Here is a 72,089-nt window from a genome sequence, read left to right on the forward strand (position 1 = left end):
TTCACCACCATTGTTCTATTTTTCCTCTTATTGATTTTATAAATTAATGAAGAGTCAGAGAAGAGAGAGACTCACTTGAAGGGAAGATGCTGAAAAAGAGAAGACATGTCATGCAAAGCGGTTGCAGGTGGTGCAAGCTGATCTTGTGATGGGGGTGAAGAAGAGGCCGAAGAAGTGAATTCCTCCATTGAATCCGATTCACATGAGCCCACACCAACAGAAACTTCAGATGCAGACGAAGACGCTGAATCACCCCCATCAATTTCACCTTCCTCCATCATCCCGATACCGCCTTTACCCTTCAAACAAGAAGCAGAAAAGGAAGAAAACTCGAACATTCTTTCCATAACGATCTCAAACTTCCCGACCAACCAAACAAGCAGTTTCTCTCTCTATTTTCTCACTCCAAAGATCATGAACCACACACACAGAGGATAGTCGGATGATGTGCCAACCATGTGCATTTATTTATAAGTAGGTGAGCAAAAAGGAGTAGTGGTCTGCAACACTTTACAGGGTATGGATTGAAAAAGAGTAAAAAGAAAGCTTGTCATGCCAAGTCATTCTATTAAAGATTCGACATTATCCACTCACTCTTTCCTTGTCCACAACTTCAAATATTGCCCACAACTACTCTTGGCATGTGTTTCCACGCCGCACTCTTCTTTCGAAGTGGGTGTGGTTTGGGGCCAGGGCGCGTGGGCGCGTGGGCTCTCTCACTTTCCCCCCAAACAAACAAACTTCGGATAAGGCTAAAGCCTTCCACCCCTTTTTTCCTCTTGTTAATTAATGTCAACTTATCCAAGTCCAAGTCGCTTTCTCACCGCCCATTGTTTCTACTTTTATGTTTTATTATTTCTATATATTTCGTTCCCCTTTTTGTGAGGCAACGCCGAGTGTTTTGTCATCCTCTTTTGACAAACAATATCACTTTAATAAAAGGTCAAAAATAAAAATTGTGGCATAATCCTTTTTGCGACCAATTTGCTATAAATTTTTACAAGAATAAAATTTTATTTATATTAGTAATATTTTTTACTTTTATTTTCGTTTTTAACAAGTAATCTAGCAATAAAATAAACTAATTTTCTATTTTAATTTCATATTATTAGAATTTCAAATGTATCTAACCATAATGATTTGCTCAATATTTTAATAATATATAGATAATTTTAGTATTATAAAATATTTTATAAGATGTTTTTTTGGTCAATAAAATATTTAAGGTTAATTTTGTTGGAGGTTTTGACTAAATATAGAAAATTTTATTAAACCCTTTCATGATCATTGACCTCTCTTCTTTTATTTAATATAAATTAATTAATTTAAGGGTAATTTAATTAAAATGATGATCCCTTTAAAATTTTAATTTTGTTTTTTTTTTTGTTTTATAAAATACCTTCAATTTTATTTTTTTCTAAAAACAATTATTTTTTTAAAATTACATACAAATATTTGAAATAATGAATAACATTTTTTGTTAAAAATATATTATTTTTCAAATAAAAAATAGGTAAAAAAGTATATTTATAAATATGAAAATTATTTCATATCAAAATTCGGAATAGATAAATAAAATCCAGACATGTAATGTCTTATCTAAAATTCATTTTAGAATATATTAGATAATAGGAAGAGATTTTCTCGTGAGTAAAATTTTCAAGAGCAAATTACTCTCCAAAAATCATGGCGTGTATAAAATATTAGATAAATCACTTAAAGATTTTATATCTTATATAATATTTTTAATTATATCACAGTAAATCTACGCTAGTAAGTTGTCTACTACATTATTATTATTATTATTATTATTATTATTATTATTATTATTATTATTATTATGCCAAATTAGGATAAGACTAGTAGATGGATTCCATACATGAAAGGGGAGTTCCAGAGGTGAGTGGGAGGAAAAACGGGTGGCGGCACCACGTTTGAGCTCTGATCCACTTTAATTGAATGTTGATTAGATTTAAAACCAGCCTTCGATCTATTTGCGATAATTCATATTTTTTTTTTTCCTTTTTTGTCTTTGATTTTGGATTGTTCTCAAACGGTAATGCCAATCCAAAGATTTAAGTATAGGTGGTGTTTGTTTTTTAGCTGAATAGAAAAAGTCAAATATTTTGATTTTTTCTATTTAGCTAAAAGTAACATATTGATTTCATCTAATATAGCTAAAATGAATTTATTATCAATAAGTTCAGTTTAATTATATTAAATGATGACAAAAAGTTACTTTTAGTTGAATAGAAAAAGCCAAAATATTTGGCTTTTTCTATTCAGCCAAAAAATAAACACCACCTAAATATTATAGCGTGGAAAAGAATATGCAAATAAAAAATCCAAATCTAGAAAAGTTGATAAAGATAAAAACATAATGTCTTTCTACAAGAAATTTTAATCTATTTTTCTGTTTAATTGTTTTTATTTTTAGGATACAGTTGATTGGTAGGATAAGATATAATATGATATGTATATTCAAGAATACCATATTTCATTGAAATTAAATATGATACTTTTTATAGACGTGATATTTTTATTATATTTATATTTAATTTATGAAATAAATAAAAAAATAATGTGAAATATATATATTATTTTTAATATTTAAAATGAAAATTATATCATATCTCAATATTTTCTATCCAAAAAATAAAATTTTTCTTATGTTTAATAATATTTATGATTAAAATATTTAAAATTTATAAATATTTTTTTATATTATGTTATTTAATATATATTAATAATTTTTTTCTTTTTTAATCATATATTTAATTTATAATACGAAAATTTTATTTTACAAAATTAGTATATAAAAAAATAAAAAATAAATTTATGATACATATCTTCTATTTTACACATGAAATAAATACATATAACGTAGGATGATTAAAAAAATGATGGATAATATACATGTTTCACCACTTATTTTATGTAATGTTTGGTTGAATATTAGATAAGATAACTAATATGATAACTTATCTTATCATATCATCGACCAAATATGGGATAAAATATAATATCCACTCTTCTTTGCTTTTCTTACAATAGAACAATTGCAATCTAATTAAAGCTCACCTTTATGCACTTCAAGATTGGTGTGAAATACATATCATACGGATTTAATTAGTGATATTGTATTATTTAATTATTAATATTTAAATTTTAATTAATATTAAAATGGTTTATCTTTATATAAAAGGAGAAATTATTATTTTTTTATCTATTAAACTTAAATCTTTCATCTTGTACCAAATTAATTATTTCATTAATTTGATGGATATATTTTTAATGGAATTTATAAATATGATTTATCAAATATAAACTTTCATGGGCAAACTCTCTTTTTTTAAATATATATATTATTTATTTATTTATTTTTATCATGGCCGACTCAATCTGAGCACGAATTGTACAAATAGAGTTATACAACCAAGTTACAAATCAAATTGGATGGAATTTTGAATAGATGTCAATGGAGTCACTCTCAATCAAACCTGTCCGATTTGCGCTCTTATTGATTAAGTCATGACAAGTTAAAATTGAAGGGGAACTATGCAACCATATCCGGATTGTGAAAAAACCAGAGAAATAATATTTGCCACATAGACGCCCAACCCATTCAGTGTGACATAGGCCAACAACACATAAGACATGCCACGTACCCTGTTGCCACCTCACCACTCCACCTGTATATGCGCTTAGGACTGAAAATAAAATTTGAAAAATTAAAACAATTTTAAGAAAACCCAGAAGGGCCAAAACCAACTGAACTTCAGCCCGAAGCCATCCCTTCACTGCCCCGCACCAAACCCCGTGTTTGCCATAGACATTCACCACGTGCTGTCCCCCACGTCCAGCCGATGTCCAGCAGTTTCTGCATGGTGGTACCACCGCCTACAGCGGCCACGCAAGCCCACCCCCAAACTCCCCTCGCCCGAAGATACTCTGCTCCTGCAATCTACTATTTTGGGTTTCCTTGGAAGCTTTTCTCACCTCCATGAGTTGTATCAACAAGCCAACAATATTCTTCCTTCCCTACGAAAATGGAACATCCCAATTATTCATTAATGGCAACATCCATGAAAATTAAGATGCAGAAACAACAAAGAGTTAAAATACATTTGAAGTAATATATTAAAATAATTTATTAACTTTTATTTTTTTTTATTTTTTTTTACACTTTATCTTCTACCTTTTCTCTTTTATTTTTTGCGACTCCTTTTAGCTCCTTCCTTCCCTTCTTATACAGTATGTGACAAAAATAGAACCCCCTTCGATCCATTCCTTCGTTTTCACCTGCCTCTTTCAACTTATCGGTCAAATAGGACGACAGAGCGTGCGTTATGCACCTTCTAAATCATCGTAGAATAGAATCTTAAAAATGTTCATTTCAGCCCATTCTGTCTTTACTTCTGGAAACCATGACATGGCCTCCTACCATTTTCAACACAATAACAATATCAACTAGTAAAACTCATGTAAGAAAAAAATTGCATCAATTCCAAAAATTGTTAAGTCCAGTTATTCCAAAGACTGTAATTAGATGTGGACATTTGGCTGTTGAGAAGCTCAAATATTAAGCAAACATATTCTCAATCAGTACCAAACCGAAAGTATGACTAAATCACATCACTCATACATCCACTTCAAACCTAACCCTCAACCAATGTATATTTCAGATATATGATAATATAAATTACATGCCTGCCTGGACCAAAAACCTCCTTTAAAGGTTTGAACTGCCGACGAATCATTCAATTGATCAAAAGGCTGAGATGAACTTTTGGATCTTTGCCTGTGCACGCTCCTTTTCCTCCTGTCCATCAACATCTCCAATGTTGTCATGATATTCCTATAATTCACAACACATGCACATATATTCATCAGTGTTACCTGATACACATTCCAATCACTGACCATCACAGAAGAACATGTCATTCATCACTCATTAATAAATGACTAAAATTCAGGTTTTTGTTTCATATGACTAGTTTTAATTTTTGAAACATCAGAATTCAAACAAAATGACTTCTTTATCATAGAAGTTCCATAATGCCACACAAGTGATGTTTAGAACCAATCAAGGGCAAGAAAATAAATGAATGAGTCACAATTGAAGTTACTATACAGAGGATAATTGTAACATAAAAGGGAAAAATGGGGGAAAAAAAAATCTCAAGATCCTATTTGGTTCACCATGAAATGGTATTATTTCGTAGAAACTAATACATTTTAAAATTCCTCACTTCCCCTGATAGAAGGGGTAAATTGGAGCAAATAGGAGAATATTTTTTATCTCAAAACTTATTTTGTTTTCCTTTATTTTTTTCTTTTCCCACCCTTTTACCTCATAATTTTCTTCCATCATCATTTCTCTCAAACTTCCCATGATCACAATTAAGCGATGAGAAACCAGTAAGAACATCAGAAAGCTATTTTGGTGAGGGAAAATGACTTTTGAGGACAAAGTGACTGCCAGCAAATCTTACCACCAAGCTAGGTGGAATATTACCCTCTTGGAGTCCTTAAAATAAAAAAAATAAAACAAAATAAAAAGGTTCCTTGTACATCACTCCAGGTATATCTTTAACCTTCAATAAAAATTGCATCTGATACCCTTAAGGACACAAAGCATCACCTAATTCAAGGTAGAATTGTGCTCCTGATGCTAGGGCAGGCATATCTTCATATGCACTTCAACTGCTATTAAGTGAAAAGAATATTATAAGATATATTAAGCCAAAAATGCTTAGAAGTAGCATATTTTGATCCAAGTGCAATATGTGTAAAAGTGAGTCTTCACTCAATACTGAAGATACTACGTAATATAATCCAGGAAGACCACTATATCTTGGAGATGATGTATAAAGGGGGAGTTGCAAAGAGAGGTGATACAAAAAATAAGATACATTTTATACTAGGTAATGGAAGGTGGGTAAAGTTCTTTGGAAGAATCCTTTCCAGAGCTATTCTGTATAGTCGTTGATACAGACACTCAAGTAGCATAGATGTGGGAGCAAGTTGGAGAAGAGGGTGGGTGGAATGCCTGGTTTCACAAAGGAGTGGAGACCTTTTTCAGGAAGACTACAATCAGCATCATTCTTTTTTGTTTTTTTTTTGGAAGGAAACTATGTGTGGCAAATTCTTTATTAAATCTTACTACTATTCATTATCATAGTGAAGAAGTGAGGCTTTCACAACAAGCACAGTGTGGAACCCTTGGGTTCCTATGGAGTCGAGCTTCTTTGCTTAGGAATCTGTATGCGAAATAATCTTAATGCTAGGCCAACTCAGAACAAGGGAATGGACTATACTGAACAGATGCTATATGCGTAAGGGGGAAGAGGAGTCAACTGATCATATGCTCCTAGACTACTCCAAAGTGAGAATTTTGTGACAACTAGATTTTTGGAGTGACCTAAGCAATGTACTCTTCAGTAAAAAGAAAACTTCAGTTGCCATGGTTCTTTTGTGGAGAAGAGGAAGAAAGCTTGGAAGGCCACTCCTTTGTGTATTTTCTGGATGTGTGGATGAAAAGAAATAGGAGTTCATTCGAAGACACTGAACAGTCAGATCAAGCAATAAAATCTTCTTTTATGTGTACCTTTTAGTGTGCATAGATGACTATTCCATGTCCATAATAGGCTTTATAGATTGGTTGACCTCAAAGTAGATAGAGGCAGGTTATTTTTTGTTCTCTCTCCTTTTTGCTTGCCTGATGGAACTTCTTGTTTACATCACATATGCTTTGGTGCACCCTTTTTCAAGGGTGGTTAATATATTCTCTCCTTTGCCTATCAAAAAAGAAAAAATGTGAGATACATCCAAGGAAAGCCCTAGAAGATACATGAAGTAGGACGATGGGAGGAAGGAATGAGGGCATTAAGCCATTCAACGTTAAGTAGTTATTACTTTGTGTCTTTGTGAGAAGCTAGCATACTGTGGGGCACTATAGACAATAATTTTCCTTATTTATTTATTTTCTTTTATCTGTGACTACATTTAAAAATAATTCATTGTCGAATTTCTCATTAAAAAAAAAAAATAATAGCAGCTCACTTTGGAGCCAAGCCCCCCTTTTTCAAAATTTCACTTATTGCACAGTATTGGAGTATTAACTATTGGTTACTAATTAATGGCTCAAGATACATATTACAATGAACAACTAGAGTTCTTTTTTTCCCCATAGAAGTCGGAGAAGCAGAAAGATGCATCCAGGTGTACTTTGGACCTTGTCCAGAAAACGACACACATACACACAAAAAAACACCAAAAGAAAAAAAACAAGAAAAACCCAGATTCTTAGCTCAACTTAATTTAGAAGAAGACTTCTTATACTGGCTGAAATTATCACATTATCCATAGCAGATGATGCAGCAGGTAAATACTAAGGCATTTCTGAAATTAAGGTGGAGGAGTTAAAATTAAGGGGGGAGAGAGCTGTGAAAGCGCTATGTTGCTTATTATGAGAAGGATGTTTAAAGGTCTGAAATGTGTGGGAAGCCCAAACTAGAGAAAGAGTAGCGAAAGTTGCACAGTATAATAAAAATATTAGTGAAGTCTATCAGTAATGTATTTAAAATCTAATGCATTTAGGAATATCAGAGCCTGCAGGAAGAAGAATGAGATTTTTTACATATCATTTAAATCAGGAAAATGGAGAAAGAAAGCACTCTTCAGAACTTCAACCAAAATTCTGTAATTTAAACATGTTTATATTGGCTAAATAATAAACTGTTTTGAAGATTTTTTAAGTTTCTGAACCCATGCAACATGTTGCATGTATATATAGGATGTCATCCATGGCTTAATACGAATGGAACAAGTGGGGAGGTGCATGTAGGGTATCATTTGAACATACAGTACCCAACAAGTTAAAAGAAAGATGCTGTAAAACAGGCTACGACACCAGCAATATGCTGGGCACCACAAATTAATCCCCTTTGCAACATAATGCTGAACATACAGTGGTCCCCCAAGGCTTGCTATAGATGGAGAGAAAATCTGCCTGGGGGTGACTGCAGACCTGACAGGAAGATGGGCTTTAGCCAAAGTGAAGCTAAGGAGGATGAGAAGGCATCTTACAATGAATTAGGCCCAAGTGTCGAGAAGCAGTCTGATAAAGCAAACTGAGCCATAAAAGTCCTCAACAGGTGCATATGGGGGGCCAGGGCCAGCCCCACCTTTTCTGTAGAGGGCCAAAGTCACGATGGGCTCTCTAAGTCAGCGCCTTGCAAGCCTTAAAAGGAGAGAGTCTCTTGTAGGCTGGGCCCCACTATTTTAGAGGGGCAGCCACACAGTCCAGAGGAGGGCCCCATGTTGTTGGGATCAAGGATGAAAACATCAGGATGAATCAGCAATATCTCATCGATTTATTGGGTATCAGACAGCCCTAACACGATAAGTGGGGCCAATATCTCTTTCTTCCAAAATTCTGGAAAATTTTCCCATTTTTCGCCAATTTATCGGCAATATATAGATATTTACTGATCTTTCAGTAATATGGACAATTTTTTCGGTGCCACATCAGCACCACATTTCCATTTAATACTGTTGAGAGAGAGAGAAAGAAGAAAAACCTTAATTCTCATTCATGTAATGTCTACTTACAATTGAGAGATATATATATACAAGGCTAGGAGTCCTAACTACCATACATGTGACCTATATTAACAAGGAAAGATAATATACTATAAATACATTATATTCAACACTCCCCCTCAAGCTGGAGCATATACGTCATATGCACCAAGCTTGTTACAAATATATTTAATCCTAGGACCTCTGAGAGATTTAGTGAAGATGTCTGCTAGTTGATCATTTGAATTGACAAAACTTGTAGCAATACATCCTGATGCGATCTTCTCTCTAATAAAATGATAGTCAACTTCAATATGCTTGGTCCTTTCATGAAAGACTGGATTGGATGCAATATGTAATGCAGCCTGGTTATCACAGATGAGTTTCATCTGTTCATCCTTTCCAAATCTCAACTCCTGAAGAAGATGTCTCAACCATATGAGTTCACATGTTGCCAAAGCCATAGCTCGATACTCGGCTTCAGCGCTAGATCTGGCCACTACATCTTGTTTCTTACTCTTCCAAGATATTAGATTACCTCCAATAAAAACACAGTACCTTGAAGTGGAACGTCTATCTGTGGGTGAGCCAGCCCAATCTGCATCTGTGTAACCAACAACTTGAGTATGACCTCTATTCTGGTACAATACACCTTGGCCTGGTGTACTTTTGATATATCGAAGAATACGGATTACGGCATCCCAATGGCTATCACATGGTGACTGTAGGAATTGACTAACAACACTCACAGGAAAAGAAATGTCTGGACGAGTAATGGTGAGATAGTTCAATTTACCTACGAGCCGTCGATATCTCCCGGGGTCTCCTAAAGGCTCCCCCTGTCCTGGTACAAGTTTGATATTCGGATCCATAGGTGTGTCTACCGGTTTACAGTCTAACATACCGGTTTCTTCCAGGATGTCTAAAGCATACTTCCTTTGGGAAAGGACCACACCAAAACTGGATTGAGCTATCTCAATTCCCAAGAAATACTTGAGTTTCCCCAAGTCTTTGGTCTGAAAGTGGGTAAAAAGATGTTGCTTTAGTTTCTGAATACCATCCTGATCACTGCCTGTAATGACGATGTCGTCCACATAAACAACCAGATAAATACACTGCCCCAAGGAGTTATGATGATAAAAAACTGAATGGTCTGCTGTACTGCGAAGCATGCCAAACTCTTGAACAACAAAACTAAAACGGCTAAACCATGCTCGAGGAGATTGTTTCAAGCCATATAGAGAACGGCGTAACCTGCACACTAAACCAGACTCCCCCTGAGCAACAAAACCAGGAGGTTGCTCCATATAAACTTCCTCGGCAAGATCACCATGAAGGAAGGCATTTTTAATATCCAACTGATAAAGAGGCCAAGAACACATAGCAGCCATGGAGAGAAGCAAACGGACAGAAGCAATCTTGGCAACAGGTGAGAATGTGTCACCATAATCAGAACCATAAACTTGAGTATAGCCTTTAGCAACTAAGCAGGCCTTAAGGCGATCAACCTGACCATCAGGACCAACCTTAACTGCATAGACCCAACGACAACCAACTGTAGATTTACCAGAGGGTAAAACAACAAGATCCCAAGTGCCATTAGAGTGTAGAGCAGCCATTTCATCCACCATTGCCTGTCGCCAGCCTGGATGGGAAAGAGCTTCATGGGTGCTCTTTGGAAGAGAAACAGAGGATATAGCAGAAACAAAAGCAGAATAGGGTGAAGATAATCGATGATAACTCAAAAAATTGTAAATAGGATGAGGATTACGAGTAAAGCGAGTACCTTTCCGAACAGCAATGGGTAAGTCATTAGGAGAAGGCAGAGCCGGGGCAGGTGAAGCCGAAGGGATAGGAAGTGAGTCAGCAGGTGCCTCAGGAAAAGGGAGAGGAGCAACGACACGAGGGCGACGATGATAAACCTGAAGTGGTCGAGGGGGCATAGCATCAGGTGGGGAGACAATGGGAATGGGCAAGACTTCAGAAAGATGAGTCTCAAGGGAATAACAACGATAACCCTTCTGAAGTCTGGAATATCCCAAGAAGAGGCACTTCATGGCTTTGGCGGTAAGCTTGTCCTGTCCAGGAGTGAGAATATGAACAAAGCAAGTACAACCAAAGACACGAGGAGGAAGGAAATAAAGTGGTTGGTCAGGGAAAAGAAGGGAGTGAGGAATCTAATCGTGTAAGACAGAGGAGGGCATACGATTAATCAAATAACAAGCGGTAAGAACAGCGTCCCCCCAAAAACGAAAAGGAACGTGACTATGGAGGAGGAGAGTACGAGCTGTCTCAACAAGATGTCGATTCTTGCGTTCAGCTACCCCATTTTGTTGAGGAGTATGAGCACAAGAAGACTGATGAAGAATCCCATGATGAGACATAAACGAAGTAAATTGGGCTGAAAAATATTCCCTGGCATTGTCACTGCGTAACACACGAATAGAAATATTGAACTGGGTTTGGATTTCAGTATAAAATTTCTGGAAAATAGAGAATAACTCAGCTCGATTTTTCATTAAAAATAACCAAGTACATCGAGAATAGTCATCAATGAAAGTGACAAAATACTGAAATCCTAAAGTAGACGCAGTCCGACAAGGACCCCAAACATCAGTGTGGACAAGCTCAAAAGGAGACTTTGCCCGATTATTCAAACGCTTTGGGAACGAGACACGAGTATGTTTCCCAAGCTGACATGACTCACACGGAAGCGACGACAAAGTGGAAAAACGAGGAACCATCTTCTGGAACTTGGAGAGACTAGGGTGGCCCAGACGATTGTGAATGAGGAGAGGAGCATCAGTGGAAATGCAAACTGCAGGAGATGAATCTGAGGTGAGGTGATAGAGGCCTTGAGACTCACGTCCTATGCCAATCGTCTTCCCCGTACTCCGGTCCTGCAAGGTCACAAATTTATCAGAAAAGGTAATAGAACAATTAAGAGTATGAGTGATTTTGCTGATGGAAATAAGATTAAAAGGACATTCAGGAGTATAAAGGACAGAAGTGAGAGGTAGAGAAGGCAGAGGAAGGGCCAAACCAATACCTTTAGCCACAGTTTGAGAACCATTAGCTAAGGTAACAGTAGGTAAATCAGAGGTAGTAGTAATAGAGGAGAAAAGATCCTTATTACCAGATAGGTGATCAGATGCTCCAGAATCTAGAATCCAGGGTCCAAGAGAAGATGTGTGGGTAAGGCAAGCAGAGGCATTACCAGGCTGGGCAACAAAGGCAATAGAAGCCTGAGATGTCTGAGATGCGGAGGAGCTCGGAGGCTGAGGCAGCGGAGAATCAGAGGACTGGGCCATATGGGCAGTGCGAGGAGGTCTTCCATGTAACTGATAGCAACGATCGCGAGTGTGGCCAAGTTTATTGCAATAGGTGCAATGAGGACGTTGGCCTCTCCCTCGGGTACCACTGCGTCCTCCTCGAGAGGTAGTTTGAGAAACTAACACAGAAGAATCTGAAGCGCTATCAAATGGCAAAGTCTGAGTGGACGAGATACGGAGGAGGCGAGCAAACACATCATCCAAGGACGGAACTGATGAACTACCAAGAATCTGATCACGAATAGGCTCAAGATCCGGACGGAGGCCAATAAGAGTAAGGACCATGAAGAACTTGTCAAGCTGTGTTTGTTGAGCCCCAACATCAGGAGTAAGAGGCATCACAGTCAAGAACTGCTCTTTAAGAGAGGCAATCTGACCAATATAAGTAGATAGATCCAAGTCCTGTTGGCTGAGATGGACAATAGCAGAAGTCACCTTATAAAGACGCTGGATATCATTCGTGTATAATCCTTTGGCCTGAGTCCAAAATTTAAAACAAGTTTTATAGGCCTGAAGATGAAGAAGAATCCGGGGATCAACAGATTGCCATAATACACTACATAACTGTGCATCTATCTTCCTCCACTGTACGCGGTCAACCTCAGGGATATCTGCCTCCTGGGTAACCAAGTGATCCTCATATCCTTGACCCATAAACCAAAGTTCAACAGAGGCAGACCAGGAAAGATAATTTTCACTGCCAACCAATTTCTCTGAGGTAATCATATGAGATCCAGAGATAACAGAGGTAAAGATCTGATTTTTGGTGGTCATATTCACGTATTTGGATCGAAGAGAGCCCTAATACGGCTTCAGATTGCGGCGTGGCACCACCGAAAAAGGGAGACGGCCTCAGATCGCGACGTGGTACCACTAGAAAGGTAGAAGAACACTTCCCAAGGCACGTGCAGGGATTGGGGTGGAGAGAAAGTAGCCGGAACTTCGCCGGAAAGGCTGTTTGGAGGGCTGACGGAGACAAAAATCCCCAAAAGAGGTACGTGCAGGGCTCGGATGGGAGAACCAGGTAGGTAGGGATGCTGGTCGGCGGCAGACGAGGCTGGAGGAGGAGGCACGTCGCCGGAAAAGGCCTCACGCGCCCTCACGCGCCGGCGCGTGAGATGCAGTCGCCGGCCGGAAAATGGCGCGTGGCCGGCGCGTGGATCCTCTTTTGGTGCCGGTGCCTTCACAAAAGTTGGAGATCTCCTCCAGGCGCTCCTTCTGGTATGGTCGGTGTCGGAAAAATAGGTCGCCGGAAAATTTCGCCGGAAAGTTCGCCGGAAAATTTCGCCGGCGGTGAGTGGTTTCTAACGACGTTCCGACTGACCGGAAAGTATTGGGAGATGGGAAAGGTGACCGGAATGAAACACGGTCACCGGAAGGTTGCCCGGAGTTGATGACACGGGAAACAGGAAAGAATTAGGTTTTCTTCCCTAGCTCTGATACCATGTTGAGAGAGAGAGAAAGAAGAAAAACCTTAATTCTCATTCATGTAATGTCTACTTACAATTGAGAGATATATATATACAAGGCTAGGAGTCCTAACTACCATACATGTGACCTATATTAACAAGGAAAGATAATATACTATAAATACATTATATTCAACAAATACCAAAATTCTAAATTAATGGGTATTGGGCCAAATGATGGCCTCAGCCTCACCAGCCCGCAAGTCACATATTTGACAATGCAAGGGACACCACCTCATTAAATAGGCGATTATTTTCTTCTCTGTTTCTGGTGTGGGATTGCTTTTACTTGAACGAGAAAAAAGCAATTTAAAGCATTAACTTGAACAAGAAAAAAAACACTTTAAAGCATAACACGACCAAGGTTTGAACCCAAGTCCTCGTGTTTGCGATGAAAGGCCCATGCTATTGGACATAGCATTGCATTTGCACAAGAAATTATATATACACATTATGAGTATCTTTTATATATTATAAATTAATTAAAATAAAATTATTTTAAATAAATTAATTTTAATTATCTTACTATGTCTTTTGTATAATAATTAAATATAAGTCAAACGTAAATTTATAAATAAAATTTTCAATATTTTAAAATAAATAAATAAATATATATATATATATATCATTTGTTTTCTATTCTTTAATATATTTAAACTAAATATATTATTATTTTAATATTAATATGTTTTCAAATTTAATATATTATTGCCTAATGTTACAAGTTTATCATACATATATCAATGTCTTCATTAAAACAACTTCAATACATGTATTATTGTTTTTTTCCTATCTATGAGTTTTCATTAATTTTCATCCCACTATATTTGTTGTCAAAATTTTCACCGATATTTCCCAATATATCCCAATATATTCATAAAATTCAACTATCGATATATTTATAAAAACTGATATTTTCATCCTTAGTTGGTATGTGCCAAAGATAGAGCAGAGGAACCCATAACCCTTAATTTGTAGAGAGGGTTGGAGGTCCATGGTGGAATCTAGAGCTTTCTTCTTTGTGAAGAGACACCAAACCCAAAATGTCCTCTACATCTTGGTCGAGGCTTGGGGGTCCAATGACCTTCTTGTCATGGAGGACATTGATTACCCAGGTGTCCATCACAGATGAGGCTCTCATAGCCAAAGCTTCTAGGATCCCAAGTATGACACCTGTCTCTATTTCTTTATTTTTCTCAAAGTACTGAAATCTTTAAGAAGTTTCCAGCTACACATATCTAGAATTCTTGTCCCAATATTGAATTCTAGGATACCAAAATCTTTTCCAAGGTTGCTTATTCATATGGGAAGCCATTAGGGAGAAGATTTTGACAGTTGATCAGGTGATGAAAAGAGAATGGGCATTGGTCAATATGTGTTATTTCTGTTGGGTGAAGGAGTTAGCCAGTCATATTCTAGTTCATGGTCCCAAAGCCTGGAAGCTTGAGACCTTGTTCTAGCTTTATTTCATTTACAATGGATTTTTCCAAAATCCACTCAGATTGCTTCTTCTAAGTTGGACCAGGACTAAAATGTAGTTTAAAAATATCTGAGGAAAATGTGGAATTTGGTGCTCTTTTTCTTGTTTTGGTGTATATGAAACAAGCACAACAATAGAATTTTCAAGAAGGAAAATTCAGATCAAGTGTTGAAAGACTATCTCTTAAAACCCTCTTTTTGAATGGCTTTAATTCTTAGAGAGCTAACCTTTCCCTTCTGCCTGCCTATCAAACTTGGGGCAAAGGAAAAGACATACAGCAAATGATTTTATGCAGGATGTGGCACTAAATAAAATGGCATGGCAAAAGGGAACATGTGGATGACTCAAGTAATTGGTGCAGGAGGGAGGGAGGGAGGGAGGGAGGGAGGGAGAGAGAGAGAGAGAGAGAGAGAGTTAGTGAATCAAATTGATTTGGATATGTCCTGAACAATTAAATTCTAAAGACCTACGTTCAAACTCAGCACTTAAAGCCTATGTTCATTGTGTGAAGTTCTTATTGAATTATTTCATGTCCATAGCCAAAGACATATCATGCAACTTTTGACTTTTAGAAGGTCATATGCATAACAGCATAACAATTTCTTCCAAGAAATTTGCTCATTACTTTCTCTTTTATAGGTAAAAACTATATATTAAATTAAAAAAAGTCTAAAAAAGACATAACTGAAATTGGTTTATTACTAACAACTGTTTTCCATAAAATTTATATAATGAATGTTTTCGACAACTTAACCAAAGCTCCAAACTGAATGAAATATCACCACTTTGATGACAACCCAGTTTACACCAAAATCAAACTTCAAAAGCATGGCCATCATCTATAAAATATAAATATGAAATAAACTTCAAAAAACAAAATAAATAGATGGTTAATAATATCAAAAAATTACCTGAAGTATATCTTTGATGTCCTCTTTGGTAATTCTTTGCTGGTTGAGTAGTAGTTCAATTCTCGCTTGCATCCGGGGATTCCTAAAGCATTAGCAAAGTCAAACAGAGGGATCAAGCAGAGATCATGATCAAATATGTAAATAACGCTGCATAGACAAACAGATAACAATATAACTTGGAAGCAAAAACTTACTCAGAAGACCAAAGATGACCCAGAATGATTGAAATCAACTGCAGGATAAAAAGGTTTATGCATCAAGGAAGAAAATATTGAAAGCTCTAAGTAGAAAAACAAAATCCAATGCTTAAAATTGAAAGGAAAAAAAAAACCAGAAATTAAATATAGGATCTTGTTATACTATGGGTACTTAGGATAAAATTCATAGAAGTGACTTAGCTTATCATGATTAACTTTCTGTATGGTTTTGGAGATAATAGAATGGAAGACCATGACTGAATAATTTCATCAAACCAAAATTACTAACACTATGTTAAGCCATCATTGGTAAGCTCAGACCACAACCATTTTTCTAGTCCATATAAAACTGGAACTAGAATATTCCAGATCCAAAAGGATAATATGAACAGAGGATGATATTTTTTGTTCATAAAAACATGTGACACATTCATGCCTTTTTTATCACATTTCATTTTCATTATTAGGAAAGCACCTCATTAAAATCCACAAGCAGACCCATACTCATTAAGGACAATTAATCTAGAAAGGTAACTCCATACTCCATGCAACAAAGATGGAATTGAATTTTCATAAACAAATGAAGCAATTTGGCTCCTACTTATGGCCTTTTGGATCTGAGACAACTCCTTAAGAAGCTAAATGTGAAGGTTGAACCTTAAACATTTTGATCATTTCAACAACAAAATTTTCTTTCTTATGGACTATTTTTTGACAGCCTCACCAACACATAAAAGACCACTGACAAGAAAATGATGTGTAGTGCATAAGAAAAGCACCACGGAATGTACCATAAATCATGCATACACAACACAAGCAAAGCAAAACAAAACAAAACCAAACCTAAAATACACATGCACACATATTCTATCTCTAGGGTCCACCTGTTGAAATTTTATATCTACTCCAATTTTTCCAGCAGACCAGGTACTTTTGCTTTACCAATCAAAAAAGGAATTAGAAATAGATATCGTGTTGACATCCACTAAATTCAAAAAGCCCATGATCATGGGTAGAAGGGCCTGGTTTGGAGTGGAATCCAAGTTCTGAATTTTCTATTGAAGAGATCAAGGGATGGCTAAAAGGTATAGATCTAGAGAGAGGTAGATGTTTCTTCAATTTGATGAAGTTCAAGGAGCTCTTGGCTGTTAGGAGTAGAAGCTTGCAGAAAAGAGAATGTTGAAAACCCTACCGCAAGGTTTAGAAGGAAATGGGAAGGGGATGCTTTCTAGAATTGCACAATAACAGAGCCAAGTCATTTCCTTCAATGTGCCACGTATATTGGGAAAGCAAACAATTTCTTGTTGGTGTTCCTAGTAAGGAAGACCTTGGAGTACACAATCCTATCTAGGCGAGTCCTCCTGCTTTAGTGTGTATGAAAGCACTTTCGGACGGAGGATCCTCAACAATGGTGGGAAGAATAGTTTAGAATGTGAAGGGAGTGTTCTCCACAGTAGTGAAAAGAAAGGGCTCAGTTTGAGGTGGGAGACACAATGCGGATCCAAATACAATAAAGGGAGGTGATACAAAGGTAGAGCGCATGCAGCATTTTTTTAGTGGGTAGATGTGTAAGGTGATTTCAAACATCACAAATTGTGTCGTCGATTCTTACTTTTAGGAGATTTCCTCCTTTGTGACCGCATTCCTAATTTTGTTCCTTTAGGAAATTTTAGTCATGGCGACTGCGTTCCTGATTTTTATCATTTAGGTGATTTCGGACTCAAACCACTTCTCATCTATTCTAGTTTCTTTTAAGTAGTTTGGGCCTTAGACTGCATCCCATCTTTTTGTATATAAAATGAGGGATGCGATGGCCGATGATAGAAATCTCCTAAAAATAAAAAACTAGGAACGTGGCCACGATAATCGAAATCTCCTAAAAATTAAAAAATTAAGAACGTGGCCACGGAATCTCCTAAAAATAAAAAAATTAGGAACATGGCCACGATAACCGAAATCTCCTAAAAGTGAAACTAGGGACACAATCGGGATGACTAAAATATCTTAAAAGCAAAGAAGTTGGGACATGATCGCAATAACCAAAATCTCTTAAAAGTGAAAACTAGGGACACATCCATAAGAACCAAAATCTCCAAAAAGTGAAATTAGGGATGCAGAAAGTGGATCAAGTCAATAGAATCCAAATGAAATGAAAATGGCTAACCAAAATGACTAATGATCATGATGGATGAATGCCTAAGATGTTTGGATCACAAGGTCCATAACCAAAATGCATTGCCCATATACAAAGGAACACCAAAAGGCCCCTCTTAGAATAAAAGTGAAGGTAAGCAAGGTGTGGAAGGCTACATATATAAAAATGGTCCAATTGGCAAGCAAAGGATAACTCATAGTGCAAAGGTGAAGGGGAAAATGAGGCTCATGAAAAAATGGTCACCCATCCTTTTGATCTATTTCCATTCTAACCAATTCTAACATTCTTTATCATTCCAGAAGACCACAATACCACTAATTGCCCCCAAAGCATTTCCTACTCTCAATTTAAAAGTCTTCCTACCCTTAGGCTCCATTGACATTTCTTTAACTGTATTTCCCATAAACATGCCTTATCAACTTTCTAAGACCTAATGAAAGATTTAATAATCTGCCTTTTTTCCCTATCATTAGCCTTTCTTAAATTACAAAAGGAATTCTGAAATCCATTGATAATGTCTCTTTTCATCATTCCTAATTCTCAACCATCCTTTCCATTCCCGCTTTCTTTTCCTTTTGTTCCCCTATAGTTCATAGAGCATTCTATATTCAAAGTTCCTTCTTGATTTTTGAAGATATAAAGGCCTTCCTCTTCTTTGTTGGAGCTTTCATCTTCTTCCCCTTGCCTCCATCTTTCTAATAAGGGATATCTTTGCTTAAAACCCATCAATTAACATGCCTAGAAAACTACTAAATGCAACCAACTTAGAAATGGACAAATCATTAGAAGAGTAAGCCAATGCCCTTTAAGAAACCAAAGACTCCTTCCTCTTTGATCCCTTGGGAGATCTTATGAGAGGGAACTCCAACAATGGGGACAATCTTGGAATATCATCCTCATAGGCCATCCCACATCTTAGCTACCCATGCATATCTTTGGTAGATACAATGGAGAATAGTGTGGGGAAAGCCCTCATCTAAGGGCTCATCCTCACTCCTCACACCACCTATCCGTCCAAAAGTTTACTTTCTACCCATTTCCCACCTTGAAGATCATTCTAACTTTAAAGTCTTCCCATCCACTTCTAAATTCTAATAGCCTTCCACACTCCCATCCCATACCTTGTCCTCACTCCTCTAGAGCACCATACCCCACTTCCTCCCATACTTCCCTAAAATTATCCACCTCCAAAGGGAGTAACTCTCACAAGCAAATCTCCATTGTCACTTGCAAGCCAAGCTTTGCTAAAGGTAGAATACCCAAACCCCCACTTTGAATCTTTTGGCAAATTAGTGACCAATTTACCAAATGTGGCTTGCTCTCAAGGGCTTTTCCCCCAATAGAAGTTCCTTTGGATCTTTTCTAGCCTCAAACCTACTTTCCTAGGAATAGTGGAGAGGACAAGAAGTAAATTGGCAAATTAGAAAGGGTACTCTTAATCAAAGTCAGTCTTCCTCACTTTGATAAGTATTATCTTTTCCACATAGCAAATCATTTTTGAAATTTCTCCTCAATCACATCCCATACTTTTTTTTTTTATAGATAAACGCACAAGGATATATTAGATAAAGGGTGCTTGAAAGGCAACCCAGAGCATACAGGGAGTATACAAGCGTCACCTAAAAACAGGAAACAAAAGGGACAAGCACTCACCGGCCCTCAACAAGAACCCAACCAGTCCACAAAGTTAAACAAAGTTAAGGGGCCTACAACTATAGAACATCCCATACTTGAGATTACTTGAAAGGAGATTACAACGAAAGACCAAGATATCTAGAAGGAAGGGTCCCCACTCTGTACCACAAGACTCTAGTAAGCTCTTCAGCATTAGCAATCTCCCCATTAGGAATTAACTCACTTCCCTCCAAATCGATCTTGATGCTTGAGATTGCCTTAAACCACATGAAAGCCCAATTTAAGTACTTCACATTTTCCATTTGAGGCATCATAAAGGATAAGAGTCATCAGGAAATAGCAAATGGGACACCTCCAATCCATCTCCTCCTCTTCCCCCAATTGAGATACCTAACATGAATCCCCCGTGCTTTCCCTATTTAGAATAGAAGAGAGCCTCCATAGCTAGGATAAAGAGATATGGAAATAAAGGATCACCTTGCCTTAATCTTCTAGAACTCTAAAAGTAATCAGAAGGGGTTCCATTTACCAAAACAGATAAACAAGCCATTGAAATGCACCACTTGATCCAACTTATCCACTTAAGCCCGAAACTTATTTTATCTAAAACTACTAATAAGAACCAACTGACATGATCAAAAGCGTTCTCAACATCCAACTTCCAGATAATTCCCTTACCTGCACATTTCATCCTAGAATGTATTACAATACCTTAGTGGCTTCTTTATATACTCTTATTTATAAATAAAGTAGCATAATGTTATCATATGTGAGCTAGAAAATTCTGCAAATTCATGCCAATTAATTAGTGCTCAGAGGAACATGTCCAAAGAAAACCACTAACCTGAAGAGTGTAAAGTCCAACCTCCAGCCGTCGGTTGTATCTTTCATCTTCATCCATCTATTAAATGCAAGGCACAAAGATTGGTACTAAATAAAAGAGGAAGTCCTCATAAAATGGATTTATATTCTTATTATGGTAATAAAAAAGGAAACTATGAAAGAAAAGTTAAACAACCTCTAAATCATCAAGTTTAAGTTGGTTCATCCGTTCGGTCTCAGCTTTAACTCTGTCCGAATATCTGGATAGGATTAAAGTTCATGAGATTCTAATATAAGCCTTACACAAAAGCTCCCCGTCAGGTGTGTGGGTGTTCTATGGTTAGAAAGGAGAGATGGTTGTTAAGTTTAAACAAAAGCAATTCATTAAGCCATTTCACTTATTAAAAGATAGAAACAAAGAGCTAGTGAACACCTTATGTAAAGTTCCATAAGACGGTCTATCTTTTCACACTCATTTTCCACAAACTTACTCAACAATCTATCCCTTCTAGAACCCCTCAAGATTCCACCTGCAAAGGACATACCCAAGAAACTCAATTGATTTTTATCATTATAGATGAAAAGAATGCACTTACAAACTGTGAAACTAATGGACAGTGCATGCTAATGAATAAATCCAATATAATACACATTTATATGCTTCTATATTTAGGTAATGAAATTCTACCACTTGAGCACAAAATGATTTTTTTTTTCTACCACTTGAGCACAAAATGATGAAGACAATATTCCTCTTCAGAGTATATGAATATTTATATAAATAAGAAACTGTTGAGTTCTGATATTCACTTGCCTTCTTACCAAATAATGATGCAATCAATGATATAATACGCTCTTCTAACTCTTCTTGGTAGCGTTCTTTCTTATTCTTCTTGCTCATAGGAATCTGAAAAAAGACGTGAACAAATCATAGAATCATAACCTTCCAATTGGACAAAATCAAGCAATTAAAAAAAAAATTATAAGCAACAAATGCAATTATATTAAAAAGCACCAAAAATGACGCAACAAAGTACACAAAACATATAAAAAACAAGCCAAAAAGCACATCGAACCAAAGAGAACACAAAAACAACACTCTCTTAACAAGAATCCAACCACTCTACAAAATCAAATAAAGACATAGAACCTATCTCTATGTACATCTTCACCCATGAAAACAAAATACTAAGGAAAGAAATCTTCAAATAATGATCTGAATGCTCTTCATTCTCAAACGACCTTTAACACAAAGAGACCATGCTGCTCTAGGAAAGCCTCCTTAACTATTGCAGCTTGCACCCATTGGACACCAAAAAGAGCAAACAGCAACTCCCAAAGAACACTAGCCTTGGCATAGTGGAGGAGGATGTGATCCATGGATTCTTTCTCTTCTTTACAAAGAAAACATCTATTTACCATAGACCACTCTCTTCTCTGAAGCTGATCAATTGTAAAAAAATTCCTAAGCTAGCCTCCCACACAAAAAAACTAACTTTGGAAGGGACCGGAGGGTTCCAAATCACACTCTCTGGAAAGAAGAACGTTTCCCTCAGTTCCAAAGCAGCACATAAAAGCTTAATAGAGAAGTTGTTTCTCAAGGTCATCCACACCACCTCGTCTTCCCCGCTCACTATCAACTACTTCCCCTTGTAACCTTGAAAATAAATCCTTTACAATGTCCACCTCCCAATCATTTAAAGTCAAGAGAAACAATGGTTCCAATGGCCTTTTTCCCTTGTCTAAACCCACACATCTGCAACCCCTGCCTCTTTGAAACAACTAAGGCATATAAAAGGGAATGAAACACTTAGCGGTTCATCCCCATACCATTTTGTTTTCCAGAACTTCACCCTCCTCCCATAACCCACCAATAAAAAGAAAAGAATTACAATAGAAATTATTCCACTCCTTCCTGATAGATTTCCAAAGCCCAACCCCATACCCAACTCTTACTTCTCAAGATTCGCCAACCACCCTCTTCCTCCTCATATTAACCACTAATGACTTGATTGCAAAAGGCTCCTCTTTCAATTGCAAACCACTAATTCCATTTACATAAAAGCGCCTTATTCAACAATTAAAAACGTTTAATACCTAACCCCTCCCCTCCCCTCGCCCCCTTTTTCTTCTCCAAACACATTATCGACTACTTCACAACGTGTATCTTTTTCCCCAATGCTCCACCTCCCCGAAAGAAATCTCTTTGAATTTTCTCCAACCTCAATTTGACTTTCCTCAAAATATTGAATAAAAACAAAAAACAAATGGTAAGGCTAGATAACGTACTCTTGATTAACGTAACCCCCCACCCCCACAAAAATAAATAAATAAATTGCCTTTGCCTTTTCGACAGAGTCTTTTCAACCCTAGCCGCCATTGCTTTAAAGGGAGCACCCAGAGGCAAACCTAGGTAGGTAGCTGGAAGTTTGCCTTCTTTGCACCCTAATTCTGACACCAACTCTTCAACATGATCCAATCTAGCAATAGGAATCAAATCACTCTTATCCAGATTAATTTTTAACCCCGATAAAGCTACAAGAGTAACCAACATAAATGAACCATTTCATCTTAGGAAACCTCACAAAAAATAAGAGTGTCATCCATAAACAACAAAGGATACACCTCCTCCCTTTTGCCACCTCCCCCCCACAACCCAAAACCTATCTTAACTCCCGTAAGATAACCACCCTCCCTTAGGGCCTCCATCACAATAACAAATGAATAGGGAGATAAGGGGTGCCCTTATCTCAAACCTTTAGAGCTATGGTAAAAACCCGAGGGAGTGCCATTAACAATCATTGAAAACCTTGCTAAGGATATGCAACATTTAATCCATCCTACCCATCTCTAACCAAACTTCATCTTCTCAAGAACCAAGATCAAGACATGGTCATACACCATTTCAATGTCTAACTTATTACTCTTCAACCTAAGAATCTATGGCCTCATTTGCTACATCAAGAATTTGTCTACCCTCTACAAGTGTTCCATAATATCAAGATCACCTTACCCACCACTTTCTTAAGTCTCTTACCTAAAACCTTTCTAAATGATTTGAGAGATTTTAGACCTATCAGTTTGGTGAGAGGATTGTACAAGCTGCTTGCAAAGGTCTTAGCTAACAGGCTAAAGAAGGTAGTGGGAAAGGTAGTGTCATCAACCCAAAATGCCTTTGTTGAAGGAAGGCAAATTCTCGATGCTGCGTTAATTGCTAATGAGGCCATAGACTCTTTGCTGAAAAGGAATGAAAGTGGAGTGTTGTGTAAGTTGGATTTAGAGAAGGCTTATGATCATACTAATTGGAATTTTGTGTTGATAGTGATGCAAAAAATGGGCTTTGGGGAGAAATGGGCTGGCTAGATTAGTTGGTGTATATCCACTACTACATTTTCAGTTTTGATTAATGGCTTGCCAACGGGTTTTTTTCAAAGCACTAGGGGGTTAAGGCAAGGGGACCCCCTATTCCCTTACTTATTTGTGATTGGGATGGAGGCTTTAAGTTGTCTCATTAATATAAGGGGAAGGAGTGGCGACGATCTCCAAATTACTCACCTGTTGTTCGCTGATGATACACTGGTTTTTTGTGAGGCTTCCCAGGAGCAAATGTCTTTTTTAAGTTGGTTGTTAATGTGGTTTGAAGCCATTTCAGGGCTGAGTATCAATTTGGATAAAAGTGAATTTTTTTTTTTTTTGATAGATAAAAGGATGTATATTAAACAAGAAGATGAAGCACCAAAAACAGTGCCCTCAAAGTATACAGGGAGTATACAAAAAAGCCCAAAGACACACTCCTAAGGAGAAAGGATAGCAACACACCACCTTCCCTTACTTAGAGCCTAACCAATCTAAAAAACTTACAAGAGAAGAAGGGCTCAAAACTAAAGATATCCTAACGCAAAACCAAAGATTACATACAAAAGAATATTTCAGTCTTTGAAGCAAAAACTCCTCATTCCCAAAAGCTAATAAATTTCTTTCCTTCCATACTGACCAAAATATACATAAGGGGGTCATTTGCCAAGCCTTCTTTCGAACTTTCCCCACAAACGGTCCATGTCATCCAAGAACAGTTTCCTTCACTATACACAATAGAGTCCAAGCCACACCAAAAAGGGAGAAAAGAAGATTCCACAGGACCCGTGTCTTTACACAATGAAGTAAAAGGTGATCCACCGTTTTTACTTCAGAGAGACATAGAAAACACCTATTTGCCGATGAGAACCCCCTCCTTTGAAGATGCTCCAAAGTTAAGACTTTACCCCAGTGGAGTTGGCGCTATGCGGTTGAAAGGGAGTCCTTGTGGAAGCTTGTTATTAGTAGGAAGTTTGGGGAGGAAGGAAGAGGGTGGAGTACCAATGAAGTAAGGGAGGACTATGAGGTGGGGTTTTGGAAGGAAATTAGAAAGGAAGGTTCCTTGATGCTTAAAAATATTACTTTCTCTGTGGGAGATGGTAGAAGGGTGAGATTTTGGAAGAACAAATGGTGTGGGAATAATACCCTTCATGATTCTTTTCCTTCTTTGTTTGCCTTAGTGGTTTCTAAAGATGCGTGGGTAGCGGATTGTTGGGATTCCTTGGGGGAAGAGGGAGGGTGGAATCCCCGTTTCTCTAGATCTTTCAATGATTGGGAGGTAGAGGCGGTGGTGAGGCTCCTTTCGACTCTTCAAGGAAAGAGACTAGTTGTTGGTTTGGAGGACAAGGTGGTGTGGAAAGAAACAAAGAATGAGATTTTTTTTCTATTAAATCCCTTTATAATACTCTTGAACCTAGTTGTGCAGTCCCGTTTCCATGGAACATCATTTGGAGCCCTTGTGTTCCTACTAAGGTGGGTTTTTTTGCTTGGGAAGCTTCATGGAGGAAGGTCCTAACCCTAGATCAACTCAAGAGGAGGAGGTGGAACTTAGCCAACAGATGTTTCCTGTGTTGTGCTGAAAAGAAGACGATTAATCACATTCTTATTCATTGCTCCAAGGCGAGGGTTTTGTGGGACCTTGTGTTTACTTTGTTTAGTGTTAATTGGGTCCTTACGCTTTTGGCCAAATACACTCTCTTAGGTTGGCATGATTCCTTTGTGGGCAAGAAGCGTAGAAAGGTTTGGTTGGCAGCTCCTCTTTGTTTATTTTGGACGATTTGGAAGGAAAGAAACAGGATAACTTTTGTTAATGAGGATTTTTCGATTCAAATGATGAAAAATTCATTTGTTTGTAATCTTTGGTCTTGGTCTAAGTCTTGTTTAGATGTAGGACCTTTACCTTTAATCAACTTTTTTGATTGGTTGGGTTCTAGTTGAGGGCTGGTGAGTGTTTGCTTCTATGTGTTCTTGCTTTTGGCGTCTCTTGTATACTCCTTGTATGCTTTGAGTTGCCTCTTAAGCACCCTTTTTCTTAATATATTTTCTGTGTGTTTATCTATCAAAAAAAAAAAAAAAGATAACCAAGTAATTAAGCAATCCTTCATGTATATTTTGTTTGAACTGGTTAGAGTGTCTTTAGATGATTGCTTCTTGTCCATGATGTACTTTGTGGAGTGGTTAGGTTCTAAGTTGTGTTGTGGTTTTTTTTGTACACCTCACCTTGTTTCTTGGTTTTTTAGCCTTTTGGCATCCTTACATACACCATCTATACCTTAATGCACCTTTTTTAGGCATTGTTAATACATTAAATTTTTTACCTATTAAAAAAAAGACCACTAGGGATTATAGAAATAGAAAAGAAAGGGTTTTAAAGAGATAAAAATAATTGATGGCTTACAAGGAAATTACGGAGTTATCTGGTTGTCTAAAAGAGAGGGAGATTCCCTTAAAGGGGATCTCAAGACCCCTCTATTCGAGGAGGAAGTTGATTAGAGGTTAAAATCCATATTTAATGAATTAAAGAAGGTAATTCAAATTCTAAACTTTCTTATAAATTTGTAAATGTGAGAGCTCAAAAAAACCAACTTTAAGTCTTTGGAACACAAGCTAGGTGTCCTAGAGGATAAATATCTCATTAGAAGGAGATTCAGGTAATTTTCAGGGTCATGCCCCACAAGGGCACTGCAAGGCTTAGAGTTAGAGTGGGTTTGAACCCAGGAAGAGGAGGTTAGAGATAAAGCTCTAGGTCCAAACAGCAATAATACTATGGCTACTTTACTGAATATTTAGGAATTAACAACGGGATTTTGATAAAATTTTCTCAGGAATCCTGCTAGAAGGGGATTGTTAACCAAAATGAGAATTCTAACTCCAAGTGCTCAACAGGGTGGATTAAAGTAGGAAGGTGTTTTGTTGTTGATTGGTGAATGTTTTTGGTTTCGAATTTATTGATCCATTTTTCCAAGAAAATAACAGACCAACTTATAGAAGATCACTGAGAGAATCCTGATTAAAAAGACTAAAGCAATTCATCAATAACAATCTAGTCTACAAACAAGGCATGGAAAATTTTTAGATGCAGTTTGTAGAAAGGGAAAATCTAAGGGCACTGTTCATAAACTTAACTTCAACAAATACTTGTAAAAAAAAAAAACCTTAACTTCAACAAAGCTTGAAATCACGACAACAAGAATCCTCTAAACAACAAACAATAAAGAAGGCCTTGAATCAAGATGGTGAAAGTGGATTGGATTGTTCCGTGTGCTTGTTGCTTTTGCTAGTTGGATAAGTAGTCCAGAGCCTATTGGGAGTTAAGATGAGGGGTTCCATTATCCCCATTCTTCTTTACACTTGTAGTTGTTTTAAGTAGTCCAATAATATCATCCAAAGTCCCATAATCCTAAACTTCCCATGTCCATCACCACAAACTCCATTAAACATGCAATGCTTTACAGGCTATCATCTTCAAGGCATAAACCTAAACACAAATCATAGAGAAATGAAATGGGGATTGGGCACTTGCCTTACCCATGAAAGCCGCAAATGCAGTCTTCAAACCCAACACATCCACAAACCGCTCGCATGCGGGTGGATACTTTGTCATCGCAAAATCAAGTGCTCTTATGGCGGAGCCATAAGCCAACTTCTTCTGCTTCATAATAATGATCATCAACTCAACCCCCTCAGCTCTGACGAATCTTTCTTTATTCTCCAACGGCATCAACAAGCAACACAAGCAATCAAACAAATTCTCCACCATCTCCTCCTCATCTGCCGTCTTCGGGTCCCGTGACTTGTACATTGCCACCGCCTGAAGCACCACATCAACCCCATTCATCTGCCCCAACCGCCGCTGATTTGCTGCACTGTTCTGCAACAAAATGGCCAAAATCTCCGATGCATACTGCTTATTACTATCGAACTCCCTCACCTTTATCTTTCCCAACAGCCACCGCATCAGCTTAGTCCTCTCGCACACCATCTCCGCCACAGCCGGCTTCACCTCAATCAAATTCTCAAGGGTGGCGAGGGTAGCATAGACCGCGGCCATCTCATCCGGGTCGAACTCCGACAACCGGGTCAGATTCTGAACCAGAAGCTCCAAGACATTATTCTCAATCAACGCGTCCACCAAAACCCTAGCCGGCTCGTCATTGTCCTCCAACACGTCCTCGTCCGTGAGGTCTTGGAGGAGCCCAACGACGTCGACGGCGATGTCGGAGTTGTCGTGCGACAACAAGCCGAGAATAGAAGGGATCACGTTGAGATTTACCAAATCGGGATAAAGTTCAGGGCCACCGGCGAGGGTCTTAAGGCGTTGGATCTCCTCGTGGAGCTCAATTTCGGAGTCAGCGAACTTATCGGGTTGATCCGGGTATTTCAAACGGGCTTCGATATTGTCACGGAGACGGCGCTCGAAGGCGAGGACCAGCCTTTTTAGGGTTTTGAGGTCGAGAACTTCCACAGTGGTTTGTGACTTCTCTACGGCCTCCAGGAGAGAGAGGTCAACAGAGGAGGCGTCGGTGGTGGCGGTGGCGGCGGTGCCGTTGTCGAAGGGTTCAATGGCGTCGTCTCGTTTGCGCTTGAGTGCGCTCCGGGCGTTGGCGAGCTCCATTGCCTGGAGGAGGACGTTGTAAACCCTACTATCAAGTGTCAACAGACGAAATGGAGCTGAAAGGTTCTGGATATAATCAGACTGGGCTCAGCTGCGAGCATGCTCTTGGTCCTGGATTCATTGGACTAATTCGGCCCGCAAGCCTTTGTTTGGCAGGTTGGATCTAATCTGCACCGAGGGCATCCGTACAACCTGAGTGGGTTTGATCAAGGATGAAAATATCGGTAATCACGGATATATCGGTAATTCGATTTTACGGATATATCAGAGATATTTTTGGATATATCGGAGATATATTGGCGGATATTATTGGTAGGCTTAAAATTGTTAAAAACTCATGGAAATGCAAGAAAAACCTCATAATAATATAATTAGAAGTATAATAGACATTTTAAAATTGTTTTATTGAAAAATTTGATATATATATATATGATATAATTTGTGATATTAGATGTAATTATATCATGTCGATCTATAAAAAATGTTAATTTCGTAATTGTTCTCATTATAAAGTCACATCAAATACTTCATTTCATTAAATAACAATAATTTGTACACATTACATTGCAATGTCCCTTTAGTACCAAAATGAGTTTCGATGTGGTTCAATGGGATTGATAGATGAAGGAACCCCGGCTTGCTGTTGGAGACAATATTGGTACCAAGTCAATGAGCCTCGATAATATTGGTTATAAATTCTAACATGCCATGCATATATCTCTTGAGTCCTGCTTACTGCTTCTACATGGATAGGATACTCAAAGTTCACCCATGTGTTAACGCCAAATCCTTCTTCCATCTGATATGGAATTTGGTATGGCATTTGTCTGGAAGGGGAATAATGCGACATACCATACTCTTCATCTGTTGAACTTGAAGGTTGACCATAACTCATCACATGAGGAGGGTAGACGTTAGCCTCATTCGAGGAGTCACTAAATTGAGTTCCTATACTCATAGATTCAAAACTCCCTGAAAGTAACTCCTCGTTATATGGTTCATCATTCATTCTCTTCCTCTATAAGGCCTCCCAATAGCTCCTATGCCTGTATCAGCTCTTCTAGAGCCATGGTCTTCATCCTGTGTGCAGTGTGTGAAATCATTTTCACAAGTAAATTGGCTGATTGGATATTGACTATGTCGACATTCATCAATATCTCCTCCCCCATTATCACCTCCATCATCAGTTCCACCTCTTGAACCATCGTAACCAGAAGCAGAAGTATCTGCAGCACTAGGTCTACTACTATAGCCAGCACTTGTGGAGTCAATCTCTTGGTGGGAATATGTCGCATGAAGGGAATCATCAGTATCTTTGCTAAAACTTTCAGAGTGAACTTCTTCGGACAACACACGTTCAACATTAACTCCAAATTCTCGAGCATGAGCGGCAATTCGTGGATCAGGATTTCCAACTTCGTCATCCAAGTGTATAGGCCTAACCCACTGGAACAACTGATTATCTTCTTCTTCACCCACCTCGGCTGAAATGTCAAGAAGATCAAGGTAATCTTTTTCAGCAACTCGATCATTTTCTGCCTCCATATCGCGTAACTTTAGCCTCATATTATAGTAACAAAACACTAATTGCTCCAATCGAGGGTAAGCTAAACGATTTCGTTGCTTTGTGTGGATGAGAGCAAACGTGCTCCAATTTCTCTCACATGCAGAAGATGACGCAGTTTGTGAGAGAACTTTGATGGCTAACTTTCTCAATGTAGGTGTTTGATTCCCATACATAAACCACCATTCAGCTGCAACGAATTTGATAATCATATAAATACTTATGTGGTGAACTTACAATAATAATAATCAATTTTTTCCTATAAAGACTCACCGGGCACCATGGTTGACCTTGATGCAATTGCCGCTCGATCACCGAATCCTCTTTTTGCATTTCGAAAAAGTACAAGCTATGTATTCAACATTTAATTTGTTAGTAAACGTTCAAATAAATTGATGAATGAAATTATTGTTTTATTGACAAAAATAACAATTTTTTATTCACCTCATTTCCAAATTGACCAAGCGATTCAGTAGTTGGATCTAATTTTGCAAAAACATCATGGATAGCTTGAAGTAGTTCCGGATCACTACCAACTCCACGCCTATATTGAAATCTTGGATTCAAGAAGTATGCTACAATAAAATTTAGTAGAGTTAGTATTTTTTTTTTAAAGAAACTTAAATACAAAGTAAAAACTTATAAAGATATATAGTATTTAAGTACCTGCTGCATGAAGTGGATGTTTTAGTGTTTTCTGCCAACGATCTTGTATTATTTTGAACATCCAATCTCCAGCTCCTTGACGAATAAAGTTCTCTTTCATCACGTGCATAAGCTCGTACACAAATGGCATTGTGGGAACAACTTCAGAATCCACAAGTCGAAGCACCACGTATAATGGCTCATATAATGAAACTATATTTGTCAATCTGTCCCAATACGTATGGTCAAACAATAATTGCTCCAATTCTCGTCTAAGTTTTGTTCGACTGAGTTTGTGTTGTGCCCATTCATCACTCATAAACAATTTTTTCAAATCAACCCTTTTTTTTAGAAGACTGTCAAGAGCAATATAATTGGTAGCAAACCTTGTAGCTCTTGGTCGAACAATGTCTCCACCACAATACTTTCTCATTTGTGCTAGTAACCAACCATGATTGTAAATGAAGTTAGTTATCTTGCGAGCATTGTTTATCACCTCGATAACATTGGGTCTTTTACCGATGTCTTCAAAGATTAAGTCGATGCAGTGTGCCGCACACGGAGTCCAATATAAGTTATACTTCTTCATCAATTGTTTCCCTGCTTTCATGAATGCCGACCCATTATCTATGACAATTTGGACCACATTTTCCTTACCGACTTCTTTGATAATAGTCTTCAAAAGCTCATATATATACTTGTGGTCTTTGATATAGTTCGATGCATCGACTGACTTAAGGAACACCGTGGTCCCTTTAGAATAAACCATGAAATTAATAATACTTAATTTCGTGGGCCCTGTCCATCCATCTGACATTATTGTGCACCCATATGTCTTTCATTTTTCCCTTTGTTGGTTCACATAAGCTTCCATTTCTTTATACTCCATTTCCAAGTATTTGTTCTTTATTTCATATGGAGATGGAGGTTCGATTCCCATTCCTGCACTTCATATGTAAAACATGTCACAAAATACTATACTTACTAAAAGTATAACACAATATAACATTTGATAAATTAGTAATTACCTGCTTGTTGTGCACCAATAATCATATTCTTGAAGTGATGAGACTTTGCTTTTGCGGGTGCGACACTCTCATAAATGAAGAATTTGTTGATTAAGCGTCCCATCGTTTCTTTAATTGCACCACCCTTGAATATATCTTTGATATTTTTTTGTTTTGCTGCAGAAGACTTGTAAAGCGAAGGGGCAATAGGGGGTGAATGATGCGAATGTCGCATACTCTATGATTTTCGCATCGTCGACGGTATACCAGTAGAAGACTCTCCCGATTTGCGTTTGCTTCCTACAATATTCTCATGTTGTTCACGTTCCCAATTAGATGCTTTCGAGGCACGAACTGCAGATCGATATGCATCTCGCTCATCTGGGTTCATATCTGTCGGATACATATACACATCTTCATCCTCAACATCTTCATCATCATCATCTTCGTTTACCAAATGTGTATGATGCGTCCCCATTGTGCCACGTAATTGACTACGAATTTCTTCAATATCAGCATTTTTCTTTGCTTTTGCTTTTTGTTTGTCATGCACCAACAATCGTATCTCTTCTTTCACTTCGGGCGGCACTCTTGGACACTTTTTGGTGTTGTTATGCGGGTCCTTATGCATTAAATGAGACTTGAATCGTGTGATGCCTCCACTTTTCATTACCAACCCACAAAAATTACAAATTGTTCCATTTCGATTCCCTCAATTGGTAAACAATACTTCCAAGCCGGATCTCGCCCTGGCACGGCAGAACCACCTTCACTAGCCATGCTAAATCTATTGCAAGAAAAATACACTTAAATTTAAATCTATGTTAATTAAACTAATTAAATAAATTACCTAAGTTAATTTTTAAAATCTAAATGTAATTTTATGACAAATTTACTAAATATTGAAATTAATCATAATTGAATATGAAAATAAATCGCAATAATATAAAAGATTGAGCATATTTAATATTCCATATATAGTAGTTCATGTTAATTTAACTAATTAAATAAATTACCTAAGTTAATTTTTAAAATCTAAATGTAATTTTATGACAAATTTACTAAATATTGAAATTAATCATAATTGAATATGAAAATAAATCGCGATAATATAAAAAATTGAGCATATTTAATATTCCATATATAGTAGTTCATGTTAATTTAACTAATTAAATAAATTACCTAAGTTAATTTTCAAAATCTAAATGTAATTTTATGACAAATTTACTAAATATTGAAATTAATCATAATTGAATATGAAAATAAATCGCGATAATATAAAAAATTGAGCATATTTAATATTCTATATATAGTAGTTCATGTTAATTTAACTAATTAAATAAATTACCTAAGTTAATTTTGAAAATCTAAATGTAATTTTATGACAAATTTACTAAATATTGAAATTAATCATAATTGAATATGAAAAAAAATCGAGATAATATAAAAAATTGAGCATATTTAATATTCCATAATTAACCATGTTAATTAAATTAATTACATAATTTACTATGTTAATTAAATTAATTAAACAATTTAGCTAAGTTAATTAGTTTAATGTAATTCTAAATACGAATTTAAATCACAAATAATCATCTAAAATAAATATATCATAACCTAAATTAATTCAATAAAAATATACAAAATAATTACAATTGAATGTAAACATACTAATTAATTAAAAATACATGAATTAATTATTGCAAACAAAATTAATTATAATTTCAAACAAACATACCTTAAAATGATTGAATAATTGAGCAATCTTGGAAAAAATTGGAGTAATAAGAGAGCAAATGAAGAATCAAAGCAAAGATGGATGAAATTGATGCAAAATTGGCTATTTATAGATGAAATTTGGGCCAAAATAGCCGTTGGAACCTTAAGTTACCGTTTAAAATTAATTTTGGCCGTTGGATCACAATTTGGAAGCAATCTGGCAGTTGGATCTCTTTGTTAACGTTGGGATTCAAATCTGGGCGTTGGATCAACACGGGCGTGATCTGGGCCGTCAGATCACGTTGGAGAGAGAGGGGCAATTTTTTGCCAAAAATCGCCAAAAAATCAGTGATATATCGCCGATAAATCGGCGACACACGGGATTCTCAGACGATTTTTTGATTAAATCACCGATTTATCCTGTGTCGCCGATATATCGCCGATTTTTTTGGTGATTTTTGGCGAAAAATCGCCCGGCCGACTTATCTCCTCCATTTGTCGTTTCGCCCCCCGCCGACACGCGATATATCGGCGATATTTCGCCGATTTTTTCCGATTTTTTCCTCCTTGGGTTTGATGCATGTAGGCAGCCGAGTTACATCCACATATGAAGTTCATTACTTCGCTTAGCGGCGATTATTGGAAGCGATTTTCGAGGGGGTTTAGTAATGATTTCAAAAAGTATTTTTGTTATTTTTAATATTTTGAAATTTTTATTTTTTAAGTATTGAAGGATTAAAAGAATGTGTTAGATAATGATTTTATGAAGTATTTTTAATTTTTCTAATACTTCAAAAGTAAAAATTTTGATGTATTAGAAATGTTAAAAACACTTTTTAGAATCGGTATCAAACGCACTGTAAAAACAATTTCTAAAATCATTGTCAAACGCACTCTTAGAATATGTTTGACAGTAATTCTAGGAAGTGTTTCTACCTTTTTTTAACACTTAATTTTTTTTTATTTTTCAAGTATTAAAAATGTTAAAAGTGTTTCTAAAATCACTATCAAACACACTTTTAAAAGTGTTTTTTTTTTTAAAAAAAATATGTATTTGAAAAAATTTAGGAAACACTTTTAAAAATCTTACAAAAAAAAAAAAATCACTTATAATGTTTCTTGGAAAAACACTTTATAGGTGATTTTCTTAAAAATACTTCTAGACAAAACACTTCCACTAAGAGTGCGTTTGAAAGTAATTTTAGAAAGTATTTTTAGTTTTTCTAATACTTGAAAATTAAAATTTTCTAAGTGTTAAAATGTCAAAAACACTTTCTAAAATTAGTACCAAATGGAAAATATTGTCAAATGCAATTTTATTCGTTATTTCAAGTTCTAAGTTATAATTGAGTTTAAAAAAATGTGTATCACAGTGTTTCTGCTCGAAGTATTTTCAGTAGAAGTGTTTTCTCTGAAAATATTTTTAGGAGAATCATCTATTAAAAGTCCGTTTGGCAATGATTTTAGTGGAAGTATATTTATTGAAAGTATTTCATTCTATAGTGTTTCTTTAAAAAACATTTTTTTAAGACAAATGATTCTAATAGTATTTTTGATAATATGTCGCATAACTATAAAAACACTTTTAATATTAATAAATTATCAAAAAGGACATGCAATTTTAATTACAAAAAGGAAATAGTATGATAAACAAAAAACTTTTTATTACAACAAAATATATAAATATCTATCTTAAAAGAATATATATACATTTATATTGTTAAAAAAACTACAAATAATCATTTTATGATTTAAATAAAACTTTGAAAAATATTTACAAAAAGAATTGGATTAATAAATAAATATCAATCATGATATAACAACTTTTCAAAATAAAACAAATTATTTGATTATATGTTAGTTTAAAATTAATAATTTCTATAATATTTTTTTTTAAATATTTACAAAAAAAATCTAAATCACTAAAAAAGAACATTGAATAAAAGATAATTTTTCAAAGTAAAACAATATATGATACATATTAGTTTCTCCAAAAAAAAAAAAAAACAACTTTTCTAATTAAAAGTAAATAAGAAGACAAATGTTTTCATAACAAAAAAGGGGGAAACTATATTCTTACATATTAGTCATAATCAAACATCAATGAGATATAAAAATATTTGCAATTCGATCACATTATTCTTCTATCTCTCTTGCATGATGTGAATCATCTGCCTCAACAAGTGAATCCAATGAAGAAAATATCGCGATTTATCGACAATATACATGTATTGGAAGGCCTCGACATGATATTTCGTGATGATATATTGAGTAAGAGAAAATTCTCTAAATATTGCCAAAATATCATCGATATGTCAGAAACATATCAATTGGAGGAGATAAATTAGAGATTTTTCCAATTAATTAGCTAACACGATGGAAAATCACTAATTTTTTTGTGGGAAATCATCGATTTTTGGTGAAAAATGATCATCCTTTGTTGATCGTGATTTGACTACCCAAATCATACTCGTGTTGATTTGACGACCTAGATCACACTCGAGTGCAATGGTCATGTTGCCAATCCATCCAACGCCCTAGATTGAATCTGGTTTTGATCCAACGGTTGGGATGATATTCTAACGGCTATTTCATGATCCAATAGTCAAATTTCACCCAGATTTTGATCCAACGGCTAAAAATGTTTTTCAACGATAAAATGTTATTTCAACAACTATTTTGGCCCAAAATTTTCCTATAAATAGCTCATTTTGCATCCATTTGATTTGCATTTGATTGCATTCTTCATTTGATCTCTCATTGCTCATAATTTTTCTAAGGTTGCTTATGTATTCAACTATTCTAAGGTATGTTTGTTTTAAATTTTAATTAATTTTGTTTTCATTTGTAATTAATTAATGTATTTTTCAATTAATTAGTATATTTCCATTGAATTAACTTAACTTAATTTGATTATTTAATTATAGATGGATATGTTCATTTTAGATGATTATTTAATTTTATTTTCACATTCAATCATAGTTAGATTTAGATTTAGTAAATTAACTTAGCTAAATTATTTAATTAATTTAATTAACATAAATTAGTATATTTGGAATATCAAATATGTTCATTTTAAATGATTATTTTAATTTATTTTCACATTCAATTATAGTTAATTAGTATATTTAGTAAATTTTTCATAGATTTAGATTTAGATTTAATAAATTAACATAACTAAATTATTTAATTAGTTTAATTAACAATAATTTGTATATTTGTAATGTGTTCATTTTACACAATTATTTAATTTTATTTTCACATTCAATCATAGTTAGATTAAGATTTTGTAAATTAACTTAACTAAATTATTTAATTAATTTAATTAACATACATTAGTATATTTGGAATATCAAATATGTTCATTTTAAATGATTATTTTAATTTATTTTCACATTCAATTATAGTTAATTAGTATATTTAGTAAATTTTTCATAGATTTAGATTTAGATTTAGATTTAATAAATTAACATAACTAAATTATTTAATTAGTTTAATTAAAACTAATTAGTACATTTGGAATTTGTTCATATTAAATGATTATTTGATTTTGTTTTCACATTCAATTATGATTAATTAGTATATTTTGTAGATTTCTCATAGATTCAATTAATTTAGCTATTAGTATAAATTAGTATATTTGGAATATGTTTATTTTACATGATTATTTAAGTTTATTTTCACATTCAATTGCAACATGTTAATTTTAGATGATTACTTAATTTTTTTACATTGAAATCACATTCAATTGTATTTTTTGCAATAGATTTAGAATGGACAGTGGAAGTGGAGGTGGTCCTCCCAGGTTAGGGCGAGATCCAGCTTAGAAGTATTGTTCATCAGTAGAGGTGAATAGAAATAAGATAATTTGTAATTTCTGTGGACTGTTGATGAAAAGTGGAAGCATCACGGGATTCAAATTCCATTTCACGCATAAAGACCCTCATAACAACACCAAAAAGTGTCCTAGAGTGCCTCTTGAAGTGAAAGAAGAGATACGATCAATGATGCATGATAAAAACTAAAGCAAAAACAAAGAAAGTAATAGATATTCAAGAGATTTGTGCCCAATTATGTGGCACAATAGGGGTTAGTGATACACATCTGATAGACGAAGATGATGATGATGAAGATGTCGATGATCAAGATGTGTATATGTATCCAATAGATATGCACCCGAATGAGTGGGATGCATATCGATATGCAATTTGTGCCTTGAAAGCAATAGAATGAGAGCGTCAACAATATGAGAACATTGTAGGAAAAAAACGTAAAACATGGGAGTCTTCACGTCTCACTGGTGCATTGACAATGATGGGGAAATCACAAAGTATGTGACATTCGAACCAATCACCACTTATTGCCCCTTCGCTCTACAAGTCTTTTGCAGCAAGACAAAAAAATATCAAATATATATTCAATGGTGGTTCAATTAAAGAAACGATGAGACACTTAATAAACAAATTCTTCATTTATGAGAGCATCGTACCCTAAAAAGCAAACTCTCATCACTTCAAGAATATGATTATCGACGCATAACAAGAAGGTAATTACTAATTTTTAAATTGTTATATTGTTTCAAACTTTTAATAAGTATAGTCTTTTATGACATGTTTTAAATATTTCTTATATATGAATTGCAGGAATGAGAATTGAATTTCCATCTCCATATGAAATAAAGAACAAGTTCTTGGAAATGGAGTACAAAGAAGTGGAAGCTCATGTGAACCAACAAAGAGAAAAATGAAAGACATATGGGTGCACAATAATGTCAAATGGATGGATAGGGCCCACAAAATTAAGTATTATTAATTTCATGGTTTATTCAAAAGGGACCAGAGTGTTCCTGAAGTCAATCGATGTATCAACAATATCAAAGACCACAAGTATATATACAAGCTATTGAAGATTGTTATCAAAGAAGTCGACAAAGAAAATGTGGTCCAAATTGTCACAAATAACGGGCCAGCGTTTGTGAAAGTAGGGAAGTTATTGATGAAGAAGTTTTAACTTATATTAGACTTCATGTGCAATGCACTGCATTGACTTAATCTTTGAAGACATTGGAAAAAAACCCAGTGTTATAGATGTGATAAACAATGGTTGCAAGATAACTGACTTCACTTATAACCATGGTTGGTTACTTGCACAAATGAGAAAGTATTGTGGTGGAGACATTGTTTGACCGGGAGCTATAAGATTTGCTACCAATTATATTGTTCTTGACAGTTTTCTTAAAAAAATGGCCAATTTGAAAAGATTGTTTATGAGTGATGAATAGACACAACACAAGCTCAGTTGGATAAAAGTTGGACAAGATTTGGATCAATTAATGCTTGACCATTCATATTGGGACAAAGTGACAAATATAGTTTCATTGTATGAGCCATTATACGTGGTGCTTCTACTTATGGATTTTGAAGTTGTTCCTACAATGTCGTTTGTGTCCGAGCTTATGCATGTGATGAAAGAGAACCTCATTCGTCAAGGAGTTGGATTAGATCTTCAAAATAATCAAAGATCGTTGGGGAAAAATGTTGAGGCATCCACTTCATGCAGTAGGTACTTAAGTACTATTTATCTTTATAAGTTTTTACTCTTAATTTATTTAATTTTCTCTAACAAAATACTAAATCTACTTAATTTTATTGTAGCATACTTCTTGAATCCAAGATTTTAATATAGGTGTGGAGTTGGTAGTGATCGAAACTACTTCAAGTGGTCCATGATGTTTTTGCAACATTAGACCCAACTATTGAGCCGTTTGGTCAATTTGGAAATGAGGTAAATAAAAAACTATTATTTTACTCAATTTAATAAAACAATAATTTCATTCATCAATTTATTTGAATGTTTACTAACAAATATGATATTAACAAATTAAATGAATATATAGCTTGTGCTTTTTCGACATGCAAAGAAAGAATTCGCTGATTGAGCGACGGTTGCAGCAAGGTCAACCATGGTGCCTAGTGAGTATTTATAGAAAAAAATTTGATTATCATTATTGTAAATTTACTACATAAATATTTATATAATTATGAATTTGGTTGCAGCTAAATGGTGGTTCATGTATGAGAATCAAACACCTACATTAAGGAAGTTGGCCATCAAAATTCTCTCACAAACTGTGTCATATTCTACTTGCAAGAGAAATTGGAGCACGTTCGCTCACATCCACACAAAGTAATGAAATCGTTTGGCTTTCCCTCGATTGGAGCAATTAGTTTTTTGTTAATATAATATGAAACTAAATTTATGTAATATGGAGACAGAAAATGATTGAGTTGCTAAGAAAGATTACCTTGATGTTCTTTTGGTTATGATGGTTCAAGAGGTGGAATTGATGATGGAAGTGATGATGTAGGAGGAGATATTGGGAAACACCAAAAAGTTAATATCTAATGAGCCAATTTACCTATGACAATGATTTCACACACTACACACAAGATGAAGACCATGGCTCTAGAAGAGCCGGTCTAGGCATGAAGCCATAAGGAAGCCCTACAGAGGAAGATAATGGATGATGACACCATAACGAGGAGTTACTTTCAGGGAGTTTTGAATCTATGAGTATAGGGACTCAATTTAGTGACTCCTCAAATGAGGCTAACATCTATCTTCCTCATGTGATGAGTTATGGTCAACCTTCAAGTTCAACTGATGAAGATTATGGTATGCCGAGTTACTCCCTTATTGCACAAATGACATACCAAGTTCCATATCAAATGGAAGGAGGATTTGACATGAACACATAGGTGCACCTTGAGTATCATATCCATGTAGAGGCAATAGACAAGACTCGAGATATATGCATGGCATGTTAAAATTTTTAATCAATATTATCGAGACTCATTGAGTTGGTACCAATATTGTCTCCAACAACAAGACATGGTTCCTTTGTTTACCAATTTCATTGAACCACATTGATCCTCATTTTGGTACTAAAGGGTCATTGCAATGTAATATGTACAAATTATTGATAATTAATGAAATGAAGTATTTCATGTAGCTTCATAATGAGTGTACAATTACAAAATTAACATTTCTTATCGACCGACATGATATAATTACATCTAATATCGCAAATCATATCATGCATATATCAAATTCTTTTACATAACAACTTTAAAATGTTTATTATACTTCTAATTACATTGTTATGAAGTTTTTCTTACATTTTCATGAGTTTTAAACAATTTTAGGCCTATCAAATTTATTTTCCAAAATATCTGTCGATATATCTCCAATATATCTTATATATCCGTAAAATCGAAGTACCAATATATCTGTGATTATCAATATTTTTATCTGTAGACCCTCCATTTTGTCCTCTTGGCACATACCTTGATTAAGTACTCTTTCAGTACTTTATAGTAGTTCTTAGAGGCCTATTGTTACTCACATATCTTACCTTTTTTAGTCATTCTGGATACTAGATACACATTTATGACAATTTGCTTAGACTTATTTAGGTCCATTAGGCACCCTGACCCATCTAGGTACACCTAGTCCTTTAGGTCTCGCCCTAGCACCCCTAAGTCACTTGCATGGCTTACATGACTTATGTGGCTTACATGACTTATGTAGCTTGCATGACTTACGTAGCTTGCATGTTTATTTATTTATTTTTTATGAATATGTGTCACGTACTTATATCTATTTATCTATTTTTTTTATTATTTATTGATTCATTTTCTTATTTACTTTTTTTTTTAATATATATATGGTCGTTGTATATTTTTGTTATCATTATTTTTATTATTATCATTATTATTCTTACTATTATATTTTATTTTTATTTTCATTTTTTTTCAAAATGCTTATTTTATCTTATTTACTTAGGCAAAAAAGGTTTCTTGAAGAAAGATGAAAGAATTATTTTTGATAAGGAATGAAGTCCATTGGAAACTTCATGACTACCATGCACAGTTCAGCTAACATTGCCACTTTTGATGCATCATCTTGTATGTATCGGTATCAGGCCCATTCTTTTATTTCTCTTGTTACTAGGCCCATCACAATCTTGAAAACTCCAGTGGTAGCCCAATGTGGCTGCATCAGAAGTTAAGGAAGTAATGGAGAGGCACGAAAAAAGAGAGAGGATTGGGAAAGAGGAAAATGAGGGTTTTCAAGGGGTTTCTGCATGGAAAAAGAGGGGATTTTGAAGAAAATAGAGGAAAGGGCTATTTTGAGAAGAAAAAAATTCTCATATAAGGGGGATTCAAAAAACAAAAAGGAGGACAAAGGATCTTGGGGAATTTTTCAGAAAGGTTGAGAGGTTCTAATTTTTGGAGGAAGAAAGAGAGATGTTGAAATGATGAGAGAAGAAAGAAGAAGAGAACACATTGCTCAAGAAGAAGAGATAGTGAGAGAAGGAGAAAATGTTGATTTTGGAATAACGAAGAACTCCCAGGTATGATCATTGTGACTTCCCATACCACCTTCCAACTTTCTAGATTTGCGTATCAATGCTAGAGTGTTTTTATTATTATAATGGTTTGTGTATGGATTCTCTCTAGCGTGGTATTATTTATTGTTTACATGGTTTTTTCTGGGTACCTGCATGAATTTAGGTTCATTTATGTTAAATGATGTCTTGGGATCACATTCTGGTGTATGTTAAACCCACTTTCTAGGTCCTTTCATTTATTTCTACTAATCCCATTGCAGAGATGATGAAATGTGACTAATTTGAACATCTTTTATTAAGTTTTCTTCTTCTTTATTCCTCTAAGGCTTTGTTTCCTTGATTTTGCACCCTTTCATGAATGTTCACAATGAGGTCTATCGCTCATTTTGCTAGTATGTTCCCCATCTTAGAGCCTACTACTAATCCTAAGCCCCACATAGATCAATCAAACTCACATTACTGGTAGCAATTAGCACGTAAATACATCGCCCTATAAAAGATATCGAGAGGGAATTATGGCGGCTAGTGGAGCAACCCAAATGATGCTGGGTTGTTCTTTTTCTCCATGGTGAGACTGTTGGGTTGACGGACTGACTTTCAAGTCTTATAAAGCAATAAATCTTAATAAATAAGTGATGGGAGGATAGTATGTGTGGGTTTGGTTGAATTTTATTCTTTTTTTAGATAAGTGCTCTTGGTTTGGATATCAGTTCAGAGACAAGCAGTGCAACATGTCCATAAGGCAAGTGAGAGAAATCTCAGGACAACACCTATGTAATCAATACCCACTTATGAAACTCCATGAATCCAGCTTCTCCCCATGTACATGCAATCTACATGATAGGCCCCCATCAACTATTGCGATAGAAACCAACTTGAAAATTCTTGTTGAAAGAGAACGCGTAACCCAAGTTGAACATGAAGATATGGAAACCCATCTTGGCAATTATGTCATGGGTATTGGTGAAATTGAGGCCTTCTCTGAAAGTTGAAGAGAGAACTACTTTCCAATGGGAGCAACATGATATTAAAGTAAAGAACTCCAAGCATAACATTCTTCAATAGAGGTAGAGTTGCTGACTTTGTGTGGAAAAAACTCCGAGACTGACCATTCTTTTGAACCTTCATTAAAGCAACCTTAGGACATCCTATCTTCTGGTCCAATTTCAGATTAACTTGTTATTGGATATCCATCCCCACAAGTCATTTCCTTCATCTAGTTGCACCTTAGGGCCCGTGTCCTACATGGCCATGCATGGTCTTTTGGTGCACACTTTCTCTTTCGCTGCCAAAGACCACCGCTAATGCTTTAAGGTAGGAGTTTTTTTTTGTCTTTAACTATTATAACATTATAAGACATCCAAAGTGCACTAACTTAATTATTTAAGGGATTGTTGATGCATAGTGATCATGGCAATTTGTGTAGATTTATATTGTAATATGTACCAAGCAATAAGGTGCTTAGTTCATGAATTGTGGTGTATTATTATTTTATGGGCTATCGTATTTTAGATTCTAAGCAATTGCGCATTTATTATTCATTTAAAGTGTTCGGTTTGATCCCATGGCATAAGAAATTTTATTTTATTCCTTTACAAATTCATTTGAACATGAAAACAACTAAAATAATTTTAAACATTCTTTTTGTATTAATAATATGTGTGCTTAGATTTATTTATTTATTTATTTTTCTTTTTTTTTCCCTTAATGATTCATGTTTTTTTTTCTTTAAAACGTTAATTGTTATTTCTCAAAGATTCATGGTAGTTTAGTTTTCTTTAATTCTTTGGTCTTTAGTTTTGATTGATTCGACATAGTTTTTATGGTTTTTAGAATGTTAGTTTATTAATTTTATTGAACCATGAGTGAACTTTAAGAATTCAATTAAATATGTGAAATGTCGCAGATTATAAGATATGTTAATGACTTGAATTTAAAGATAAAAGAATTCATAAGTGTTGTGAGATGCTAACTTAGTGGTTTGAATAAAGAAATAAAAATCAATGAGATGAAATAGTGCATGCCAACCGTGGGTTTATTTGTGTTAGTGGTTTTGTTGAGAGAATAAAAATAAAAATGTGGTTTTTTTTTTGGAATTTTTAATTAATTAATTTAGTGAATCATGTGTTTGTGTTTGTGTGTTTCCAAACTTGTTAATTTTAGTTTCAATCTATCAATATTCAATTTTGTAGTTGATTATAATTTTACTTAATTAATTTAGTTAGTCACATGTCATTGTTTTCGTGTTTTAAGTTTGGTAATTTTATTTTTGATCCATTAATATTTAATTTGAGTTTTCTAAAATTTTAGCTAATCAATCTAGTTAATCACAAATGATTGATTTCATATTTTCAAGGTTGTTTAGCTTTAGCTTTTATTTTTCTATTTTTTTATTCATCTTATTTAGATTGAGTTTTTTTTTTTTTTTTTTTCAACTTTGTAGTAGAAACCTCTTTAGGGCTTAGAGGGGTGCTACTTCTTTGGAGGTACCTTCTCGATAGGTAATCTGATCCTCAGACCCAAACTCGGGGGGTTTTTTTTTATTTTTTTTTATAGACAACTTTTCCAAAAATCAGGAGTCATTTTAGGGGTTTTGTTCTTACTTGTTTTCCTCTATAAAAATAAATAAATAAAAGTAAGTGGTGACTCCAAGTTTTTATTTTTTATTTTTATTTTTTTTTATAAAAATAAAAATTTTCACCTTAAACAAAAGTGAGTCTCACCAATCAAGTGGGGACGCATTGTGAAAAATACGTGTCTATAAATTGGCAACTCCATTGGGGATCGAACCCATAATCTCTGGTTTCATAGAAGATCAAGTTTGAACCTAAGTTGAGGAAATTGTAGTATTTGGTTCATTCATCAATTGGACACCCCTCCTTGTGCCTTTGTGTAATTCGCTTATGATTGTGGGCAAGTCGAGAGTTTGTTTTGTTATTTACTTGATAAAGTGTCTATTCTTCTTTTCATTTGTGATCTTGGCATATCAAGACATCATGCTTATTCATTACTTTTTAGTTAAGATATTAATTCACTGGTTATGCCTATTGCTTGTCTTGTTTACCTTTGCATGTCTCTTTTGGTATTGCTATTTACTTATCCTGTTTATCATGGCATGTTGATCTTCCATGTCTTATGCTTAACATGCTTGCTTTATTATTCTTGCTTTAGCTTACTTTACTCATCATGTTTATTCTATCATTGATTAGATTGTGTGTAGCTTTGTTTGATATACCCTCCATTTGTATGATTGGTTGTCGCATGACACCCTCATCTTTTGCATGGCTGCTTGTTGCTTGTCTGTGTGGGACACACTTGTATCCCCTTATTTCCAAATCCCTAGTCTTGGTCGACCTTGCTTCCCTTGTTCTCAAACTTCAGGTGAGACTTGTTAGTTTATGATTGTCTTTCGACCAAGCTAGTGGTTAAGAGTAGGGTCTAGCAATGGGTTATATCTATGTTTAGGAGCACTATGGAGGAGGTCGACACATTGAGGCTGCTTGGAGTCTGATCTCTGAAGGCTTGTATAGCCAGGAGCTAGATTTCATGAATACTCGTGCGTCCAATGTGTTTTCTTTGTGTCTTTTAGATCATAAGTTTTCGGATCCACCCACACGAATCACTATGCACAGTAGATTACCCTTGAGTGTTGAGAGATGTGAAAGCCTTTTCCATTAGGAAACCCCTTGGGAAGCGAGGTAGTGCATGTGTGGAGGTGATGACCACCTTGCATGGAAGCACTCCATCTCTTTGGAGGTATGCAGAGGGTTGCATACTGACTGGAGGGTACAATCTCTTCTACTAGGGTTTCCTTTAACTCACCCTCTTATTTTTAGAGCCACCTTGTCCTTATAGGCTAAGCTTAGGCCCCATTAGGATTCCCTTCCTACACATGGGTGCATTTGTGGGCTTTTAAAGCCGGGTTAGTAGTGATAGGTTTAGTTACCTTCGTAGTTGTCTCTTATATATTTACTCATAATTTGATATCAGTTTGAGTACTTCTAGGTTACCTTCTTGCATAGTTGATAGACGTTCGTTGTAGAGAGTTTCCCTCACACTATGTCTTATCCAATATTTCCACTATTGTAGGAGTATTGATACGTTCAATCTGGGTTTAACTTCTTGGGTCAGAGTTAGAGGAAGATTGATCAGGGTGTCAGACCAGTTAGATCAAATATATATGGATTCGCAGGTGGTTATAGTTTATCAGTTTGCTATTGCTATGGCTTCGATCCAGGAGGCCATAGCTAGTCTTGGTCAGAGGATGGATGGGCAGTAAGCCCAATAGGTTCCAGTTCAGGAAAGTGTGCAATATGATCCCATTATTCCACCACCTCTCTTGCCTAGTCAGACAGCTTCACAGGACACTCAGATACCACTACCTCCCTCACTTGGTCAGACAGTTCCATAGCCTACACCATTTACTTTACAGATTCAAACTGAGGTTGCCCCACCGCCTGCCATGGTGGTTGTTCCGACCTTGGAGAATGCCCATGCACACATGGACAAGCTTGAGCAGAGGATGAGACAATTGAGAGTATCAGATAGAGGGATGGCATGAGATGATTTTGATGGACTACCAGTGGCCAGTGGCCAGTCTGCCGGCCAAGTTCAGGATGTCAGAGATCGAGCGATACATGGGGATTGGATGCCTTCACATTCATTTAGACTATATAGTACTGTGATGAGGGCCCATGGTTTCGATGAGGCTCAGATGATTATGTTATTCCCCATGTCCTTGAGTGGTGATTACTACTCAAAAAGTGCTATTTGATAGCTTGTAATTAACTCTTTTAAACACTTTTGAGTAGTAGTTATCACCTTTTAACCCAATTAACATGTTAAGGACCCTTGCAATCAATTCTAATCAAATTGTGTTAAGTTTTGGTGTTTTGATAGCTTTTTGATCACCAAAGCAATCCAAGATTGAGGAGAGTTCTTTGGAATCCATGGCAAAAATGTCCGGACAGGGCGTCCGGACACACCATCGGAGGGCGGCAGAACGTGGGCTGTGGCAGGCTGGCGGAATGATGTAGCAAGGCTTGCTCACTTTAGTCAATGATTCGGACAACATATCCGGATAGGATATGCTATCGTCCGGGGTGTGATGTTCACGAGTGCCGTGTGCTTCTCCCTGAGGGAATCTGGATGGAGTTGCTCCGGATAGTGATGCGCGCTCCGTGTCATCAAGGGGAAGGGTCCCTACACCTTGCACATGCAGACGGTCCCCCTTGTGACACGCGGCAAAGCTCATTCCACCCGGGGAGGAATTCTGTCCGACCAACATTCCACCTTCTCCGGATATTTCACATCCGGCGCCTGACGCCGGATGGGAGAGGAGGACCTTTTAACTTCCCCAGTCAGACATGTCCGGATCCTCTGATAGCGTTTACCCGGTCAGACACGCACAACTGCGGTGTTCTCCTGAAGCTTCCCGATATTTGCGACCGACATTTTGAGATATTTTGCTTTAGATATTTGATGTCTAAATCCCCAAACTCTCCTTGTAACCCACTTATCATAGGATTCCTTAGTCTTTAAGTAAGAACAAAGGGTGAATAACCTCTTATATATAGTTTGTAATTTTCTTTACACATGATATAGATATCATCATGTAATCCGACGGGAGGAAGATATATAAAAATACAGAGCACTTGCTCTGCTTTTCAGATATATTTTTTTGTTTTCTCGTTCTTCTTATTTCTAGCCAATCAAACTTTGAGGATTTTTCCTCAGAGGATGAGAGGCTAGGCTCTTCGTTTCTTGGAGTGAAGAAAGCCGGGTAAGTTTCCTCATACATAAATTGGAAGTTTTGTTGTTTTAGTTTTTAATGAAGAGAAAGTGTGACCCGTTAATGGTTTTTATCTTTTTAGTTAACTTAAAACGCTTTTAAATCACCTGGGCCAACATTTGGTAAGACAAGTGATCTCCGTCCATTGAGATGCACTAGTTTATCTTTTGCGAGCCTTTGAGAGGTGGTTTAAAGGTAGGATTTTCTAGAATAGCCAACACTTGGTAAGCTTTTGGACTCTAAGGAGACATCCATTAGTTATCTCTTACGAGATTTTGACGGGTAATCCAAGGTTAAAGATCACCTTGAATGGTAAATGCTAGGTGAGAGGCATGAGCCATTACAAGATGCATCAGTGAGAGTGATTTAGTGTTTGAACCCATTAAGGGGAAGCATCTGTACCACACCGGTTAGAGAATTAACTATATGTTAATTCTCTAATGCGAGGAAAAGAAACAAGTGACCGGAACTCCCTTTTTGTATAAGGAACCTGAACCTAGTGATCTGAAACTCTAAGAAACACTTTTCTTTGTAAGTAAAATCAGTTACTATTTTTGGTTAGTTTAAAACCAAACCTTTTTCCACTAAAGATCATGTTTTCTTTTAAAACTAACCTTAAAATGAAAAGTCACCAATTCATCTTTGAATTAATATCAATTGTGAAGTGAAAACCCATCCCAGTGAACGACCCTAGAGCCACTATGCTATGCTAGCTAAGGCTATCCTAGTATATGGTGTAATAGGTTATAAATTTTGTTGATTACTCCTTGAGGACCAAAATCAAGGGACACCAGTTGGACACGTATCAAATGGCACCACTGTCAGGGACCATTGAGAGGACATGAATCAGCTGAGACACCAATTGGGAACGAATCAAGTGGGGCGGCCCAACGTTGGTTTGCTTTTTTGGATGTGTCAGGTCGTCGTATGTGGGATAATTTAGCCCAAGAATTTCTACGATAGTTTGCATTTAATACTATCATAGATGTCTCATGGAGGGAGTTGGAGGCCTTGAGGTAAAGGCCTGATGAGACAGTCAAATCATTCATTTCCCGTTGGAGGGATAAGATTTCCCAGATCATTGATAGGCCATCTGATAAGGATCAAATCAACATGATTATGAGGAGCCTACAACCTCGATTTGTTAGGCATTTGATCGGATTCCCATATATGGACTTTGGATCTTTGGTGTAGGCATTATATGGTATTGAAGAGGATATTGCTACAAGATTGTGGCCTGAGTCTTCCCTTTCAAACTCGAAAGGGAAGAGACCAACTAATATACAGAGATTAGCGGACATAAGTGCCATCAGTGCCACTAGACCGAGACCCCCTAGACATTATCAAACAGTTGGGCACACTTCTGGAGTTTACTACCCGCTATCACCCCATGTGCAGTATAGGCACCCCATGTGCAGTATAGGCCACCTACTCCTTTTAGACTTATGACTCCTACATATCTACACCTAACTCCATAGTCAGTTTATGCTACTCAGTCCACACAGAGGCCACCCACTCTTTATCCCCAACCTAGGGCTCTACCTGCACAAACATAGATAAGGCAGTTTTCCTAGTTGGGAATGCCTTTGAGTCAAGCTTTCCAGAAGCTCGTAGAGAGAGGATTGTTGACTGCATTAGCACTGAGACCACCACCTCAACCTGTGCCACCTCAGTTCAAGATGGACCTTCACTGTGCTTACCATCAAGGTCTAGGACATGACATTGATCACTGCTTTACGCTGAGACATGCTATTCAGGACTTGATAGATCAGAGTCTGGTTAAGTTGGGGTAACCAAGTGTGACCACGAACCCTCTACCTGCTCATACCACACATACGATGCCTTTGCCTCCTAGTGGTATTCATCACATGGATTGACTAGGATGACATCATACACATGCTGAGTTAGGAGATGGCTTGCCTAGTCCAATTGTTTTAGAGGATAGTTACGAGATTGTAGGAGTTACATCAGATTTTCCAGTCCCTTCACTATTCAGTTTGATCCCGGATAGAGCACCATTATAGGTTATTCCTTTTACGCCATCAAATGTCGGGCATGGGGTCACATTTACTCTGTTTATTCTATGGCCTGAGGATGTTGATGTGGATGTACAGGTTATGACTCATAGTGGGAGGATAGTTTGGGCTACACGTCCAACTACTAGACCATTTGGTGGTACGGACTCTAGTAAAGAGGTCAAGAGGGAGGATGGCGAGATCTTGAGATAGCTGTAGAGCACCCATGCTCAGATATCCATTTGAAGTTTGTTAGTCACTTCTAGTACCCATAGAGATGCACTTATTCAAGCCTTGAGTCAAATACGTGTTGAGACCTCTACTACTCCAGAGGGATTGATTCATATGATGACAACCAGTAGGGCCACTTGCATTGTCTTTTCTACTGATGATTTACCACCAGAGGGGTTTGACCATACTAGTCCTTTCTATATTTCAGTTGTTTGTTTAGGCTACAGAGTCCTGTCCGTCTTATTGGACAATGGTTCTATCCTGAATGTTTGCTCATTAGCCATTACTGTAGGCCTCGGCTTTTCACCCTTGGATTTTAGTCCCTCCATATAGATAGTTAGAGCTTATGACAACACTTAGAGGGAGGTCATGGGCACCTTGACTATAGATTTGCTGATCGACCCTACCACATTTTCTATATTGTTCTAGGTTTTGAGGATTCTTGAATCCTTTAACCCATTTTTGGGTTGACCTTGGATTCACCAGGCTGGAGCTATTCCATTTTCCTTTCATCAGAAGGTGAAGTTTACCCATGATGGGTAGGTCAGTACAGTACAATATACTAGAGACACGATTTCATTCTCTGAGCTAGTATTATAGATCAATCACAGTGATGATGATATTTTTCTGACAGGATTCACATTTGATGAGGTACAAACCCTTGAGATTTAGGATTTTTGTAGAGATTTTGTGGCCATGTCATTTGACTAGCATAGTAGTACCGTTGTTCTTGATATGATGAGAGACATGTCCTTTCTACCTAGTTTTGGGTTAGGACGATGACAACATGGATTTAGTGAGTTTGTGACTACTATTGATCATGATACTCATTTTGGACTTGGATTCACCCCTTCAGAGGATGATGTTCGTTATATGGCATGACTACGTAGGGATAGGGTGAGGGCTCAATTATTTGGCATCCCATTTGATTATCCTGTTTGCTCTTACACTTTCAATTTGGTCGATGTTAGAGGATCAGAGATTCAACCTCGTATTGAGGAGATAGGTGTTGAGGATAGTACAGTGGATGAGCTTTAGCACATGCTCCATCAGATGTAGATGGATGATGAGACCCATTGTGTGTCAGTTTCTATGACGATCGCTACACCATCTCCGGATCGAGCCAGCTTATTCTCCTTGTGCTTCCTAGATGAGACTACTGATTATGGGGTAGTCATTGAGCCTATAGTTATGATTGATGGAGTAGTTCCTCATGGTGAGTATTGTGATGAGTTAGACAAGTTGGGTATCAATTAGTTCCTTGATGCAGTTCAACGCAAGCCTTTCTCGCCATTAGAGCTTTTTGGAGTATCTATCATCTAGATTGCTGAGGGGGATCAGATTGTTCCTGCTCTTGAGATTCCTGCTTTTGTTATTCCTACTATTGATATGTATGAGGGCACTGTTGGCCTAGTTAAGGGAGCGTCTGACTCTATGGATCCACCTCTTTCATTTGACTTTCTATCTGGATTTGCCACCCACTCTGCCTATGTTTTTGATGATTCAGTTATGGATTTGAGCATTTACGAGTATTCGTTTGTCTCTTGTGATGATGTTTTGTTACTTGCACCTTATTCACCCACTTCACAGATACTTGATATAGATGATGAGATTGCACAACATGATTCAGATGAGAGGGCTACCCTTACAGTAGGGAATGTTGAGATTGTTGATTTCAGTATAGCTAACCAGCCTAGAGAGTTGAAAATTGGATCACCCTTGTCGACTGATGAAAGGTATAGCCTCATCCATTTACTTAGATCATACTTGGATGTCTTTGCATGGTCATACGAGGACATGCCAAGCCTTGATTCCTCTATAGTTAAGCATCATATGCCCATTTTTCCACACGCTAGACCGGTTAAGCAGAAGTTAAGACGATTGCACCTACGATGGAGTTTACAAGTTAAAGAGAAGATTTAGAAACAACTTAGTGTAGGATTTTTATCAGTAGTTGAGTACCTTGAGTGGTTGGCTAAAGTCGTTTCTGTTCCCAAAAAGGACGGTAAGGTTAGGGTTTGTGTTGATTTCAGAGACCTTAATAAAGTCAGTCCTAAGGATGATTTCCCTCTACTCCACATTGATTTATTAGTGGACAACATTGTAGGCCACTCGATGTTATCTTTTATGGGTGGATTTTTTTGGATATAATCAGATTCTGATGGCTCTAGAGGATAGGGAAAAGATTTCTTTCATCACTGAGTGGGGTACCTATTGTTACAAAGTCATGACATTTGGATTGAAAAACGCAGGAGCCACTTATCAACGAGCTGCCACTTATCAACGAGCTGCCACTACTTGATTTCATGACATGATGCATAAGGATGTTAAGGTGTATGTTGACGACATGATAGGGCAAGCCATTTGGAAGCTCTAAAGAGATTCTTTCAGAGGATCAAGAAATATAAGTTGAGACTGAACCCCAAAAAGTGCATATTTAGTGTGTCTTTTGGGAAATTACATGGATATATGGTTAGTGAACGAGGCATAGAGGTCGATCCTAATAAGATTAGAGCCATACTTGACATTCCTATTCCCAACACTGAGAAAGATGTCAAAGGTTTTCTGGGCAGATTGTAGTATATTAGTTGCTTCATTGCCAGATTGACAGAGATATGTGAGCCTATCTTCCGTTTTTTAAGGCAGAATCAACCTACAGTCAGGAATGATGATTGTCTCATTTCTCCTCCAGTTTTAGTGCCTCTTATACCGATATGTCCACTGATCTTGTACTTGTCAGTTTCGAACATAGCTTTAGGATGCATGTTGGATTAGCTTGATGATTCAGGGAATGAACAACCTATCTACTATTTGAGTAAGAGGATGCTGGAGTATGAGATGAGATATGTTGTGATTGAGCACCTGATCGCTCAGATTTTTGTCGTTTATTGGATCAAAACAAAATTTATAACCTAATTCACTCTTCTATAGCAATTTGTACCCGATCAAAAAATGGTTTTAGTACAAACTACTGTAGTATAGTGGTTTTTAGGTATCGTCCATAAGGATGGATTATTCTTGGTAATTAAGGCTTGAATGAGATGATAAGAAATGATTGTGATCAAGTGAAATTGACTTGAAATTGCATGATAAAATTCCAAAATAACAATGTATTCAAATTGAGAGGAAAATGAAGTGTAAAAGAGAAGAAAATTAATAAGAGGTGAGATTCTCGAAGTTAGGATTTTCTAGAAAGCAATTTCGATGGTGAATAGGTGTTGAGATCTAATTTTCATCAAGTTAGATTGAAAACCTAAATTTTCATCTAAACCGATTTTTGATTTAGCTTTAGGTCTAGATCTAATTTCTTTTCAAATTAGGTAATCTAATCCAAGAGATCAATTTGAATCATATATTCAATTCATCTTAAATTATCTTCTGATGATTCACACAATGCAACTATTCAATCTCATCAAATTTAGCATTAAGAATTTGATAAATCTACCTAGCTTGCATTGTAGTAATCATCCAAGATAATTTGAAGAGAAAAATCCCCAAATTTCAATTAATCAATCAATTGGATCAAATTACCTTTGCAATTCAAGCTCAATTCTCTCATTCACCATAGATCTTGCATCTAGATTCTCACTCATCCGAGAAAAACGAGATTTAGCCACTCATGCTTGGAGATTTGATCTCACAAGACATGTTTGGCTACCGAGAAAATGAGAGAAAATGAAGGAAAGTAGAGAATTATATAGAGAGAAGAAGTATGAAAAGTTCTACAATTAGAAAATGTATCAAAAGTTTTTAAATGAGTCAATCACGTTTCTATTTATAGGCCAAGGTCAAGTGGACACTTGGCATCATCTAAGAGGTCTTTCGGAGGCTTCTTCATCAAGGAATCTGGAGAAAATGCATTTTCGCACGAGCCCCTAGCAATCTCGCATGATGGTGAGAAGTGGAAAGTCCATCAGCTTCATTTTCGTCTTTCTGGAGCGTTTCGCATGACTGTGCGAAAATTTCGCATGGTCATGCGAAATTGCTTTTCACTTTTCCCTTAGTATGCTGCAGCCAACACCCATTCTATTTCATTTTGCATGACTATGCGAAAATTTCGCATGGTCATGCGAAATTGAAAAACATGCCTTTTCGACTCCTCTTTGTAATTTCTCCCATTTCTTTCTCTTGATTCCACTTCAACTACCTCCAAACCAACTCCAAATCCCGATCCAAACCGATTGCATTGCTTCTTTCATTATGCATTTGGATCATCATCAACTTTATTTGTTTTTTTCAATTTGATTTATTTCTTTTGTCACCAATTTATCAAAAACATACCTTGAAATGACTCCAAAACTTCATAAAACTTGTTAGTAACTCTTGCAAGGGCAACAACATGTTAATTGAGTGTTTTAGACATAATTACTACTCAAAAGACGTGAAACTCATGAGAATTATTATCTAAAATATGCTCTTTTTGAGTAGTAATTAGCGCCTCTGCTTGGCACTGGTTTAGGCCACCAGGAGATTGAGGCATTACATGACAGAGTATTTACTGCACTTGAGTTCCCGTCTTGATCCGTTGAGATACTTGTTTGATAGGCTTACTTTGGATGGTAGACTGATGAGATGGCTAGTGCTTCTTACAGAATTTGATATTCAATACGTCTCTCAGAAATCCATTAAGGGGAACATTTTTGCATATCATTTAGCATCCTTACCAACAATCAAGAGTAGACTAGTTGATGATGATTTTCCAAAAGAGGAGTTTGTCGCTATGACTACGTTATCAAGTTGGCGCATGTACTTCGATGGAGCAACGAATCATTCGGGGTATGGGATAGGTGTTTTGTTGGTATCTCCCCAAGTTGATCACATTTCGAGATCTATTTGTTTAACATTTTCTGATTACCATCCCACCATAAATAATATTGTTGAGTATGAAACATATATCCTCAGTTTAGAGACTGCATTATAGCTTGGCATCACACAGATGGATATACTCAGTGATTCTAATCTAGTTCTTAGACAGATTCGAGTGATTGGAACACCAAAGATGTGAAACTAAAGCCAAACCACGCTTACCTAGAGTTATTGATTGAAAAATTTGAGGAGTTGAAATACATTCATCTCCCTAGAGCACATATTCAATTTGCCGATACCTTAGCTACCCTAGCTTCTACAGTTGACATTCCAACTAATGTGATAGTTCGTCCTTTGTTGATTAAGACTAGATCTGCACCCACATATTGTTACTTGATTGATAAGACAGAGGTCCAGGATGACCTACCATGGTTTCATGACATTCATCAGTTTCTCAGATCTGGCACATACCCTGAGGCTGCGACAGCTAAGGATCAGAGAGCATTGAGGCAGTTAACCACTAGATTTATGATATGTGGAGAGACTTTATACAGACGATCGACTGATGGTATGCTTCTGTTATGTTTGTGTCGAGTCCCTGCAAATCGAGTGATGAGAGAGGTTCATGCAGGAGTTTGTGGTCCGCATATGGGTGGACATATGTTAACGCGTAAGATTATGAGATTGAGATACTTCTAGTTGACTATGGAGAGAGATTGTTGTCAGTTTGTTCAGAAATGCCCAGAGTGTCAGATGCATGGAGATCTTATTCATGTACTGCCCTTAGAGTTGCATGCTTTGACATCGTCATGACCATTCTCAGTATGGGGTATTGATATCATTGGAAAGATCTTGCTGAAATCTTCTAATGGCCATGAGTTCATCTTAGTAGCCATAGATTATTTTATTAAGTGGGTGGAGACTGCATCATATGTGAAGTTGACATTTGCTAGAGTTGCCAATTTCATCAGGTCACATATTATCTGTCATTATGGAGTTCCTTATGAGTTTATTTCAGATAGGGGAGCATACTTTAGAGTTGAAGTTGAAACTTTATTGTAGAAATATGACATTCAATATCATAAATCATCTGCATACAAGCCATAAACTAATGGAGTGGTAGAGGTTGTAAATAAGAATATAAAAAGAATTCTAAGAAAGATGGTTGAGACTTCTTGAGATTGGTAAGAGAAGCTTTCTTTTGCTTTATGGGCACACTATACTTCTTTTCGCACTTCTACAGGAGCTACACCTTACTCCCTGGTGTACGGTATGAAGGTTGTTTTGCCTATTGAGATGGAAACGGGTTCATTGAAAGTGGCCTTGAGCAGTAGGTTTCTGAAGCAGAGTGGGCTCAGGCTCAATTTGATCAGCTTAACCTTTTGGACGAAAGAAGGTTAAGAGTTGCAGACCATATTCATGCTTGTCAGAGGAAGATGGCTCGTGCTTTCAAGAAACGAGTCAGGCCTAGGCCATTACAGAAAGAAGATTTGGTTTTGAGGATTCTTAGAGGTCTGATTGGAGACCCTAGGGAGAAGTTTGGACCTAGTTGGAGTGGACCTTATGTTATTCGAGAGCTGACTCCAGAAGAGGCTGCATGGTTGACTAACCTAGATGGAAACCAATTTTTAGATCCAACCAACATGGATTAGTTGAAGAAGTATTACGTTTAAAATTATGGTCGAAGGATGGGTGGCCATCATTTCAGTTAGCCTTATATCTTATCGCACCTATTTCACATACAACCCGTTGCTAGCCCCTTGAGCCTCACGAGTACATTATAACATTTCTTTCTTATAGCTCTGCTTACCTTTCATCACTTGGGTAGGGGCCCTTGGTTGTGTATGCATGTTTTGCTTGGATAGTCTCGTGAGTTTTGAACTCTTTGATCTATTTTCTTTCTTTTTGTTACCATTCTCTTACTATCCCACTTCGATTATGTTTTATTATTGTTCACTTTCTGTCTATTTCCATGTTTTATGTTCTCTTGCTCATCTTACCCTCTTTATTTCCTCTAATTGATGACTTTTTACATTTTTAGTGCATCAAGGTAGTCATGTCACACCCTTCATTCCACTCGTTGACTTTGATCTGGATACCTTAGCTTGAGTTGTGACCTCAGGGTTGGGGCTTTATGCATGTGTCAGTGGTTGGAGTCGACATACTTTTGGGGTTTGTGTATGATTCATATTTTCATCGATGATTGATGAGAGTTTATTCATTTCTATTCTTTGCTCAGTGAAGTTTCGGTTTGTTGATACTAGTGTTCTCATAAAAAATAAAAATAAAAGTGAGATGATAAGTTTGTTTATAGTAGCGTATTCCATTGAGCATTCATTGATATTTGAGGGTTGTTCATTGGGTTATCTATCATTGAGCTCGTATGTGAGCTTGTTGAGAGCATCCCACTCCTTGTGATACTTATGTTATGTTTTCAGAGTGACAATAGTTTGGTGAGATTTTTATGAGATCCTTCGCTTCATGGATCAGGGTTGATATACATTGGATGTGAGGATTGAGTAGCCCATCACTAGGGTCTCCGGATCACTGTCTTCACTACCATTCCATCTTTGGTGATATGATTTTCCTTAGTTGCACTAATATGAGTTGGTCATCAATCTTTGCACCTCCTCGCTTCTTTCCTTCATTTCCCATCATTTCTTTTCATGCTGGTCATTCCATATTTATTCCTTTCTTACATCGATACACGTTTTTGATTTGTTACCCTCTCCATATCCATCCCATAGTATATTGACAACCTGACCATTTCTCTTTTCTCTTATATTTCTTCATTGACACTTTCGTTGTTTGCTATCGAGTTTGTTGGCTCGCGAGATTATTCTGCATATTACATCTTATACACGAGGATGTTGGGTTTGATCATTGGGTACTTGAGCTTAGTTTCCCTTTACTTCTTTCACCTTATTACCCTAAGCCTACATTACAGTCTGTGTCGTAAGACCACCTTGAGGCTATGAGATTAGATGTTGTCTTCGACTGTCTTCATTTAGGCAGGTTTTAGTGATTGGTTGAAATATGGGTGTTTTTGTGCTTTCCCTTATGGAAGATGCTTAGAGTGACATTTGGTTTCTCTTCTACTTAGTCTAATGATGTTTGGCAGAACTTGAGTATGGAGATAGTACTCAGTTGGTGATATTAGTTCCGTCTCTTTGACACACCAACTGCCTATATTAGGGCATATTACCCTCATCATGGAATTTTCCTAGTTGTCATTGGTTTGTATGACTCCCACATCCATGATTTGTGGGGACGCTTGATTGGTAATGATAGACTTTTATCATACACTATGCATCTACTCTGTTACACCTTGGCCCAGTACTTTGGGTCATCATTATATGGGCATGTTATCTTTCCCTTGGGATTCTAAGATTTGTGTGATTGTTGGATGCACAAATGGATAATCGATGTTGTTTGCTCCTCCTGAGGTTTGCACATCAGGTGCCATACTGGGGCATATCCATATCTTGTTGAGGAGATCTAATTGGGGCAGTAGTGCATGGGTGGATGGTCAGTATTGATTACTTCATGTGAGAATCATTTCTTATGTTGAGGCATATTTCTCACCTTAATGAGATGGGTAGTTTTATGCCTTGTATTTATGATTCCCTATTCTACACAAAGGATTGGCATATCCATGATCAATTATTACTTTCGTAGCTAGTTCACCTCCTGATTTGAGCATACTCTTCAGGATTCTCATCATTTGTGATATCATAATCAACTTATAAAATTATTGCTTGTAAACTAGCATTCATATTCTATGAAGTGCCTTGCTTGGATGTCAGGTACGCTTTGGTCTTGTTGATTCCCAGGTTTAAGTAGATTTGCCTATTGCTATATCGTATTTCCTTTATTTTGTTTGGTACCCATTTGATTGATCAACCGATTGCTATAATATCCTCTACTCTGTAGTAGAGACCTCTTTAGGGCTTAGAGGGGTGCTACTTCTTTGGAGGTACGTTCCCGATAGGTAATTTGATCCTTGGTCCCAGACTCGGATTTTTTTTACAGATAACTTTTCCAAAAATCAGGAGTCATTTTAGGGGTTTTGTTCTTACTTGTTTTCCCCTCTAAAAATAAATAAATAAAAGTAAGTGGCGACTCGAAGTTTTTTTTTTTTTGTAAAAATAAAGTTTTTCATCTTAAACAAAAGCGAGTCTCATTAATCGAGGGGGGACGCATCTTGAAAAATGCGGGTCTACATTATCCTTGAGTGAATCCACTTTACTCTCTTCTTCATTAAGTGGAAGTAACCCTTGATCATCATCATATGGTTTAAATCCATATTTGTTCTAGCATTAATCCTTATGAAGTTATGAAGAGCTATTGAAGCAATGACAATCTTTACTTGTTTTTCAAGAGGAAAACTATGCATTTCTCATAGCATTCTACATCCATTCTTTAAAATGGTAAACGTTCTCCTAATTATGCACCTCAAGGATGAATGCCTATGATTAAATATTCCCTTGTTACCTTTAGGTGAACTATCTCGTCGAAAATCTGGAAGATGGTAACACTCGCCTTTATAAGGGCCTAAATATCCACTCATTTGAGGATAACCAACATCAACCAAATAATATTTACTTACAAAACAAAAAAAAAAAAATTTATATTAGATAATAAAAATTTGATCACAAAAACAAGTTTGATATTGTCATTCACAAACCTTTAGGTGGATGATGAAAACCCAATTCTAGCCTTCTTAATGCCTTTAAAAAGACCCACACATCTTGAGCAACAACTTCCTATCCATCCCATGCAAACATGAAATACATATTGAAATCACATACTACCATAACATTTTGGGTAGTCATGGATTTTCTACCAATATATGATATTTGTCTATCTTTGGGAACCATAATAGGTGTATGAGTTCCATCAATTACCCTAATACAATCCTTAAAATATGACTAATACCGATCATCATTTGTTATTTTATCAGGGATTTTCTTAAAATCTGGATCACTTGGTTTTATAATATCCATAACCATAAGACAAATAACATCTAATACAATCTCAAACCATCTAAATACTGATTCACCAGAGTGTTGAAATCTTTCTTGAATGATCCTATTGCTTAGTCCATGACCTATTATAGTGAGAAACATTGTTAAGACATCTGTTAAGGGCACATCAAAACCTTCTTTTAGGCTATACCTTTTAGTAAGTGTTTCTAAAAAATTCATAAACACATGTTTTTCCATTCTAAATTACTCAAAACACTAAATTTCATGACCATTTAAGACATCCATTATAAACTTATGTCATGTGTAGGAAGAAGTTCTACAAGGTTTTTTTTTTCTTTGAAATTAGTAAGTGTTATAGTTGCAATAGAACACACAAGCACCAACTGATAAAAATCATGTTCATCATTGCTTTCATCTTCAAAATTTTGATCATTATTATTAGATGACATCTACAAAAATAAAATAAGAAATACATTAATAAACAACAATAATGTATATTTTCAATTAATATAGTTATATATATAAAAAAGAAAGTACACCATTAAAGTTTATAATTCCCACCATTGGTACACATTCTATATTAAAAAATATCTTATAGAGATAATGAACCTCAAAAGAAATGTTAAATGACTAAGATGAAATATAAACAAAGACTAGAGGAACTACACATTAATGAAAAGAAAAATAATACCAAATTTTATAAGAAGTTTACCACAAAAGCTCATATAACAGTCACAATTTTTAGAGAAAGAAATAATAAAAAGTATCAAATAAGGGCATAATGACTTTTCAATTCACACACAAAGCAAACCAACATCTCCTTCATCCCCTCAACCTAACAACTAAAAACTATTAGGTAGCAAAAATATGTTTCCATATAAGAACAAGAAATAACTCCAATAGTCAAATATGTTTATGTTTAGGTCATGCAATCTAATTAGTTGGGTCTTCTAATGCAACAAACATCTCTTTATTTTCCTTGACAACCATGATATCTATGGTTTTCATATATAACTCAAAGTCATTCTTCACTTCAGGCATGCCACGTATGATTTTCATCACTTCAACAATGCTACAACCTAACTTATCTGCTCTATATGAGATAGAAGACCTATTCTCCACAATACTACAAATGTGCTCTAACTGGATAGCCATGACCTCAAATTTGGTTTCATCTCTTTTCCTCTTTCTTCTTCCTTCATTCTTTTTTTTCCATAGAAGGTTGGGTAATAACTTCAAAACTATGGGAGATAATATCAAGTGACGGATTGTAACTAGAGTCATCTTGGCTTTCTATTATATTATCTTCGTGTTCCCCTACCTTAGATGAATCATCAGCATCTTGTCCTACAAAGCCTTGTGAAGAAGCTCCTTCATTGGTAACAACAATATCTTGGAAAAGTATGTCCAATTGCTCAACATTTTTCAAGCCCTTTGTTTCAAGCTTTATTGCTTTAGGATTCTCCTATAAGAACATTTAATTTATCATATTCCATAACTAATATATAAATTAATCAAATAAATTTAATGAATAAACAAAACGTACGTTCAATTTCTTATCCCACCATTCATTGCTTGCATTGATGGTTTGCCTCATAGGATCCCACCCAAGGCCAATCTCTTTCCTAATCAAGGTATTCCAAAGTTGCCAATCCTTTTTAATAGAACTCCATTTATTCTTAAGTTGCCTATATTGATAGTTTCTTCCAGTCAAATTGTTGAAGGCTTTTATTACATTTTTCCATCCCAACTTGCTAAAGTGACTATTTAGTTTATTTCCAACCAAAGTCTCAATCACATAAAATTTGATAAAAGCATTCATTGTAATATCATCCTAATAAGCCTTTGTTTTTTTTTATTTCTTCACCACTTGGTTGTTGTAATGGTTGAACTATATTGCTAGACATCATCTATTTGAAAAAATATATATCTTAGAGAAATAATAATTTCAAACAAAAATCACATAATTAAAATGAAGAATAAAGAATGAATTAAGAAACAAAACATCAAGAATATATGGTTATCTAGTGTAAACAAAGCTTGGGATGATTAAATTTTTTAAATGTAAATTTAGTATTGAGCATCATATAAGCAAATTCCATAAAGCCTAATAAACAAATAAGAAAAAGAAATCCTCAAGTGCAATATTTTTAGTTGAAAAGAATGATCATTCATATAGGAAAATAAGTCCTTGATTCTTAAATATCCAAATCAAGGTTTGCCCAAGCAATCAGATGCGAGTAATATTCCAAATATGTATAATTTTACCTATTTTTTCTATTTTATTTATACTCAAAGGCCAAAGAAAATTGGCAAATGTCATAAGAATTACCTGCAAAGGGTAGTCAAGTTATGAGGAAGATGATCATGAATCGTTATGTCTGAGACTTTGAAACATCTTGTGTAGAAGGATTGGATAAGAATAATATATGAGGGCATGAACCATCATTGAGCAAGAAAGTTCATGGACAACCTTATGTATGGGATGACACAAGTAAAGGGAAAGAAGAGCATCAACTCATGACTTTAATTAGACTTGGCCTCTATGAAGTAGGAATTCTATGCAGTTTAGCCTAACACCATAACAACATAATTGGACATCAATAGTAATCTGTACTACCTTTGGAGGAATCTTTATAGGCAAAATAAGATAAGAAAAAGTGGCAAAAAGCTGTTTTTAAACTAGATGGACAAGTGAAAAACTTAGTATGCATCATTGATACATGGATTGTTCCAATTGGCAAGGTAGAGAGCTATTTGATGAAGAAAAAAAAATCATAAGAAAGGTAATTTCAATATCTAAGTTATAAAACTTATATTTTTTGACACTAGACTTGAGATCTTGTTTCTCTTGGAAATGAGTCTTAGACCTTTGCAAACCCCTACTGGTAAATAGCAGACCGCTGTAAAATTGGCATAAACTCATGCTCAGGCTTAGATAAGACTCTTCATGGTTTAAAACAAGAAAGGGGGCAACTTTCTATTAGACAACTTATTAAAATCAATATTATTCAAAGGTTATAGATATGATTAAAAGTTATGCCAGAAAGGTCCAGGACTTCAATCACAAACTCTAAAATTTTTTCAAAACACTAGAAACAATTTTACTAGAAGTAATTTTTAATTGCTTGTCAATCATCCATTTCCAATTATTTTAATTTTTTACACACTTCAAATTCTTGCACACTATTCTAGTTTCTTTACCTTTTTGCATATTTATTTTTCTACTAGTTTAACCTATCATCAAATAACTTAAATTAGATTTGGATCTCTAATTTACACAACCCTTGATAAAGTGGAATTATTGAAGCCCTCTTAGGTAAGTTAGGCAGAGTGTACAGAAGAGGGTTCCCCACTTTTTACTATTACTAGGCATGATCAACCCACATGGTTTAGAGCTTGAATTCTCTAGTTCTAGGCTAATACATTTTCTCAGGATCGCATATGCACTATGTTCACTTGGGAACAAGATTGACTTGGCTAATTTAAGGACTCGTCATCTTTGAATTGAAAATTGACCAAGAAATTATTTCAGACCTTATTTTAGCCCAATGAACTAGTTGTGTTAGTTTAAGCAAGGTGATGGCAACAAAGACATGTGGTTGGAGTCAATATAAATAAAACAAGATGAGTTGCAACCAAAGTTCGCCCATTGTGAAAGAATTAAAATTTCAAAGGAAGATTTTTTTTTTTTCCTTTTCATTTACATGTCTTTCCTCTCTTGTGTACTCTCTTGGCAGATACGATTCAAGTTAGATGAAGGTACAAAGACATGGAGAAGGCCATTAAGGTCACCAAGTAAAAACAAAAATAAAAAGGAACAATAGGATATATGAGGAGGACTGTCATCCCAAGATGAAATGACAAGCTTGAATTGTCATGGATTGTAAACCTTTGTGAAGCATACATCAAATATACCATTTTCCTAGTTTCTGTACATACACTACATTTGTACTATTTTCCCATTTTTGAGAAATAAAATTAATAGCATCACAATGACACATCATTTCTCTTAGTATAAGGAGAACTAAATATTCACATTTGAAGTCAATTTAAGAGAAACCAAAATTATCTCTACATCCAACATTTTTTTTTCTAAAGTAAATTATAGGTGTGAAACCTTTCAACCTCTACCATCCAAACTATAACTTTTTATTTTTATTTTTTTTATAACTTCATTTTTCTCTCTTTTGTTTTTTTTCCTTTCCTTCATTTTCTTTCTTCACTTCTTGATTTTGAAGAACCTATAATTTTCACCTTATTCTTTCTAAAATTTTTGGTCAAATAGGAAAAATATTTATTTTAATAGTTTTTAAAATATTTAGGATTAGTGAGAGGGGCATCTAGGTAACTTAGGATAAAGAAAAGTTAGATTTCCAAACTATTGGAATCCTATTCTTTGCTTCTGGAGTAGAATCTTGTTACTTCAGTGGAATGAATGGGCATACTCAATTATGGTGGGACCTATTCCTACATTTTCATTTCTAAATGCTAAAGAAAAATAAATAAATAAAAATTCTAGCAGTTGGTATTGTTGAGGCACCTAACACATCGTCTAGAAATTAAAGGAGACACAAGTTACAAAAGAGGAAAAGTTAGAGAATGGTAGATGAAAGGTAAGAGAGAACTGTTGTCCCCTATAAAGCATTAATTAGTTTAAAAAAAAAATTAAAACTATCAATATTTACAGTAGATATTATCAATAGAAGAACTATTGCAGAATAACCTCATTAAACCAAGCTTTAGTTCCCATAGATCTTCAGTCTTTTTAGTAAGAAACCATAATGAAGAAAAAAGAGGAAAAACTAAGATGGTTATTAATTATAAAAGATTAAATGGTAATACATATGATGATGCCTATAAAATTCCAAATAAAGATTCTTTAATAAATTCTATTCAAGGATGTAAATACTTTTCTCAACTAAATTGTAAAAGTGGATTTTGGAAAATTAGATTAGAAGAAGACAACAAACCATGGACAACATTTTCATGCCCCTATGGACTATATGAATGGAATGTAATGCCATTTGGACTAAACAATGCTCCTCAGATATTTCAACGAATGATGGATAATATTTTTGAATATGGTAGAAGCAAAACCTGTAAAAATAGATTATTTATTAGGACGAGAGTGAGAATTACCTCAAATAAATAAACCAGTAAGAAAATATCCAATATCTAGTAGTTTATATGAAAATCAAGATGGAAGTGCTAGTATAACATTTTTTAGTCCAAATGGCATTACATTCCATTCATATAGTCCACAGGGACATGAAAATGTTGTCCATGGTTTGTTGTCTTCTTCTAATCTAATTTGCCAAAATCCACTTTTACAATCTAGCTAAGAAAAGTATTTACATCCTTGAATAGAATTGATTAAAGAATCTTTATTTGGAATTTTATAGGCATCATCATATGTATTATCATTTAATCTTTTTTAATTAATAACCATCATAGCTTTTCACCTTTTTTTTTTTTCATTATGGTTTTTTACTAAAAAAGCTGAAGACCTATGGGAACTAAAGCTTGGTTTAATGAGGTTATTTTGCAATAGGTCTTCTATTTGAATTTTGAATTCCTTTGTATTTATAAGGTTACATGCTATATTTATCATTTTTATTATTAAATTTGGGTTCTTAATTGGTATTTTACAAGTTGTTTTATTTCTATTCCAATATTTTTGTGGGTCTTCACCTATATTCCTTTTTTTTTTTCTTTTAATATAATGATTTTTTTTATAACTTATTTGCATTCCTTAATTGTTCTAAATAATCATTAATTATACTATCATTTTGTGCTTCTATTTTGCTAATCTGATGAGAGGTTACATTATGCTTTTTATTTGATGCATTTTCTATATTTGTATAAATAATTGTTGTGGTTTTAGGATGAAAACTAACTTGGTTATTTTGTATTGTTATCCCTCCTTGTAAAGAATGTACAAAATTTAGACCTAAAATAAAATGATATAAACTTATAGTCGGTACAAGATAAGTTTGAGGTAATACTAAGGTTATACTATTAATTATGATTGGTACATTTGAAATATACTTGGTTAATATTAGTTTTTGTTGATTATATTGGACTAATTCCATTGGTTGAACTAGTGTTTACTAGTCTTCTTGAGGTACTAAAGTTTCAAATAGAAGGTTTTTACTGGCTCCAATATCTAACATTGCATCTACTTTTAATTCTATGGTTTTTAATTTAATTGTTGTTGGGAAAATGATAGATTTAACTTCATTTTCCATATTTACTTGTTCTATTGTTTGTATAGTTGTTTCTATAGGATTTATTGGTTATTTTACTTCTTTAGAGTTAAATTAACTTCTTCTTCTTCCAAGATTTTTCTTTTAATTATTATTTGTAAGTCTTTCCACATATTATAAGGTTTTATTTTACTTTCTCAAGGTTGTACAAGTTTTTCTAAATTTAAAGAAGTTTTCTTTGGTTGATTTTCCTCTTTTCAATAATCATACAAATTTCTTCTATTTCGGGTTCATTATCATCTATACTATATACACTTGAATTTTCACTTTCAAAATCTAATTCACTAATGAGTTCTTATTCTTCACTGTCTACCTGATACTCATTTATTAGGTTGATTTTTGCTTGGATTTTTCTACTTCGTTCATTTGATGGTTTTTTAAGTTTAGGACATTCAGGTTTTATATGGCCTTATTGACCACACAAATAACATTGACATTGTCTTTTTGTTTCCTTAGTTCTTTTTATTTTTATCAAAAACTTTCTAGGTTTTTTTATATCTTATTTGATAAGGTTGTTTTTTTAGAAAATGTATTTGACTTTCTTCTTAAAAATCTATTGTAGTTCTTAGGTTTTCTAAACTTATATTCTCTACATCCTATGTCTAGATTTTCTTCTATATGTAATTTTCTACAAAGTTGTTGATTTATATCTTGTTTTTTTATTTGGCTTATTTCCTCTATACTTACACATTCTTTTTCTAACCAATTTTTTTACAAATTCTATTCAAGCACCTATATAAGGAGAGTATTTATATTTAGAGGTTGAAAATTCATTCCATAATCTAAGTCCTATAGGTCCTTGTATTTTTAATATATATTTATTTAAATATTCAGGGGTTCTATCTACTCTAGCAAGGATTGCATATTTCCTAAATTTTTGTTCATATTCTTTTATATACGAAAGTTACATAATTTCAATTGTTCTAACTTATGGAGATATAGTGCGGATTCTTTTATCTTTTTAAGTTGTTCTTAAAAAATATAGTTTTATTAAATTTATAAATACAGATATACTTAATTTCTTTTTTTTTTTTTTAACTTCTTGAAAATAACTATTGTTTTCTTATTCCATCTTTCTAAAGAATTGTAACACGGTTCCTCTAAGGGTGCTTTTACAAAATTCATAAATTTATTATTGATTTTCAAAGGATGCTACTACACCGACTAAATTTGAGGATTGCTCCCAATTTTTTATGGTTTTCTTAAGGTCTTATATACTGTCTATATCTAATATTGTTCCATATTCATATATTGGTTGTAAAAAGCTAAAAGGTTATGTTTTAGTTTTCCATTGAGGTCATTTTGGCCTACTGTATGGCTTACTGTACCTTACTATTTCAGTTTTTACATTTACAAATTCTCTTTTATTTTCTTCTTTTATTGTATTTACGGACTCATCTGAGATTGTTTCTAGGTTTTCTTCAACTTTTGATTGAATAGTAAATTGATTTATTGTTTCTATAGCTATAAGTTTTTTGATCAAATTGGTTTTATAAGGTTATTCAATTATTTGTTCATCTGTATAGGTTTTACACATTATGTCAATAAAGTTTTCTTGATTTACCTGTTCTTCTGATAAGGTTCGGTTACTAAATTCTTCTAACATTATCTTAACTAGTTATGAATTTCTATATAAGTTTTCCACTACTTCAATGTTCAATAAAATATCTTCTTGTATTGTGATAACATTTACAGATTTTATCTCACTATTTGACTTTACTTCTACATTTATAGTTTTGTAATTTCCAAAAGTTATACTAGCACTTCTGTCTTGATTTTCATATAAACTACTAGATGTTGGATATTTTATTATTGGTCTATTTATTTGAGGTAATTCCCACTCTTGTCTGAATAAATATTCAATTTTTACAAGTTTTGCTTCTACCATATTTACAACTTTACTTCCAAAGGTTTTTACTATATCATCAAATTCCATTATACATTTTAGACTTAAAGCATTAGTTGTTTTTCCTATAAATCCTACAGCTATGCTAAGGTTCTTACTTCCTAATTCCATATCATAATCTTTATTATTTATAGTTATTTTTATTGTTTCTGTGAATTCCTTAGGATCTATATAAAGTTGAGGTATACAACCAATGATTGCATAATTTTGGTTCATATTAACTTCTGTGCTGGCTAAAAGAGCTCGTCCTACTATATTATTTCTAGTATCTAAAAGGTTAATATTTACAGGTGCTCTAATTTCTTTACGATGGAGTCCTATTATTCCTAAATGCATATATTTATCGGTTTTATTTTTTAATAGTTTATGCTTTGTTTTTGGATATACTAAGTCTAAATATACAATATTTCCTTTTGAACTTAAACAACAAGATATCACCAAACAAAGTTTTTCTACCTTAAAAATGAAATGGACCTACAACACCTGAAGTCAAAAGCCTTAAATAGAGTAATTGCATATGTGAACCATAATAGAGAATGAAAGTTTTAGAGAGACAAGTACTGGGAAATGAGACTCAATTGCTCTATTGAAAAAAAAAAATCTAAAAGTGTTAAGGCTTGGAAATAATTCCTATAAAAACGATTTAAGGATTTACAGATTTTATTGACACTCGATAGCGTTTGTTAATATCACTTAATGAAACCGTTTCATTTTCTCATACTTTCCTCCTAACCAAACAATCCCAAAACCCAAAACCCTAACTAATATTTCAAGACAATCAAACATTAAAATAAAGGAAAAAAAAACAAGAAAAGAACAGAGAGTTACCTTCAATCAAATCAACGATGTCTAATGAAAGTGGAACGTCTTTCCTACTATGTAGTCTCAAATGGAGAGCAATGAAAGAGGAGAATGAAGGAGAGAGTTATGAGTGAAAGGGAAAGTGAGGTATCGGGAATCACTTGGGGCCATTTTTAGAATATTCCAAAATTGTTGAAGTGTTTTTTTAAAAAGACACCTGTCAAGTGATTCTCTAAAAATCACTTTTAAGTGTTTTTCCAAAATTTTAAAAGTGTTTTTCAAAATTTGCCAATCACCTTATTTTCATCCCAAAAACACTTATTTAAGGGAAAATCATTGCCAAACAAGCTCTAAGTATTTCTCCAAAATACATTACAAGTGATTTTCCAACACTATAAGTGATTTTTCATATTTTAATAGTGTTTTTTAAATTTTGCCAAAAACATATTTTTTTATTTTTCATTTTTTTATTAAAAAAAAAAACTTTTTAGGCTAAAAGTGTTTCCTAGAATCTTTGACTCTAAAAGAATGCTTTTGAAAATGTTTTTACTCAAAGTGTTTTTAGTGGAAGTGTTTTCTTTTGAAGTGTTTTTAGGGGAATCACTTATCAAGTATTTCTCTAGAAAACACCAAAAATGATTTTTCAACATTAAAAATGATGTTTCAAATTTTTAAAAGTGTTTTCTAAATTTTACCAAACATCTAATTTTTTTTTTTTTCAAAAACACTTTTTAAGTTAAAAGTGTTTCCTAGAATCACTACCAAATGGAGTCTAAGTTTCATTTACAATAATTTTCTATTTTTCACTATAGGTGAAAACTTAAATTATAGCCAAAATTTTAATTTTTAATGGGCAATATTGATCTTGTAAATTTTATTAAACATGACCAATTTCTTACATATGTTAAACTAATGCTTTTGTAAGAAATAGTATTTTCCTGTTTTCATATTAAGTTTTTTTTTTTTTTAATTATAAACTTTTCAAATAAAATTAGTCAAATATGTTAGGATTGAACCTTGAAAAGCATGACATGATATAACATATTGAGATTCATTCATAAATTTATTTATTTATGTTTCTTGGTTTCTCTTTATTATCTCATTTGCATTAATTAGTTATTTGAGCATAGACGCTCCATATCACTTGCATTGTACATGACTTAGGTGCATTAGGAGTTGCACAGAAGATCCACGTCATGGTTCCTTGTCAAGTGATGAGGTGTCCACAGTTAGCTCATGGATTTGGGCAATCCATCTGAGATTATAGTATACTAACTCTTAATTGGAGGGATGACTTGTCTTGACCATTGAAATGGCTTTCTCATGATGAATGCACCAATGCATGTGATGCTCATTAGACAAGATTTATGATGAATCAATACGTAAGGCTATCAATTGTCATGATTCACCAAACTACTATATTGCATGATCTCTTAACCTTAATAAGATATTGAGCTTGTACCAAAGTCAATAGGAGGCTTTGACCTATGGGTGAGACCCTAAAGTGGTCATATATCCTAGTGGATTGGGTCACTGTTGATGGAGGTTAGTGGCAATAGGTATTCTCAGTAAAGGCACCATGATATCTTATGGAATAAGATAGTGTGTTCCCTTGGGTGATTGATTGGAGCCAAAATATGTGCTTTAATGACACATATTCGACATGATTTGTGCACCTAAGGACACTCAAATCACCCAACTTGACCTAAATCGATGCTAAGGCCCTAGCCATGAGTTTAACTTGTATTTTGGAGATTTATCTCAAGTTCAAGGGAAGAAAAGGGTGCAAGTTGAATCACTTTAAATTTTGAAAGATCAAGAAAGGGTTAAATGAGGAAATAAGCGAGTTAAGACTCATGGACCATGAGGAAAGGCAAGATGAGGATATCATGAGTTTGGAAGATGAGAAATGACCATTATGGAGTAAGAAAGAAGGCAAGAAAACATAAGAAATGAGGCATGAAGCAAGATTCATCAAGCTACATGGAAATTTAGAACTCAAAATCTATTGATAACATGTACTCTGATTTTGAGAACAAATTTGGGATACTTCTTGAAACACATTTTGGTCATACTACATATTATTTTGAATCTTGGGAAGTCAAGAGTCTAACATTTCAAACAATGTGCAAATCGAAGCTGAAATAAAGAAGTTATGGCCATTTAAAGACAACTGGGCAAAGATGAAGGGTCATTTTGAAATGATTTTGAAATTCAACTTATGAATTCGAAATCCAATTCGAAATGACTCCAATTTCAAATTCACCGACTTCCACTTTGATGTTTCGCCTCCTCTACCTCGGGAATTGCATCTAGGGCACTCCATCCACCCTAAGTGGACCCCACACGATTAGAAATCACCATTTTATTATTTTTTAATCATCTTTAGATAATTATTTTTGTAATAAGTGGGCAATGAGAGCGTGCCAAATGTTAGGTAATTGATGATATTATATAAACTCTCTTAGTTATAGGTTTTAGAAATCTTGGATTTTTTTTCGGAGTTTTTGACATTGAAGGTGGAAGAAGACAAGAACTTTGGTTTGTTTTCTTTTTCTTCTTTATTAAATGCATTGTTTTTAGTTTCTTTTGATTCAAATTATGGATTTTTACCCTATTATGGATTGTTAATGTGACATCACTCCCATGAGAGGCTAAGAAGCCAACTTGGGGCTTGAAGCATGAAAACCTAAGGGCTAGGAAACCTATAAGGACAATGGGTAAATTATTATAACAATGAGATTAATTATTGGTTGGGCTGACGATTTATCAATTTTTTTTATCCTATCCTTACCTTGTGAATTAGTTTAGGGAATGATATGGTAGGTTATTACCCGATACTAGTGATTCTTGGTAATTCTTAATCATTAGTTATCCTCATCTTCCCTATCGTTATTTGCCCCAAAACAAAGTTATAAGAAGTAAGAAGGGTTAAAAACCAAAGCTTAAATTGATAATCAATTTCATTCATTTAATGGTTTTAGGAATCTGTTTTAAAAAGGAAAAATTAGATTTCAAATGCAATTTTGAGTTATAGAACTCAAGTTGATCGTGAGCGGCCAAGGATCCTAAATCCCTAAGATCACTTTACTTAAGAAACCCTTGTTCTCTCTATTTCTATACCTTAAGTTGGATTATGGAAAGCCCCAAACTTGAATAGATTGAATTAAAAATCAATATTCATTTTGTTATTAATTTAGTTTCATTCACTCAATCCCATTTCATAAAAGATAATTCCCAAATTGTTTTTCACTTTAGGATTTAAACAAAAGCAATCCATTTATTATAATATTGACAATTTCCATAAGCCTATCCTTGAGGATGATACCCGGAGTACTACAAAAGCTATAGTGACTCTTTCTTTCTCTAGTTTTTCTT

General features: G+C 35.1%; 2 protein-coding genes across 11 annotated transcripts in view; both read right to left on the reverse strand.

Moving 5' to 3' along the window:
- LOC100242814 (protein OXIDATIVE STRESS 3) overlaps positions 1-685 on the reverse strand; it is a 1,208-nt gene extending 523 nt beyond the window's left edge. The window contains exon 1 of the mRNA XM_002272915.4: positions 76-685. Coding sequence (XP_002272951.1) covers positions 76-347 — 272 coding nt within the window. The 5' untranslated portion in view covers positions 348-685. The remainder of the gene's footprint in view (positions 1-75) is intronic.
- Positions 686-3,490: 2,805 nt separating this feature from the next.
- On the reverse strand, positions 3,491-28,741 carry LOC100241064 (uncharacterized). 10 transcript variants are annotated; one of them, XR_009465492.1, is made up of 9 exons: positions 27,465-28,738; positions 21,410-21,494; positions 21,021-21,117; positions 20,784-20,847; positions 20,610-20,666; positions 15,973-16,010; positions 15,779-15,860; positions 4,711-4,858; positions 3,491-4,041 (listed from the first exon to the last, which is right to left on the reverse strand). XR_009465492.1 is itself a non-coding variant. In XM_059736322.1 (8 exons), exons 1-8 carry the CDS (start codon positions 28,554-28,556, stop codon positions 4,769-4,771), a joined length of 1,569 nt encoding a protein of 522 aa, XP_059592305.1. In that variant the 5' UTR covers positions 28,557-28,739; the 3' UTR covers positions 4,486-4,768. The 10 variants fall into 10 exon arrangements, 3 of the variants coding, with proteins under 3 accessions (XP_059592305.1, XP_019075127.1, XP_059592307.1); XR_009465494.1 differs by lacking the exon at positions 3,491-4,041 and adding an exon at positions 6,611-6,800 and having other exon boundaries at positions 4,788-4,822; positions 27,465-28,739; XR_009465493.1 differs by lacking the exon at positions 3,491-4,041 and adding an exon at positions 6,611-6,800 and having other exon boundaries at positions 4,788-4,858; positions 27,465-28,739.
- Between the last annotated feature and the right edge of the window lie 43,348 nt (positions 28,742-72,089).

Source organism: Vitis vinifera, chromosome 4, assembly GCF_030704535.1.
Source record: "Vitis vinifera cultivar Pinot Noir 40024 chromosome 4, ASM3070453v1".
Taxonomy (NCBI): domain Eukaryota; kingdom Viridiplantae; phylum Streptophyta; class Magnoliopsida; order Vitales; family Vitaceae; genus Vitis; species Vitis vinifera.

Bases quoted from the DNA above. Each gene is read 5' to 3' on its own strand.
- LOC100241064 (XM_019219582.2), bottom strand. From the start codon at position 28,556: ATGGAGCTCGCCAACGCCCGGAGCGCACTCAAGCGCAAACGAGACGAC. The intron at 15,861-15,972 runs GTAAGTTTTTGC...CTAATGCTTTAG, and splicing joins GGTCATCTTTGGTCTTCTGA to GAATCCCCGGATGCAAGCGA. The intron at 4,859-15,778 runs GTAATTTTTTGA...TGTGAATTATAG, and splicing joins ACATCAAAGATATACTTCAG to GAATATCATGACAACATTGG.